Source organism: Coregonus lavaretus (assembly GCF_964263955.1).
Source record: "Coregonus lavaretus genome assembly, chromosome: 12".
In the NCBI taxonomy this organism is placed as follows: Eukaryota; Metazoa; Chordata; class Actinopteri; order Salmoniformes; family Salmonidae; genus Coregonus; species Coregonus lavaretus.
In genome coordinates this window covers 48,148,269-48,220,357 of record NC_139999.1, presented here as the reverse complement: position 1 = coordinate 48,220,357, position 72,089 = coordinate 48,148,269, and the positions used below count along the sequence as shown (strand labels likewise).

Here is a 72,089-nt window from a genome sequence, read left to right as displayed (position 1 = left end):
TTGTCGTAGTGTTCTTACTTTAAATTTGTGTTGCTGTTCTTGTCCATTAGTGTTCTGTATTTTGTCATTTTCTATGTTTTGTGAGGACCCTGGGAAGATTAGCTTCTGCTTCTTCACAGCTAATGAGGATCCGAATAAAAATCAATAAATAATTGTCTCTTTAATGCTGCATGTTATTGGTTTCACATTGGTTGTGGAAATGAAGCCATTCTGTTCCTGACCGGTAAAACTGAATGTTTTTTAAACAATCTGAGAACAGAAGTTAAAATTTCACCTGTTCTGAGAACGTTTATTTTAAGGTTGCAGGGAGGTTTTACTCTGGTTCCTTGAAAGTTTTCCTGGGAGGTTTTATTAACGTTCTGAGAACGGAAATCATTGGTTATTTGAATAACTTCCGTAAAACTTTCACTGAATGTTTCAATACAATTTTTATGAACACTGCTATCTAATTTTGAACTCCAGACACAGATAGGACACATACAGATGCATTTCTTTAGGCATTATTCATGCAAACACATTCATGTTTTATTGTGACACAGCATTAATCGAACCTATAATCGTCTGTTTTCTATTCATGGTATTAGTCCACTGCGCCACCAGGATGGAGCTAGCATACCATGTTTTTTTACGCATACTAATCTGTTCATTTTAGTCTATTCAATCAGACCCCATTTCTAAGGAAACAAGCACTTATTAATATCAGGTTTGGCCAATTAGTGGGCGCAGCCAACACACCTGAACACACCTAACAAGATAGAGGATAGTGATCAATTTGTTGATGCTGAGAACGAAATGTATGTTTTTTAAATAACATTCTTAGAACGTTCTCTGAATGTTACTAAAGTTCTCTTTTGGTTTTATGGAACGTTTTCTTAACATTCTCAGGAACAATTTGAGAACATTACTTTAAATAGTACCATGAGGAAACCTGCAGGAAACTTTATGCTGAAGTACTGAAATTCCCACAGAATAACATTGTTTCTTAACATTCTTGGAACAATTTGAGAACATGACTTTATATAGAACCATGAGAAAACCTGTATGCTGAAGTACTAAAATTCCCAGAACATTCTCTGAATGTCAAACCAGTTAGAGAATGGGCGGCGCACAATTGGTCCTGCGTCGTCCAAGGTAGGGGAGGGTTTGGCCGGCAGGGATGTGGGTTTGTTTCCCACGGGGGGCCAGTATGAAAAATAAAAAAAATATGTATGCATTCACTAACTGTAAGTCGCTCTGGATAAGAGAGTCTGCTAAATGACCAAAATGTAAATGTAAAATGAGAATGTTCCTAGACATTACCAAAATGTAAATTCAATCTAACCAGGTTTGAACTTTTAAGAAACTTTCTGTTAAAGTAATAAATGTGCTAAGAATGTTCCAAAGCCAAGCGACTATCCTGCACCATTCCCAGAAAGTTGTGGGAAGGTTGTACACAAAATAGCCATAGGACAACCACACTCTCGCCGTTCTAAGAAACATATGGTTCTCAGAGCGTTATATGCGAGCTGGGAGGATGAATGATGAATGTCATTCAATGAATGTTCAATGTGGAGAAACTGCATTGTTGCATGGGCGATCCGTGTTTCTGTGATTGTCTGCGGTTCCTCTGGGTTTAAGGGTGTCAGGCAATAACTGCAGTACTTGACAGAGCTGTCGAACTCTCCCATTGGCCAGATTTGGATGTGGATGTGGATGTGTCAGTGATATTCTGGATGTACTGTTCAGATTAGATTTGGAGGTTTTGAGATGAGGATCCTCTTCTGCAGTCAAATGTATGGATTTATTGTAACATGGTTCAGAGACTCTGGAGGGACATTTATCCTTTAGTGGGTTTTGAAATTATTCTAGATAGAAGTAGCCTGTGCATGTAGCACTTCAGTGTATAACTCACTGATATTTGAATGTATAAGTCTCTAATATTTCAGTGTATGTCAGTGACATTTCAGTATAGAAGTCAGTGAAATTGCAGCGTCTATGTCAAGAGGCTCGCAATATTGCTTGCTGTTGACACAGGAACAACAGTTGTGTATATTGTCGACTGCGAGCGGGAGCGAATCAATAAAAGATAGTGTCGGTTGGTTGAAGCCGAGGAGGGAAGAGTCCATGTAATTAATTTTCAGCGTGGCTTGGCCATGGTGTGGTGTCATAGCGCCATTCATTCCATATCACTGTTATGAATCTCCCTCCAGACCACAAACTTCAGCTCTAGGGTCTCTAGCCTTATCTACACCTACATCTTATCAGAGACTTGTCCCCATACACAGAACCTGTCTCGGAGGAGATCAGCTTCTCTTAGGCCTGTATCCTGTTTTATTATGTTGCCTGATGTAGCTGTATAAAGGAAACTAGCATAATCCTAGATGTATATCCTTATGTATTTTTTTAACCTTTTTAGTTGGATCTAGGGACTGGTTTCTTGGACACAGATTAAGCCTAGTTCTGGACAAAAAAAGCATGCTCAATGGAGAATCTCTATCGAAATAATGTTTAAAATTTTTACATTTACATTGATGGTGCAGCAGGAAGATCATATCCCAGGTGAGGACATGGTGAATAATGTATAAATTAACATGCACAATGTAATCATGTATGTCAATGTGTCAAATACACTATATATACAAAAGTATTGCTGACAGGTGTATAAAATCGAGCACACAGCCATGCAATCTCCAAAGACAAACATTTGCAGTAGAATGGCCTTACTGAAGAGCTCAGTGACTTTCAACGTGGCACTGTCATAGGATGCCACCTTTCCAACAAGTCAGTGAGTCAAATTTCTGCCCTGCTAGATCTGCCCCGGTCAACTGAAAGAGCTGTTATTGTGAAGTGCAAACATCTAGGAGCAACAACGGCTCAGCCGCAAAGTGGTAGGCCACACAAGCTCACAGAACGGGACCGCCGAGTGCTGAAATGCGTAGCGCGTAAAAATCGTCTATCCTCGGTTGCAACATTCACTATCGAGTTCCAAACTGCCTCTGAAAGCAACGTCAGCACAATAACTGTTAGTCGAGAGCTTCATGAAATGAGTTTCCATGGCCGAGCAGCCGCACACAAGCCTAGGATCACCATGTGCAATGCCAAGCGTAAGATGGAGTGGTGTAAAGCTCGCCACCATTGGACTCTGAAGCAGTGGAAACGCGTTCTCTGGGTGATGAATCACGCTTCACCATCTGGCAGTCCGACGGACGAATCTGGGTTTGGCGGATGCCAGGAGAACGCTACCTGCCCGAATACATAGTGCTAACTGTAAAGTTTGGTGGAGGAGGAATAATGGTCTGGGGCTGTTTTTCATGGTTAGGCACCTTAGTTCCAGTGAATGGAAATCTTAACGCTACAGCATACAATGATATTATACATGATTCTGTGCTTCCAACTTTGTGGCAATAGTTTGTGGAAGGCCCTTTCCTGTTTCAGCATGACAATATCACCGTGCACAAAGTGAGGTCCATACAAAAATGGTTTGTCGAGATCAGTGTGGAAGAACTTGACTGGCCTGCGCAGAGCTCCGACTGCGAGCCAGGCCTAATCGCCCAACATCACTGCCCAACCTCACTAATGCTCTTGTGGCTGAATGGAGGCATGTCCCCGCAGCAATGTTCCAACATCTAGTGGAAAGCCTTCCCAGAAGAGTGGAGGCTGTTATAGCAGCCAAGGGGAGACCAACTCCATATTAACGCCCATGATTTTGGAATGAGATGTTCAACGAGCATGTGCCCTCATACTTTTGGTCATGTAATATATGTAATTTGAAAACATTGCATATTAAGGGCACTGTGTGTGTGTGTGTCTTTAACCTTGCCAACAGACAAAGAGCTATGAATGGATCAGTGGTTTACCAATCAGGGTTTCTTTGGAACAATCAGGCAATGTCCTGACAACTGATTCACCAGTGGAGGCTCCTCAGAGGATAAAAATAGTGAAACATTAAAGTTATTATTTTTAGATAAAACTACACTAAATATTTTTACGTCACCAAATAATTGATTAAAACACATTATTTTGCAATGAAGGTCTACAGTAGCCTCAACAGCACTCTCTAGGGTAGCACCATGGTGTAGCCGGAGACAGCTAGTTTCCATCCTCCTCTGTGTACATTGACTTCATTACAAAACCTAGGAGGCTCATGGTTCTCACCCCCTTCCATAGACTTACACAGTAATTATGACAACTTCCGGAGGACGTCCTCCAACCTATCAGAGCTCTTGCAGCATGAACTAATATTTTGTCCACGTAATCAAATGGTCATTGAATGAATCTAGTACTGAAAACATAAGCTACAGCTATCTAGCACTGCAGTGCATAAAATGTGGTGACTCAAAGAGAGAGAAAGACAATAGTTGAACAGTTCTGTACAAATTAATTTCTTCAAAAATGAAGGGGGCGCAAGAGAGAGAGAGAGAGAGAGAGAGAGAGAGAGCAAGAGAGCTAGCTATATTTTGTAATTTCTTTCACCTTTCACTTTCACTTACATAGCTAGTAAATGCAGCTAACGGTAGCTATCTCCGTTCCTTACATGTGTGGTCAACCGCTGCATTCAAACAAGGCTGCAATGAAAGCTAATGGGACTGTAGCGACTGTGTTGAAAGAGAAGCAAGAGAGAGAGAGAGCTAACTGTATTTCGTAGTATTTTTTTTCACTTTCACTGACTTAGCTAGCGAATGCAGCTAGCTAGTTTAGCCTACTCAAAACAGAGAGGGATGCTATGTTAGCTAGCTGGCTATGGCTAGCCAACACTAGAACTCTTCCAAGTCATGGTAAGCTTTTGGTTTTCTTAATTTATTTCCACAGGGGCCCGCCAGTGTAACTGCTAAACTGCTTGCTGACTGTACACTGTACTGCATGATTGTAGTGGGTTTACTAACGCATTAGTTCTAGTAGCTATGTTGACTATGACGTTAGCTAATATGGTAACAACGATGTAGGCTGTGTGTATGGGTTAGCAGTTATGATATGAAGGTTTGGCTTGGAAAGGTTTTTTCGCCTGGTCACAGACAGCTGATGTGTTGTGCACTGAAGTCCACAAGCAAAGGGAAAAGGTGAGAGGAGAAGAGAGCATAGATGCAAGAAGGAATTAACAAGCAAAGTCATCATGCTGTTTGTATGTGGCTGCTATGAAAGTGAACTGTGTGTGCTGGTGATCAGGGGTGTATTCATTCTGCCGATTCTGTTGGAAAACGTTTCTTAAATGAATGCAAACGGAACAAAACAGGGATAAACATACCTGAATTTGTCCAATAGAACCTCTCGTTTGCAACTGTTGGACTAATGATTACACCCTAGATCAGCTAGATGCAGGCAAGAGTGTTGAAGGCGGTATTGAATGTGTCAATGCCTGTCACCTTGATTACTCAAATTTCTCTCGACCTGTGCACCTACGTTGTAAACCTTCATTCATAGGCTAGGTTGTAGCTACCTCATAGCAACCTCATGTTCTGTGTATGTTTGATGTGACGTTGATGGAATATTCTCCTAACCCTCAGAAAACTGGACACATTCATATTCTTGCAATGTTCTCATGAAACATCTCTAGAACATTCATATTTTATTATATTCAACCATGTTTTGTGTATGTTTGGTGTGATGTTGATGGAATATTCTCCTAACCCTGAGACAACTGGACACATGAATATTCTTGCAACATCCCATGAAATGTGTCTAGAACATTAATATTGGATATTCTGAGACCATGGTAACCATGTTCTGGGTAAGTTCTGCTTGACATCAAGGGAATGTTCTCCTAACTCTAATGCCAAAGCATGCTAAATAGGTTCTCAGGAGGTTTTGCTAACATACATAGAATTTTCTCCTAACTAACTGGACACTCAAACATTAAGTTAACATTACATGTAACATTACTAAAACGTTCTCTCTCTCTCTCCCTAGAATTGAGGTCTGGGAGATCTCCAGAGATGGTCTGGAGAAGGGAGGAGGGGATATGTTCGGGTGGCTGGACATCACTAGCCATAGGATTTTCCATCTGAAGAGAGTATTTGGTATTCAGACTTACCTCATTCAGTCGCGTAAGAGCCAATTCATGCTTGATCCGAAATGTGGTCGGAAGCGCCATATGGATGGTGTGCAGTGGCGACCTGCGATTTTGAGCCCCATCTTTTTAGCAAAAAATATATAACATGCCTGTTTTGCATGTTATTTTGGCATTAATACGTGTCACATATCAGTTTGCAAACAAACTGGGGGTGGGGGGGGGTGGGGGTGGGGGGGGGGGTATACAGAAGATAGACATATCTGGTAAAAGACCAAGTCCATATTATGGCAAGAACAGCTCAAATAAGCAAAGAGAAACAACAGTCCATCATTACTTTAAGACATGAAGGTCAGTCAATACGGAACATTTCAATAACTTTGAAAGTTTCTTCAAGTGCAGTCGCAAAAACCATCAAGCGCTATGATGAAACTGGCTCTCATGAGGACCGCCACAGGAATGGAAGACCCAGAGTTATCTCTGCTGCAGAGGATAAGTGCATTAGAGTTACCAGTCTCAGAAATTGAAGCCCAACTAAATGCTTCACAGAGTTCAAGTAACAGACTCATCTCAACATCAACTGTTCAGAGGAGACTGTTTGAATCAGGCCTTCATGGTCGAATTGCTGCAAAGAAACCACTACTAAAGGACATCAATAAGAAGAAGAGACTTGCTTGGGCCAAGAAACACGAGCAATGGATATTAGACCGGTGGAAATTTGTCCTTTGGTCTGGAGTCCAAATTGGAGATTTTTTGTTACAACCGCCATGGCTTTGTGAGACGCGGTGTGGGTGAACGAATGATCTCCGCATGTGTATTTCCCACCGTAAAGCATGGAGGAGGAGGTGTTATGGTGTGGGGGTGCTATGCTGGTGACACTGTCTGTGATTTATTTAGAATTCAAGGCACACTTAACCAGCTTGGCTACCACAGCATTCTGCAGCGATACACCATCCCATCTGGTTTAGGCTTAGTGGGACTATCATTTGTTTTTAAACAGGACAATGACCCAACACACTTCCAGGCTGTGTAAGGGCTATTCTACCAAGAAGGAGAGTGTTGGAGTACTGCCTCAGATGACCTGGCCCCCACAATCCCCCGACCTCAACCCAATTGAGATGGTTTGGGATGAATCGGACCGCAGAGTGAAGGAAAAGCAGGCAACAAGTGCACAGCATATGTGGGAACTCCTTCAAGACTGTTGGAAATGCATTCCAGGTGGAGATGGTTGAGAGAATGCCAAGATTGTGCAAAGCAGTCATCAAGGCAAAGGGTGGCTATTTAAAGAATCTCAAATATAACATATATTTTGATTTGTTTAACACTTTGTTGGTTACTACATGATTCTATGTGTGTTATTTCATAGTTTTGATGTCTTCACTATTATTCTACAATGTAAAAAATAGTAAACATAAAGAAAAATCCTGGAATGAGTAGGTGTGTCCAAACCTTTGATTGGTACTGTATATATTTGAGTTAATAAAGCCGCATACAAACTTGGTCACTTTTTTGCTTTCTTGAGTAAGGCAGCTCCAAAATGCAGGTGTTTAGCCTAGCTCAGTGCTTTCTGTGGTGGTGGGGCAGCCAGCGGAAAATACGGAGCATAATGGTTGGTAATGTTCTCTAGTTGTGCCGTGATTGGCTAAGTGTTCTGTCACTCATGGGGACACTATGTCACCGCCAAATCTAAGGGTATAGCTCGAAAATTCAAGCCCCTTGGGTGCTGCCATAGAGTTACATTAGAAGTGTCCATCCAAGAAGGCTCAAGGTTGGCCACAGATAAAATGATGTCAAATCACGTTATATCTTCAGTAGCTTCTATTTGACTGATCATGTCAACATCATAGTTTCAAAATGTTAGCTAGCAAGCTAGCAATCATCATCATGAATCAAATCGACAATCTACTGGCAAATCCCATTTAATCCTTGTCATATGATGAGAAATAATGAAGAGAAATTATAGATAAAACGTAGTTGGAAATCGCAAATTCAACAATGAGTGGTTTGGAAGGAATCAGTGGCTAACTGCAAGCATTGCAAAGCAATCACTAGCCTGCTATTCCTGGAGTGGGAGTGTGGTCCCAAGTCTGGGTTTAAGGGTCTCTTTTCCAAGCTTAAAAGGATAAACATTCAACATTGGCCATGCTGTCAATCCAAAACCATGCTGCCACACTCAAAACAACTGGAAACTCGGAACTGGGAAATCTGACTTCAGTGAGTTAAACACAACTGGGAACTGAAAAAAATGAGCTCTGACTGGGAAAATACATTTTGAACATCATCCAACTCAGAATTGCAAGTCGGGAACTCTTTCTAGAGCACCGACCTGAAGATCACTGACGTCATCATGATTCAAGCTTGGGTTTTTCCGAGTTCCCAGTTGTCTTGTAAGCACCATAAATCCAGAGATTGCCTGACTTTGATGTCAAAGTTTGATGACAAAATGTGTACATGAAGGACCGCCGCGCCACCTTTCTGTTCAAGTGAGCACAGCACAACAAGGTGAGTCCAAAAATGTATCTTATGCTGCTGCATAAATTATGTAATATGACAGGGAGATATGTATACTGTAGCTAAGAAAGTAATACTAAGTGTATGTTGTGTAGTAAACTGTTAGTAGCCCATGTGCCTCACCCTAATAATTTGGTCCCTTTTCCCCTCATAATTTAGGCTACTGTTCTGACTTGGTGGTGTACATGTAGCCTATAGCCTGTTATAGAGAAATGTAATCATCGAATATTGTAAGAGGTTTCATTTTCTGCTTATATGCTCCCTTTATTTATCCTACGGTTCTGACTTGGTGTACAGGGAGAATACTGTAAGAACGGCCCATGTTCCTAATTCTGTCGCTGTGCATTTCAAAGGTGCTGAACAAATAGTTAGCTCGCTCATTAATGTCGTAATCGAAATATCGATTGCCTCTTATCCGCTCGTAGTCCCCTTATGCCATAGTTTGTACATTCAATTGTCAGTAGAAACCACATTTGTTTCAGCAAGTCAGCCATATCAGCTATGTTTATTTAAAAGGCAGTAAATGAGGCTGAATGAACTGTTTCGCTGCTAGACAAGGCTCCACTGATAGCCAGGTGTAGCAGTGGTAATGTTAAGGTGTTGGGACTGCTGTTGGGACGCAGCTTTATGTAGGTCCTAACAGTTGGTGGGCACCGTTTGTCACCGTTATAGTGCAAATAACATAGAATTATAATAGGGAGAATAGTGTACAATAGTGGGCTATACCCTCGTCTGTTGCCCACACTAACCATGGAACTGTGGGGACACGGCGGAGTATTGGGCCTTGCGTCGGCTTCAAACTGTTATGTCTTGGTCTGCGCTGCGCTCCATAAACGATTTAGCCTACATGTCTTATTTTATATGATCAACTGTTCCTAATGATCTTCAGGAACAACCATACGGCTAGCTATGACAGCGTTCACATAGAAAGCAAACCAAGGTAAACGAAGCAATGTAATTATAATGTAGGCTAAAGCCTACCAAATGAAAGGAATTAAAAGTACATTGGCAGTTGAATATGTGTGGTTATTAGTCCTACTGATGGTCGATACTGATAGTGGCTAATCTTTAACATGAAGAAATAGGAAACAGAAACTCGGGGTAGCCTATAATTAAGACATTCGAGAGTGCCCATCCCTGCAAATTAAAGGGCCGTACAATCTCAATTCTTCATAATGGCACAACGTTTCATAAACTTTCTATGGGAAAGCTGATATGTTGAATTGCTTCAGTTTGCCGCCCTATGACTGGTTTCACATTTGTCTCCTCCAGCGATTATAACCTAAAATAGATCTAAAACAAGTGTCATTTATATTTAACATTTCCCTTATCCAAACGGATTACTCATTTACCTAGCTCTGTACATTGCAGTGCGTGTAGAATGGTGTTATTTCAATCAGATAAAATAAAGTAGATGCTTTTTCCACTTGGAACTAGTAGGTTCGCTAGATCTTATTCATGGTTTCCTCTTGCGTAAAAATGGTGGAATTATCAGGGAATTACAGTTTTTCTCCATTGGTTTGGCTCATTTCTTGAAACAGAAATTACATTCTCAAAACTCTAAGATCATTTGGCAAAACAGTCTTACAGTTCAGCACAACACTATAGCTCACTTGCAAAAGCTCATATCTCTCCTAAAACTGTTCACTCATGCTTCAAAACTAAATTCCTTTCCCATATAAGGAGTCAGTGCCACGAAAATGGCAAAGATCCTTCTCAATTGCTTTGGCTCATTTCTTGAAACAGACCGGACGTTCTCAACACTCTTGGTGCTTTAGCCAAAATAACGTGGATGGTTCGGCACAACACCATGGTTCACCTGCAAAAGCTCATACCTCTCCCAAAACAGTTCACGCATGTGTCAAAACTAAATTTCCTTCTCATTTAAACAGTCAGTGCCCCCAAAATGCTTCGTCCCTTTGGCATTGTGTAAGCACTGCAAGTCAAAATGTTTAGATGTTTTGTCACTATGGCAGAGGACCATTGAAATATCCCTCATGTCCACCTTTCAGTCTTAGCCCAGTCCTTCATTGACAATGGTTACTGTACTGTTTTTTGTCTAGCTAACAGAATACAATTGTGTATAAAACTGAAAAAAATAAATAGGATTTTAGGGTAAGAGTAGCCTCCAAGGTTTGACATCACACATTGCACTCATACTGCCAAGGAAATTGTAACCATTATCATTCACACACATAAAGTAACTTCCATACATCAGAGTAAAAAGAAAATGTATACAGCATAATATACTGTAATATAAACACACAAACAAAAAACAATGAAAATTATATGCAGCCTACAGTGCTGTAAATAAAGCTGGAGTTTCACAACTAACAGTTCTTCACTGGTCGCTGTCCTCACCCTCCTGGCCATCCACACGCTGCTGTCTGTCTGGCCACAGATTCTCGTCCACATCACAGCGTATATTCTCCCTTGCGATGCAACGAGGGAAGAAACGGCGTGCATGTCGCAACCATCCCCTACACTGATCTCCTGTAATATCCTCACACGCAGCGTCCATTGCATGGAGCAGGGACCTCTGATCTTGAGCCCGATGCTCATACACTCTCCACCTCCAAGCGGAGAAATACTCCTCAATAGGATTGAGGAAAGGAGAGTAAGGTTTCACCTGACTGTCAATTGCTGTAATAAATTTATCAAATGTTCCAAGGGATTCATATATGGTATTCATGGTATTATGTTCTTGACTAATTTTGACAATTGAACAGACTATTGTGCATGTGATGACTTATACAATGAAATGACGCTGACACGTTTTGGAGCGAACAACCATTAGACTGAGAATCAACAATCAGTTTAGATCAACAAGATCTATTCACTTGGAAATTGTGCTAAATGTAGGCTACCTGTACTTAATCATTTGCAAAGATGTACTGAGACATTGAGACATGTACTTAGACATTTGCAATTTGATGAAATGAATGAGAAATTCAATTCTGTTGTGAACAATTGCCAAGTGGTTTGGAGGTTTGTCCATGTAGTTTTGAGAATGTAATTTCTGTTTCAAGAAATGAGCCAAACCAATGGAGAAAAACTGTAATAAAAAATAGGATTGGTGCAGAACAGGGTTGTGAGATGCAAAATGTTCCAGTAACTTTTGTTACAAAAAATATCTGAACTTAGAGAAGGCTAAATGTTCAGGTTTCACGCCGTGCACAGACAGACAGACAGACAGAGAGAGAGAGAGAGAGAGAGAGAGAGAGAGAGAGAGAGAGAGAGAAACATTGCTGACCATTGCTGTTGGATTATTGGCATGGACATTGGCCATACTGTACATACAATATTCCCACAACAATAGTTTTTTTTCTTCTACTTCTCAGGATTGCTATCATAAACCGTGATAATTTTTACCCATTGTCATTCAAGTGTTCAGTCTCCAACACAACAAAGAATATGCTGAATAACTCCAAACAGAATCCTCTCCTTTCTTCAACATGAAAGATCCTGCCCGCCGTTTGCCGAGTGCCATTTCCCATGCGATGCAGGTTGCCTTTGATACCGGGAGAGAATAGAAAAATCTCATTTTATAATTCAAATGAAGCAATTAAGGTTAGCATAATAACAACCTCTCTGGCTATTATGTATGCAGGATTTCTTTTTGGGAGCCCCATGGTTGTTGAATAAAACCATTCGGGTCAGGCCCGCATTCAATCTATCTCACCTCATTGAGTGGGATCAGAGGAGGCAGGTCGGTTAATGAGAAAGAGGGTTTTTTCCCCTCCTTTGATAACAGAATGGCCTGTGCGAGGAAGTATCTGTGTGAAAGAGGTATTTTGAATGCCAAAAGCGGCCATTTTGTTTTCTGCTGAAGGTGAATGGCAACAAGGCAGGGTTGGGGTTAGTTCAATTTGTTTTGGCCCTAGAAAGCTGATCTTAGATTCGTGTTGGATGATGATAAGCTGACCCTAGATCTGTGCCTATGAGCAATTTCTACCCGGAGCTAGATCTATACACTTATCACCACACCCTACCATAGTGCAATGGGACTTAAATTCATGAGTTTATTTGTTGTCAATTTTACAGACACAAGCAAAGGACATTTCTCCATAGATCAGTAAATGACTACTAATGTATAATTTTTCATTTTGTACTGCGAGAGAGTGAGAGAATGAATGAGCTTGAAAGTGAGAAAGTTAGATGGGTGAAGATGAGACAGGGATTTTTGTTCCAATAAACATTGTCAATCGTCTCGAAAACATCAGTGTGCTCGTTCCCAATTAGATTCTAAAATGACAAGTCAGTAGAAAGAACTTTCTCGCTTTCCAACGTCTTGATTGAAATAGTTTAATTAGTTGAAATACTGTCTGAAAAGCATTTCCTCACAAGCCCTTTTATTCAACGAGATAAAAGCCTTTTTCCTTAGATGTAAATTCTCCATTGCTTCAAGTCAGCCCTGCTATTTGCTTATCTCCGTAATGCCTTTTCTTTGTCACTCATTTTTTAAATAGAATTCCAAGTTTACATTTTTACATTTTAGTCATTTTAGCAGACGCTCTTATCCAGAGCGACTTACAGTTAGTGAGTGCATACATTTCTCATCTGCTTTATCATCATAAAATTGTACATTATTTTCCATTTGGTTAAATGCATCAAATAAAATACAATTTTATTGGTCGCATACACATATTTAGCAGATGTTATTGCGGGTGTAGCGAAATGCTTGTGTTCCTAGCTCTGACAGTGCAGTAATATCTAACAATACACAACAAAACACATGAATCTAAAAAGTAAAATAAAGGAATTAAGAAATATAGAAATACTACGACGAACAATGTTGGTGTCCGGTGTATATATATACAGTACCAGTAAAAAAGTTTAGACACACCTACTCATTCAAGGGTTTTTCTTTATTTTTACTATTTTCTACATTGTAGAATAATAGTGAAGACATCGAAACTATTAAATAACACATATGGAATCATGTAGTAACCAAAAAAGTGTTAAACAAATCAAAATATATTTTACATTTGAGATTCTTTGCCTTGATGACAGCTTTGCACACTCTTGGCATTCTCTCAACCAGATTTGATGAGGGAGTCACCTGGAATGCATTTCAATTAACAGGTGTGCCTTGTTGAAAGTTAATTTGTGGAATTTCATTCCTTCTTAATGCGATTGAGACAATCAGCTGTGTTGTGACAAGGTAGGGGTGTTATACAGAAGATAGCCCTATTTGGTAAAAGACCAAGTCCATATTATGGCAAGAACAGCTCAAATAAGCAAAGAGAAAAGACACTCCATCATTACTTTAAGAAATGAAGGTCAGTCAATCCGGAAAATTTCAAGAACTTTGAACGTTTCTTCAAGTGCAGTCGCAAAAACCATCAAGCGCTATGATAAAACTGGCTCTCATGAGGACCGCCACAGGAAAGGAAGACCCAAAGTTACCTCTGCTGCAGAGGATAAGTTCATTAGAGTTAACTGCACCTCAGATTGCAGCCCAAATAAATGCGTCACAGAGTTCAAGTAACAGACACATCTCAACATCAACTGTTCAGAGGAGACTGCGTGAATCAGGCCTTCATGGTCGATTTTCTGCAAAGAAACCACTACTAAAGGACACCAACAAGAAGAAGAGACTTGCTTGGGCCAAGAAACACGTGCAATGGACATTAGACCGGTGGAAATCTGTCCTTTGGTCTGATGAGTCCAAATTTGAGATTTTTGGTTACAACCGTCGTGTCTTTGTGAGACGCAGAGCAGGTCAACGGATGATCTCCGCATGTGTGGTTCCCACCGTGAAGCATGGAGGAGGACATGTGATGGTGTGGGGGTGCTTTGCTGGTGACACTGTCTGTGATTTTATTAGAATTCAAGGCACACTTAACCAGCATGGCTACCACAGCATTCTGCAGCGATTCGCCATGCCATCTGGTTTGGGCTTAGTGGGACTATCATTTGTTTTTCATCAGGACAATGACCCAACACACCTCCAAGATGTGTAAGAGCTATTTGACCAATAAAGAGAGTGATGGAGTGCTGCATCAGATGACCTGGCCTCCACAATCACCCGACCTCAACCCAATTGAGATGGTTTGGGATGAGTTGGACCGCAGAGTGAAGGAAAAGGAAAAGCAGCCAACAAGTGCTCAGCATATGTGGGAGCTCCTTCAAGACTGTTGGAAAAGCATTCCTCATGAAGCTGGTTGAGAGAATGCCAAGAGTGTGCAAAGCTTTCATCAAGGCCAAGGGTGGCTACTTTGAAGAATCTGAAATATAAAACATATTTTGAATTATTTAACACTTTTTTGGTTACTACATGATTATATATGTGTTATTTCATAGTTTTGATGTCTTCACTATTATTCTACAATGTAGAAAATAGTACAAATAAAGAAAAACCCTTGAATGAGTAGGTGTTCAAACTTTTGACTGGTACTGTATATATACAGTGCATTCGGAAAGTATTCAGACCCCTTCCCTTTTCCACATTTTGTTACGTTACAGCCTTATTCTAAAATGAATTTTTTTTAAAAATCCCCTCATCAATCTACACACAATACCCCATAAGGACAAAGTGAAAACAAGTTTTTAGAAATTGTAGCAAATTTATGAAAAATAAAAAACAGAAATAATTTATTTACATAAGTATTCAGACCCTTTGCTATGAGACTCGAAATTGAGTTTAGGTGCATCCTGTTTCCATTGATCATCCTTGAGATGTTTCTACAAATTGATTGGAGTCCACCTGTGGTAAATTCAATTGATTGGACATGAATTGGAAAGGCACACACCTGTCTATATACGGTCCCACAGTTTACAGTGCTTGTCAGAGCAAAAACCAAGCCATGAGGTTGAAGAAATTGTCTGTAGCGCTACGAGACAGGATTGTGTCGAGGCACAGATCTGGGGAAGGGTAGCAAAACATTTCTGCAGCATTGAAGGTCCCCAAGAACAAATTGGCCTCCATCATTCTTAAATGGAAGAAGTTTGGAACCACCAAGACTCTTCCTAGAGCTGGCCACCCGGCCAAACTGGAACTTGGTCAGGGAGGTGACCAATAACCTGATGGTCACTCTGACAGAGCTCCATAAATCCTCTGTGGCAATGGGAGAACCTTCTAGAAGGACAACCATCTCTTTAGCACTCCACCAATCAGGCCTTTATGATAGAGTGGCCAGACGGAAGCCACTCCTCAGTAAAAGGCACATCACAGCCCGCTTTGAGTTTGCCAAAAGGCATCTAAAGAAAACAAGATTCTCTGGTCTGATGAAACCAAGATTGAACTCTTTGGCCTGATTGCCAAGCGTCACGTCTGGAGAAAACCTGGCACCATCCCTACGGTGAAGCATGGTGGTGGAAGCATCATGCTGTGGGGATGTTTTTCAGCTGCAGGGACTGGGAGACTAGTCAGGATCGAGGGAAAGATGAACGGAGCAAAATACAGAGCGATCCTTGATGAAAACCTGCTCCAGAGCGCTCAGGACCTCAGACTGGGGCGACGGTTCACCTTCCAACAGGACAGCGACCTAAGCATACAGCCAAGACAACGCAGGAGTGGCTTCGGGACAAGTCTCTCTCTGAATGTCCTTGAGTGGCCCAGCCAGAGCCCAGACTTGAACCCGATCGAACATCTCTGGAGAGACCTGAAAATAGCTGTGCAGCGACACTCCCCATCCAACCTGACAGAGCTTGAGAGGATCTGCAGAGAAGAAAGGGAGAAACTCCCCAAATACAGGTGTGCCAAGCTTGTAGCATCATACCCAAGAAGACATGAGGCTGTAATCGCTGCCAAAGGTGCTTCAACAAAGTACTGAGTAAAGGGTCTGAATACTTATGTAAATGTGATATTTCCGTTGTTTTTTTGTTTTTTTTGCAAACATTTCTAAAAACCTGTTTTTGCTTTGTCATTATGGGGTATTGTGTGTAGATTGATGAGGGGGAAAAACAATTTCATTCATTTTGGAATACGGCTGTAACGTATCACAATATGGAAAAAGTCAAAGGGTCTGAATAATTTCCGAATGCACTGTATATGTATGTATGTATGTGTGTGTGATGGGATGTATAGACAGTCCCCATGTCAGTGTATACGTCAATGTTATTCTCAGAGGCAACCCGGAACATATCTCAGTCCGCTCCCAGTATGCTCAAGCAATTAACAGGAAATGAATAAAAATCTATGCCAACCAAGTAGAACTGAATATAGTGAAAGGAGGAAGCATTACTATTATCTATGCTTCTGTGTACAAAGCTATTTTCTCCACGCTGTGGGAGATTGTCAGCATGAGCCATGCATGTAAGAGCATGTTCAGAGGCTAGGAGACACATTGGAGGCTAATGTCCATTGGTATCAATTGGTATCTAATTCATAACAGGATACATTTATGTGCGAAGGAGGCATCTCTAGGGTTCATTAGCATATGCCAAAGTCATTGAGAAATCGGTGCACAGCTTGTCCTTACGAATTGCCCTACACTGGAGAGGAGGCCAATTTATTACACAGCCTTGAACTAAATTGTCAAAATCTTGTGGTAATTGATCTGTAATGCGTGCCATTGGATTTTGTCCAGGGCAATAGTCAATGGTCTGTGAACATTTACAAACAAGATTCATAATTCGTCAATCTTGTTCTTACCTTGGCAGTTTTTTTTCTGAGAACCTGCAAGTGCCACCTCGATGCAAACATTTAAAAACATTGGTAGCCCCTTCCTGCTTCAGTCTGTTTTCTTCCTTTTGGTGCCTAGCTAATGAACTTGACACTGGCTATCAATACTTAGCTATAGCAACCAATTGCTAATGTTTGCATCGATTAACCCAAAACGATAAGCATGAGTTTTGTCCAAAACGTTTAATGTTGGGTACAGATACTATAAAGCAATTCTGCTACAGATCTCAAGGAAGCATATCCAAATCTGTGTGTGGTCCATCTTTTCAACTACTGTCTCTGCAGTCTGCAGCCATCTGCCTTCTCCAATCAATCCTGAGGTTCATCCACCTGTTGGATCGCATTTGGGCCAGGTACATTAGAAAGCCTTGGTGCAACAATAACTTCATAGACACTTACAGTAAATGGCCTCATAGATGAACCTTTCATCTGTAACAGGTTTGTCTTCAACATGACAAGGAATATTTATTAAATTGTGGCCCACCTGTGCAGTGCACATTTTAGGACATTCCTAATCCCTATGGCAAAAGCCCGTTCTCCCCATTGTATTTCCATATTCCTAAACAGAGGTTGTTGCAAAATCTGCCACAGAGGGATAGCATTAATACTGCATTATTCAGTGCTGTGGCATGTCACATCATGTTGATGAAAGACTATTTGTCTGAAGTTCACTGTGGTTTAATTTGACATCATTCACCCGCCGTGACTTTTGATGAAGGGTGATAATGAGGCCATGCCTCCTACCTTTGTTTTTTTCTGTGTAGATCAATCCCGAACATACACATGAAGAACACGTATAATGAGGTACATAGTTACCCCGATCTCGATTTAATATTTATTTATGTATGAACTCTGATCCACCTCACACAATATTGACCCTGGGGGTTTCAACCAAGACAAGAGGTTCTTAATAATATAAATAGAATATATTGAATGTATTCTATCACTATGATACTAATATATGTAATCAGACTCTGAGATGCAGTAAGTACATCAGGGGTTGCCAACTTAGCATCCCTCCTCTTGGAGAGTGTACAGGCTTTTGTTCCATCCCTGCTTTAACTCGTCACATTCACCAAATCAAGGTCCAGTTAAGCTGCTGATTGGTAGAACCAGGGTTGTTAAAGCAGGGCTGGAACAAAAGTCCAGTAGCACTCCATGAGGAGGGTAGGGAAGTTGGCAACATATGCAGTAGGCAACATCTACCCTTGGATTTGGCTAATGATAAGGCAAGAACATAGGTATTTACTATAAACCATCAACAACTATAGGGACAACCTACCTCAAATGAGCTGGTGTACTAGGAAAAGATTATGTGTTCATGCTAGGCTCAGTGAGACGAGAGAGGAATAAACCCACTGGGCACAGACGTCAATTCAATGTCTATTCCACGTTAGTTCAACGTAATTTTGTTGAAATGATGTGGAAACAACATTGATTCAACCAGTGTGTGCCCAGTGGGAACTGTCACCTGTTTGTATGATGGATTACATAATAGTGCAACAGTACCCCCTAGTGAACAATATGTGGAATGACCTATGTGGTGACCAAATAGATTTTATTTTAACCAATTGAGGTAGTAATGGATGGGTGTCTGTGGACTATGGTCTCGCTCTCCCCATCTGAGCCTCTTCTCTCCCACCCCCACTCCCTAGTGAGTCTAAAGATAAGAGAGAGAGAGAGCAAGAGCGAGAGAGAGGAGAGAGACAGAGAGACAAAGGGGCTGATCTCCACAGCAGGGTTACTGATGATTGGTCCATAGTCAGGATGTAGTTAAATGTTTATATATATTTTTGATTTGACAAAAACACAAATGTCAACATGAATGACACTGACAAATTCAACAATTAATTTTAGGAAAAGTCTGATTAATTTAAAGATAATCACACTTGAATAACACAGACTAGGTCACCCACTGGGCAAAAACTGGTTGAATCAACATTGTTTCCACGTAATTTAAACCCCAAAAACTCTATGAGATGATGTTGAATCAACGTGGAAAACGAATTGGACTTGCAAAAAGTCATCAACTTTTAACCTAAATCCAATGACTTGGTGAATGTTTTTGTTGATTTCACGTTGAATTCACGTTAGTTGACACCTCAACCAAATGTAAATCAAAACTAGACATTGAACTGACGTCTGTGCCCAGTGGCTACAGCCTGAGGGATAACTATTACAACAATAAGGCATATACACGTAGACAAAAAAACTATACAACCTGGTATAATTCTGTTATTACATATGTGGAGTTGTGTGATGCACCTAAATACAGATTACATTTTAAGGCAGCAAAATGTGAAGAATGTGCAAGGGGTGTGTAGACAACCACAGACTTACAGACAGAAACACACATAGACCTGCACATATTCATAGACATAGCCAGAGTAGCTCTATCAGCAGGCTGGCTAACAGTTATGTGTGTGTGTGTGTGTGCTGTCATATTCACAGGGAAACATATCCCAGCATGTTCCTGTTTTATGAACAGGAACACAGGAGTCTATTTTATCCGGCACAGGGAAACTGAGGAGTCAACATTCCAAAGCATAAACCCTGGGAAGAGGGGCTCAGTGAATATGGTCTGGAACATGTGCAGTGGTGACTCTGTAGGAGGACAGAGTGCCAGTTCAGATACACTCCTACTCTGTAGAAGCGGAAGGGGAAGGAGGGGACAAGTATGTCCATCTTCTTGTCATTGTGTTAGGCACTGTAACAGTTACCATAGGTGCTCAGGCACCAGGACTTGACATTGCATCTAAGAAAACTGTCAAAGCCCATTATTTTCCTGATTCCTCTATACGTCACTCCTATCCCAGTCCTTGTCCCGCTCCACTCTGCTTCCCAGTAATAGTGCCCAGTCAGACCCTCTCTACACAGCACCTGTCGACAGTAGTCACATCTCTCTGAGTGATCAGGATACGGCTGCTCCGCTATCACCCGTGTCACCTTTCTGTTCTCTTCAGACAGAAAGAGCTTTCTGTCTGCTGTGTTTCGTTCTAGTGTGAGCTCACAGGCATCTGTTGGTTAGACCAAGACACAACATATGACAAATCCTATCACATCAATAGAGCCAACCAACACTGTTATTTCTCTACTGTTATGTATCACGTCAGGAGGGATTAGAAGATGTCTTATATGAATTTTCAAATAAAATGCATTCATTCATTCACTTACAAGTCCTGATTTTAAACGACACTGTAGGGAAAAAAATACAAGAAATACCATGATTCCATATTTCAGTATCGCACCCATTCTTTACTAAGAATTAAAAAAAGTTAAAGGGATGGGGTCTGAATACTTTCCAAATGCACTGTATATAAACAGTACCAGTCAAAAGTTTGGACACACCTACTTATTCAAGGGTTTTTCTTTATTTGTACTATTTTCTACATTGTAGAATAATAGTGAAGACATCAAAACTATGAAATAACACATATGGAATCATGTAGTAACCAAAAAAGTGTTAAACAAATCAATATATTTTATATTTGAGATTCTTCAAATAGCCACCCTTTGCCTTGATGACAGCTTTGCACACTCTTGGCATTCTCTCAACCAGCTTTTCCAAAAGTCTTGAAGGAGTTCCCACATATGCTTAGCACTTGTTGGCTGCTTTTCCTTCACTCTGCCATTCGACTCATCCCAAACCATCTCAATTGGGTTGACGTCGGGGATTGTGGAGACCAGGTCATCTGATGCAGCACTCCATCACTCTCCTTCTTACACAGCCTGGAGGTGTGTTGGGTCATTGTCCTGTTGAAAAACAAATGATAGTCCCACTAAGCCCAAACCAGATGGGATGGCGTATCGCTGCAGAATGCTGTGGTAGCTATGCTGGTTAAGTGTGCCTTGAATTCTAAATAAATCACAGACAGTGTCACCAGCAAAGCACCCCCACACCATAACACCTCCTCCATGCTTTATGGTAGGAACTACACATGCGGAGATCATCCGTTCACCCACACCGCGTCTCACAAAGACACGGCGGTTGGAACCAAAAATCTCAAATTTGGACTCCAGACCAAAGGACACATTTCCACCGGTCTAATGTCCATTGCACGTGTTTCTTGGCCCAAGCAAGTCTCTTCTTATTATTGGTGTCCTTTAGTAGTGGTTTCTTTGCAGCAATTCGACCATGAAGGCCTGATTCACACAGTCCCCTCTGAACAGTTGATGTTGAGATGTGTCTGTGACTTGAACTCTGTAAAGCATTTATTTGGGCTGCAATTTCTAAGGCTGGTAACTCTAATGAACTTATCCTCTGCAGCAGAGGTAACTCTGGGTCTTCCATTCCTGTGGTGGTCCTCATGAGAGCCAGTTTCATCATAGCACTTGATGGTTTTTGTGACTGCACTTGAAGAAACGTTCAAGTTCTTGACATTTTCCGTATTGACTGACCTTCATGTCTTAAAGTAATGATGGACTGTTGTTTCTCTTTGCTTATTTGAGCTGTTCTTGCCATAATATGGACTTGGTATTTTACCAAATAGGGCTATCTTCTGTATACCTCACCTTGTCACAGCACAACTGATTGGCTCAAACACATTAAGAAGGAAATAAATTGATTTATATACAGTGCCTTCAGAAAGTATTCACACCCCAAATACTCTGTAATGTCAAAGTGGAAGAAAAATTTGTAAAACAATTTATGAAAAATAAAACACTAAAATATATTGATTAGATAAGTATTCAACCCCCTGAGTCAATACATGTTAGAATCACCTTTAGCAGCGATTACAGCTGTGAGTCTTTCTGGGTAAGTCTCTAAGAGCTTTCCACACCTGGATTGTGCAACATTTGCCCATTATTCTTTACAAAAGTCTTCAAGCTCTGTCAAATTGGTTGTTGATCATTGCTAGTCAACCAATTTCAGGTCTTTCCATAGATTTTCAAGCAGATTTAAGTCCAAATTATAACTCTGTCACTCAGGAACTCCAGTGTAGATTTGGCCTTGTGTTTTAGGTTATTGTCCTGCTGAAAGGTGAATTCATCTCCCAGTGTCTGGTGGAAAGCAGACAACCAGGTTTTCCTCTAGGATTTTGCCAGTGCTTAGCTCCATTCCGTTAATTTGTTATCCTGGAAAAATCCCCTTAACGATTACAACCATACCCATAACATGATGCAGTCACTACTATGTTTGAAAATATGGAGAGTGGTACTCAGTAATGTGTTGTATTGGATTTGCCCCAAACATAACACTTCATATTCAGGACAAAAAGTAAATTGACTTCCCACATTTTTTGTAGTATTACTTTGGTGTTGCAAACAGGATGCATGTTTCAGAATGTTTGTATTCTGTACAGGCGTCCTTTTCACTCTGTCAATTAGGTTAGTATTGTGGAGTGACTAAAATGTTCTTGATCCATCCTCAGTTTTCTCCTATCACAGCCATTTAAATCTGTAACTGTTTTAAAGTCACCATTGGCCTCATGGTGAAATCCCTGAGTGGTTTTCTTCCTCTCCGGCAACTGAGTTAGGAAGGACGCCTGTATCTTTGTAGTGACTGGATGTATTGATACATTTACATTTTAGTCATTTAGCAGACGCTCTTATCCAGAGCGACTTACATTTTAATTATTTTTATTTTTTTATACTGGCCCCCCGTGGGAATCGAACCCACAACCCTGGCGTTGCAAACGCCATGCTCTACCAACTGAGCTACATCCCTGCCGGCCATTCCCTCCCCTACCCTGGACGACGCCGGGCAAATTGTGCGCCGCCCCATGGGTCTCCCGGTCGTGGCCGGCTACGACAGAGCCTGGATTCGAACCAGGATCTCTAGTGCCACAGCTAGCACTGCGATGCAGCGCCTTACACCATCCAAAGTGTAATAAAAAACTTCACCATGCTCAAAGGGATATTCAATGTCTGCTTTTTTTTTTACCCATCTACCAATACTGTAGGTGCCCTTCTTTGCGAGGCATTGGAAAACTTCCCTGGTCTTTGTGGTTGAATCTGTGTTTGAAATTCACTGCTCGCCTGAAGTACCTTACAGATAATTGTATGTGTGGGGTACAGTTCATCTTTGGATACAACAATTAGTGGTCTAATGTCAAAGTTTAATGTCATGTTGCAGGTAAGGATTTGGTGTGCAAAAATATCACAATTTATTCATTAACAGAATAGTATTTTCTGAACATGTGTGTGTGTGTGTGTCTGCCTGAGGTGTGATTCTAGCGCGTGTGTGTGTGTGTGTGTGTGTGTGTGTGTGTGTGTGTGTGTGTGTGTGTGTGCCGCCAGTCTCCGAAAGCCATGAATAAAACATGCAAGAGGTGGTGGTGGTGGAAGCTCCAAAGTCAGTGGTGTGTGAGCTTATGCGCTGCCGGCCCAGGCGACCCATGATGTCACTCAGTTGGCAGGAACCTGTCACTGAAAACGTCCTTATTCTTTGAAGGCCTGTCATTTCTAATGTACCAGACCCAGAACTGTGTCAAAAGTAGTCTAGTTTGACTTGCGTCGTGCGTGTGTGTTGTCTGTGTGTCTGTCTGTGTTTGTGTGTTTTGAGGGGAAACATTTTCAAATTAACATATCCACTGAACCAAATTTCCCTACTACACACATCAAGGTCTCCATGCTCTCACTTTAGGAGTAATTGCCCCTGTATTTGAATAATGGCCTCAACCAAGTTCATTCATTTGAAGTACTAATAAACCTGATTTATCCCAATTGCACTTGGTGTTCAAGGTCAACAAATGCACCACATCCATGATAGATATTTGCCATAATGTGGCAAATTTGGGATGCTGGCTATTCACTCTTCCTCTTCTGGATAATGGGATGCTGTCCCTTAATCAGAACGGCCCTTGGAGTGCAAATTGTCCAAGCTTTCCAACTGATTGTAAAGTCACTGCAGTCATTGAGGAGAGGTATTGTCAGTTATGATAGAAATGTAACATTTAGAGCAAACATGGTTCTGTGTACCAGAAGAGAATATACTTTTATCAGCACCAAGCAAAGGCTCACTCAAACTATATGTTATATTTCTATATGAAAAATGTGGTAACTTTTTGCACCTTTATCCAGGTATGATATCTGTCCCTTGCAGCCACGACGGCAATAGCGTGGCTTTTGGTTGTCAAACCAACATTTTTTCAATTAAGTGTCTGAGGCATTCTCTCAGGTGACAGGATAGGTGTTTATTCCAGGGTGGTGGGGGCTGATGGGTAGGCGGGCATGATTGTATTTCTCTGCCCGTTTGGGCCTGTAATGAGCCACTCTGACAGCAGCTGGTGATAGAAAATACAAACAGGAAACAGCCAGCCAGGGATGAGGAGAATTGCAAATGAGAGCGAGGGAGGAGGAGGAGAGAAAGTGTGTAATGCGTGCTGCTCTTAAGGCGGCAATAAATTCTATTTTAATGGGGCACCGCAGCAGTAGCAGGCACTCAGCAGCCTGTTGTGTTTGATGCCAAATTGGGCAGAATAAACAGATTTGCTGTGCAGCTGGTCCAAACTCTATCAGAATCTCTATCACTCCTGCTCCCTCTTTTCTCCCCTCCAAACATCCTAGATGTGAATTGCACCATGCACACAGATTCCAGAATACACTTGAGGTCTGACGGAAGTACATTGATTTCAATGGGATGTGGTGCACACTATTGAGACTTTGCATGTCATGATCATTGCAAGTGACCTAAAGCTTTCCTCAGAACTATTTGCAGTCTTCAAAAACAGTTGATATAAAGAAAATAACTGGTTGATAATCTCTTCCTTTAATTTGGGATTGAGACATAGCCCTATATAGCCTGAATCTATACAACCGGCAGCATGAGACATGACGTAAACTTTACATTAGCTATGTTTCAGGCCTGAAAACATTTAAAATGTACAGTAATGTACAGTGAAATATCCCTTTAATTCTGTCCTCATGACCAACAATATGACTACTTCAAAATGTTTTGTTGATATAAATCGTATATTCACATGATCAACTACTGCATTTCTTAAAAGTGGGGAAAGATAGTATATAGTGTTTTATACTGTATAAATAGTGGATTATGATGGTGTCAAAAATGGTCAATTACACCCCCTTGTGGATGCAATTACACCCCCTTGTGGATAAAATAAAAGATGCAAATACTCATCAGGTAGGTAAATGAAAGGTGCACTGTGACACACTGAAAGGGAAATCACTACATAATGTTATTGCATAGAAATCTTCAACTCTTTACATCTCCTTCCCATCGAGTTTTACAATTGGTATGAGAATAATTGTGTGTCATTGACAACACTTTTTGATTAGAGAGTTTGTATTAGAAAGCAGAGAATCCCATAGGCTCTTTGGAAGCCATATAATATACAACATATAAACTTGAATTCAACCGCAATGTACATAGACATCTACTCTGAGCACAAGGATGCTAGTCCCATTCGAATTCTTAGAGATAGCCTATGAGAGCCATTCTCGTGTTTTCATTGCCATCTTTGGTTAGAAAGTTTACAATGTTTACATAATCCCCTTTTATCTGTTACCTGATGTGGTTAGCATGATTATTTTACTGTAAAAGAAAAACAAGTTAAAACATCAAAGTAAAACAATCATTGCATTCCAAAATGTAGATCACATTAACAGTTGCAGGACAAGCCCCAAAAGATTGCACCAAAATTAGTAGACAATTACAAATAAAATGTCTTGTTTTTCTGGTCCAGTCCAGCGCTAGTGTACCTGTAACTCTGTGATTACAATCACAGTATAAAATAATAATTACCAGTACATAATGTATACACAATTAGGCTTTACCCAACAGTATGTACTGTTTAGTGGTCAACTGATCAATTCACAGAAGAGTCAACAACAGTCCTTGGTTTGATGAAGCAGCAAAGTCATGTATTCATGGGTGGATATACAGACTTCCATGATTAGACAGATTGGACCATAGTGATAAGTCATCACTAGGGCCAGGAGTTAATGGGAACTTTGTGAGGCACTGTGCTTTTACCGGTATTTCCAGCATTGTCCACTAATGTTACAGCGGGTAGGAAATGTTCTGTAATTGACACAAGCTGTTTCCAATCAATGTCTGGTTGTGCATGTGTTTGGCCGGGGGGGGGGGGGGGATTGCTTAAAACCAGGGGAGGCGTAGCTCTGCTAATCTTAAAATCGCACAAAACTGATTTGGCAGGGAATACTATTTGGAGATCAGGGATTCTACACCTCATTTTGCTCATGCTGATCCTCTCCAACAGACTCGGAAGTTGAAGCTTAAAACTAATCAATTAGGGGCAGTTAAAATGGGAGAATCAATGACCCCCCGGGACCACCCATACACAAAAAAAATGTATGCACGCATGACTGTAAGTCGCTTTGGATAAAAGCGTCTGCTAAATGGCATATTATATATTATTATATAATGAAACCGGCTACCCCCCAAATTCGTTACAATGTACTTCCATGGTTGGTTTCATTGTCTGCGTTTACACAGGCAGCCCAATTTTGATATATTTTCCACTAATTGGTATTTTGACCAATCACATCAGCTCTTTCCACATCAGATCTTTTTCAGAGCTGATCTGATTGGTCAAAAGACTAATTAGTGAAAAAAAGATAAGAATTGGGCTGCCTGTGTAAACGCAGCCAAAGACTCTCCCCTTTAACTGACCCTAAATAAAAAAGAAATACTAAAACCTCAGTGTCCGTTGGAGAGAATCCGATCGAGAAAAGTGAAGTGTAGAATCACTGATCTACAAATAGTATTCCCTGTCAAATAATAGGCTTTGTGCAATTAAGAGTCGCAGAGCTACAGTTCCCATGGCTAAGGCGATCCCCCCACCAAACACACATGCACAACCAGATATTGATTGGAGACAGCTTATGTCAATTGAATAGCATTTCCTAGGATTTCCTACATGCAGCAAACCTAGTGGATAATGCTGGAAATACCGGTTAAAAGCACAGCACCTCAAAAAGTGCACCAAACTCCTGGCCCTAGTCATCATAAGTAAAAACATATTCCACAAAAGTGGAGATTCAAATGTTACAGCATAGAGTTTTAGTTTAACGTTACATAAAGCTATTACCAGCAGTTATTGTTTAAAGCTAAATAAAATATTGCATCATTCATAAAAGAGAGTTTAAAGTGTGTGATATAAAAGTGTATGAAATACAGTGATATTGCAGTGGTTTCCTATGTATAGTAGTAACGTAACAAGGATAACATTGTTTAAAGCTAAATCAATTATTGTAAAGTAATAAAGCTTTGGTAAAAAAAAAAAAGAGTGATATGTTTGTGATATAAAGTTGTATAAAATAGTGATATTGCAGTAGTTTTCCATACATTTAGATTTTAGTCATTTAGCAGATTATTTTATCCAGAGCGACTTACAGGAGCAATTAGGGTTAAGTGCCTTGCTCAAGGGCACGTCGACAGATTTTTCACCTAGTCAGCTCGAGGATTCGCTCTTAACCGCTAGGCTACCTGCCGCTTATATACAGTAGCTAAAGTTAACAAGAATAACAGATTTTCTCCTTGACCACATTATTGGTTCTTTAGAAAATAGTATAAAATTATAGTTTCCCTAAATACTGAGGCTTGACCACTACTTCAGCTGAGGGGAAGCAAAAAAGCCTCCTTGGCGACTTGAGCTAGCAGATGCCTTGCTCTTGCTTCCAAATCTGTAAAATTACACAAGAAAAAAAACATTACCCTCTATCACTCCAATCCTGGGAAGAAATACAACAGACAGCTAAATACCCATTCAAGGACAGATAGAAGCACACATTCAGCGAATTAAGCACTGATATAAACCAAGCTAACGAGAACATTAAAAAACAGTTGACAAATGTATCACCCAAGAAAACACACAGAGAAGGAACATTACTCAAGACTAAAACAAACACCAGGGTCATGTTAATTAGGACCCACAATAGAAAAGGTTTAAAAATGTTTTGCAATGGAAAACAATGATTAGCACTTCTTATTGGACCAGGTACTCCCTTCCTGTTTCAGTATGTTTTCTTACATTTGGCTCCTAAAGAACACAACCCATTTGAGATGTGCATTAAGATATTGTGGGGGTGGGGGGAGAAAGAGCCCTATGTTTAGAGTGTGCTGCTTACATGGTGGTGTTTGACAGGGTCTGCTTCATTCGCTGGGACAGGGAGCTGGAGGAGGGAGTTTTGGTCATCTGGTGTTCTGGAGTGGTCACTGGCCCCAGCATGCTCACTGGATGGGGAGAGAAGAAACACATTCAGGAGAATATTAGCTCAGACTGGAGAATATTGTGACATCTTTTTTGCACATTACCCAAACACTATGGCCATAAAAACATTCAAGTTTGAGTTAAAAAGCCATAGCAATGATATGGATATGTTTTGTATTTAAACATTCCTTGACACTAGTCTATGGGCCAGGAGAGACTGGTTCTCAGTGGTGTTTACCTTTGTGGTCGGGAGTGTTGTAGCAATTAGCATTGCCCTTGACCATGTTGTCTGGGTGGGCCTGCTGCTCCACTGTGTACTGGCTCCAGTACTCGTAAGGAAGGTCCAACAAGCGCTCCATCACCTGTTTACATCAATAGGAATCAAATACCCTGTCGTGTGGAGACTAACACTAATTTCTGTGTGGTGAGAATCATTATTATAATGTATTGAAAAAGTACTAAGATATAACACAAATCGTATGTTAAAAACTATAAATTAGTGTCCACATCCTTTAGAAAAAAATAAAACATACATTTAGCTGACAGTCATATTTGTATAGTTCCATACATACCCTTGGTTGTCGGTTGGTATCCTGCAGGATGGTCATGGGGTCTGGTTCTGGGACGGCATGGCCTACCAGGGTGGGCCCGAACACTCTGGCCAAGTTGGTGATGTCCATCTTGGTGTCTAGTACACACTGGGCAACCCTAAAAGCACCAGAGGTCAACCATTTCATAGAGACTCAAGTGAATGGAGCTTCTTCAGTGCCTTGTGAAATCAGGACGCTTTTAAACTTGCCTTTGATTATGGGGGGCGATTACCACATAATTTAAATGACATTGACGGTTACATTTACCAACATCCACTACCACAGGTAGGGGCAGCACTTTTGACTGGAAATGCAAAGTGACAGATTTGCAAAGTGACCGTGAAGGGGTGGAAGCACTGCCGTACCTCTGCAGGTGGATGGCTAGATAGGCCAGAGTGTCTCTGTTGGGTTGGGGCAGCTCACTGATGGTCTGGTAGATCAGCGCAAGGCTATTGTCATCGTCCTGGATTTCTGTGGACAAGACAAGAGTGATATCAGAGGCGCTCCATAGAGTACTCACAAGGTAAGGAAACAAATGCGTAATTTTGGTGAACTATCCCTTTAATGCATACCTGACTGCACTTGATGAACATAACCAGAATAACTTATGCGTTTTAAATCTATTTAACCCCTGAAAGACAGCCAACTGCCAAGGACGGACCTGCAGCCACCATGAAGGCGCGGTTGAGGCGGAAGGTGAGGAGGGGCTCAGGGAGCTTCCTCAGGAAGTCCTTGAGGAGGCCCGTGACACAGTGGATGTCATCCACCTTGGCCAGGGCTGGCACCATCGTCCCCCGCAGGAACCTCTCCTTCAGTTCCTTCACTGTGCGCCCCTCACCCGACACACGGTACAGACCCGTCTGGGAGGGGCGGTGGAGAGATGGAGAGAGAAAAAATGGGCAGGAATGTTAACTGGCAATCGGGGCAGTTAAACAGGAATTATCAAGGTAGAAATACATTTGTTATCAGAGCTAATATCTGAAAAGATTACTGATATTATTTTATTTTATCAAAGTAAATTTTGTAAGTGCTAAAATGGCTGCCCACCTCATGTAAACCCCTGTGCTCAATTTCTTTGACACAATGGACCACTAGGGCTGGGATCATGGGAGAGGAGGAGGGAGCGTAGTCTGCAAGGGTGCTCGGCTACAAAACAAGAGATACATTTATGACGTGAAGTTTGGAGAAGGCATTCGAGACAAAGATGGTACCAATACATGAATGGTGTCCAGAATACACCAAACCATACGCAGCTGAATCCGATATAAAGAAAATAGCATAATGATCAGTTATTGCTGTATAAGCACCAAGTGTTGCAAATATGAAGTCTTGTCAATCTATGTATGTATAACTAACTACACAGGTTCAGTACCTCTCTGGTCCTGATGGGTGTGCTGCCAGTGGAGACAGGGTTGCACGGCAGGGGGCAGCGATCACGGCACTCGGGGTGAGCCACCATCTTGCAGTCCTGGCACCTCAGGCAGAGCTTTCCAAACTTGGTCTTCCTTCCGCAGGGCACGCAGAACTCGGACTTGATAACCTGAGTGAGAAGAGGGGTAGAACAGAGATTCTAGGCTTGAATGTGTAGATGTTGGACAAATCATTAGATGGTAGATAAGATTACTCAATTTAAGACAATTGCGTCAACATTCTCAAGCTAATAATGTGTCAAAAACTAAAAAATGTCTCAATGCTGTTAAAAAAACAACACGGTACAGACAAAAAAAAAACAATGACATAATGTGTACCGTTTTGGCGAGGAACTCGTGCTTTCGGACCCGGCCTTTGGCGCTGGGTGTTTTGAGTGGGGGCGGAGCCTCACTGCATGGGGTGCTGGGTGCCTCGCTAGCCGTCTCTGATTGGTCAATAGTAGTGGTACTGTCCCAGCCCTGAGGAGCTGTAAGAACAGGAGAACAGTTAAAGATATAGCAAGGAACTTTTGTTATCTCCTTGAAATCTAGTGGCAGTTGCTGGGATTGATAAAAAGTGGTGTTAAGGCACGAAACATTTTCAAACAGGGGAGGTAGCCCACTACCTGAACTTGTCCAATATGAACACTAAATTTCGCTTCCCGTTTCAACAAGCTTCACTACGCTGTGCCCATTTAAACATGCCCCTGGCTGATGAGAATAAGGATGTAGCTAGGCTTGTTAGTTTCGTCTCACCGGTGGTCTTCCTGCTGCGTGTCCAGTAGCCGGTCACTGTCTTGATGGTGGACACGGCCTCCACAGGACCTCCGTTGACAGGCACTGTGATGGTGGTTTTGGTCACTATGGAGTCGTTAATCTGCAATAATACATACATATCTTGTGATTGACAGGAAATAATACTCAAAAAGGAGAAAGCAAATGAAGGTCTATTGACCAAAATTCTATACATTGAATCACAGTGTGCTGGAGTGCGATACAAATCAAGTGAGACTAGGGTCAGAAATGGGTTAGAAATTAAGTAATTTTGTAGAAGTTGTATTAGCTTCACTGGAGTTAGTTTCAGAAGCCTGCATTCAGTAGTACCCTCTCCGATGTTCGGCCACTGGAGCGGGGTTTCTTCACCACCTGGGGTGGCTCAGCAAGGTTTCTGGAAGAGCGCTGTGGAAACAAAGAGGAACAACTGAGCTAGCCATACTTTAAAAATGACTGAGCATTGTAGATAACCTGGCACTTAAGACTACATTTCCACTCTATCCTTGACTACAGATCCTTTAGATATAACATTTGAAAAAAAAAAAGACATGTACATTTCTATTGTGGATCTGTCAGGCTCTAAACTAAACAGTATCTCTCCACACACCCTTTTCTGGCGCTTCCTCAGTCGCACCGTCCTCATCACAGAGGAGTCCTACAGGGAATAGAGAATGGTGACAAAACAGTTCATGTTTATGAGAATATCTATAATATTAGGTAGTATTAGTGTGGATATCTACACTGAAAAAAAATAAAACACAACATGCAACTATTTCAAAGATTTTACTGAGTTACAGTTCATATAAGGAAATCAGTCAATTGAAATAAATTCATTAGGCCCTAATCTATGGATTTCACGACTGGGAATACAGACATGCATCTGTTGGTCACAGATACCTTTAAAAAAAAGTAGGGGCGTGGATCAGAGAACCAGTCAGTATCTGGTGTGACCAGCATGTGCCTCATGCAGCGTGACATCTCCTTCACATAGAGATGATCATGCTGTTGATTGTGGCCTGTGTAATGTTGTCCCACTCCTCTTCAATGGCTGTGCGAAGTTGCTGGATATTGGCGGGAACTGGCACACGCGTGGATCCAGAGCATCCCAAACATGCTCAATGGGTGACATGTCTGGTGAGTATGCAGGCCAAGGTAGAACTGGGACATTTTCAGCTTCTAGGAATTGTGTACAGATCCTTGCGACATGGGGCCGTGCATTATCATGCTGAAACATGAGGTGATGGCAGCATATGAATGGCACAACAATGGGCCTCAGGATCTCGTCACGGTATCTCTGTGCATTCAAATTGCCATTGATAAAATGCAATTGTGTTCATTGTCCATAGCTTATGACTGCCCATATCATAACCCCACCACCACGGGGCACTCTGTTCACAATGTTGACATCAGCCTGGTACAGTTGAAACCAAGATTCATCCGTGAAGAGCACACTTCTCCAGCATGCCAGTGGTTATCGAAGGTGAGCATTTGCCTATTAAAGTTGGTTACGACGCCGAACTGCAGTCAGGTCAAGACCCTGGTGAGGACGACGAGCACGCAGATGAGCTTCCATGAGACGGTTTCTGACAGTTTGTGAAGAAATTCTTCAGTTGTGCAAACCCACAGTTTCATCAGCTGTCCAGGTGGCTGGTCTCAGACGATCCCACAGGTGAAGAAGCCGGATGTGGAGGTACTGGGCTGGGGTGGTTACATGTGGTCTGCAGTTGTGAGGCTGGTTGGACGTATTGCCAAATTCTATAAAACGATGTTGGAGGCAGCTTATGGTAGAGAAATGAACATTAAATTATCTGGCAACAGCTCTGGTGGACATTCCTGCAGTCAGCAGGTCAATTGCACGCTCCCTCAAAACTTGAGACATCTGTGGCATTGTGTTTGTTGTGTGACAAAACTGCACATTTTAGAGTGGCCTTTTATTGTCCCCAGCACAAGGTGCACCTGTGTAATGACAATGCTGTTTAATCAGCTTCTTGATATGCCACACCTGTCAGGTGGATGGATTATCTTGACAAAGAGAAATGCTCACTAACAGGGATGTAAACAAATTATTGCAATAAAATTGTGAGAAATAAGCTTTTTGTGCGTATGGAAAATGTCTAGGATCTTTTATTTCAGCACATGAAACATGGAACCAACACTTTACATGTTGCGTTTATATTTTTGTTAAGTTTATTTGATAACTTTTTCTATTTTTGTGATGGCGCAACTACGATGTCCAAGACAAATGGCCCCTTGGGGAAACTGTAAAGTGGATATACTTACCAGAGAATCATCCGTTTTGTCATAGCTAATGTCTGACAACAAGGAAGCAGATTCATCTATGGTGGTTAACCTGAAAGACATGACGAGAGACTTGGTTATGATCACTGTTCTGAATCAGAACAATCTGGGTCATATTCACTAAGGACTCGATTCAGACTTAGGACATTTACGTCCGTCCTACACACGCCTTTCCTATTACGCACTTCTCAGTAGTTGGTATTCAGACTTACCTTATGCAGGTGCGTAACAGGCTTTGCAGGCGTGGTTCCCTTGCGAGCACTGAATAAATGTAATTCAGCTGCTGAAATCCCTCCCACTTGCTGGCCAACAGATTCCCTCATGGTGTTCATTCAATAAGGGTTTCAGTACATTTATCTAAATTTGGTTTACCTTTAATTAGAATTTTCTCGACAGAATATATAGAGAGAACGGTTCAGAATATTAGAGATCAATTAAAGAAAGCCATGTAAATAGATGCATATTCATCTCATTTTCAGCACTAATTGGTCAATTTAAAAATATTCGGATCTTGTATATTATTTTAGTTAGGAAAGTATTTATTCTTTTTTTTTTTTATGTGGAGAGCCTTTACACACTAAACATGTTGGTGAATCAAAAATATAGTTGTTTGATTCATCTGAAGGTTGCCATATTCAATTGTTAAATCCATGAAATATTGGAAGGTGAGAAAAGTGTAGAATAGGGGTTGAACAGTAGTCCTATAAATCTACCCTAATAATCCTCACTAATGATGGAACTGTATGACAACCGTCCAGTTGTCGTGAACCGTGCGCCAGGCTCCAGATTTAAACTGCTAAGTATGGTCTGTGTTCCATAATGATTCAAAACAGGCTACATGTCCCAAATTACTGCACAACTTGTAATACGTTAGCCTAATATGATCCACTATTGCTAGCGTTCCTCAGGGGATTTACGTTCCATTCACGCCCCTGCTTAACTCATGTCGGAATTCCCCCCTAAGCATTTAACTGAAGCAAACGGGCCGAAATGGGATAGGCATTTCTGAATTTGTCCAAAAACAAATGTTTGTTTTCCATTGCAAAACATTTTTTACATTTTCCGTTGCATGCTCTAATGAACACAGCCCTGACAAGGCTGATGAGGGCCTAGTAAAGGAGTATACAGTACCTGTGGCTGGTGTTGAGGTTGGGGTTGTTCTTGGCGGCCTGTGCGGCCTGGGAGTGGGCGTTGAGGAAGGCCAGGGCAGAGCGCTGCTCCTCGCTCAGGTGGAGGCTGCTGCTGGAACCATCCGCCACCAGCAGATCCCGGATCAGCTGAATCTGACGCTCCTACACATACACACAAACACATAGAAACACAGACACACACAGATCAGGAAATTACCCCACGATGTCATAGCCTTCCGAACAGTGTTCATACTAACTCATAGTCTTATTAAATCAGGCTGTCATACACAATTAATTGGTATATAAAGCTTGAAACTAATGACTGCAAAATGGTGTAAATGATCCTTACAAGCCAGAATATTGAATAAAATGACATTTGAACTTACTCTTCCGGTTGTCCGTGGTGTTTGTCCTTCATCTGCTCGAAATTAAGAAGGTAACCCTCTAAAAAGTTGGGTAAAAAATATGTCGCAAATTTCGACCACCTGAAGGACACCACAACCGGTAGACTAAATTCAAATGCAATTTTATTCAACATAAAAATAAAATAAAAAAGGTTTGTCACATACACCGGATAGGTGCAGTGAAATGTGTTGTTTTACAGGGTCAGCCATAGTGGTACAGCGCCCCTGGAGCAAATAGGGTTATGTGCCTTGCTCAAGGACACCAACATCATTTTCACCTTGTCGGCTCAGGTATTCGATCCAGCAACCATTCAGTTACTGGCCCAACGCTCTAACTGTCACATTCTGACTTGTAAGGAACATTTACACGATTTTGCAGTCAGTTTCAGGCTGTATATACCAATTAACTGTGTATTACCGCCTGATTAAATCAGACTAACTCATAACTAACTAATTAACCTAACCATAGTGGTCCTCTTTTTAACAATGAACATTACAAATGAGCAGCATTTCCCAATAAAATACACCACAACATTGGACGTTTAATGTACTGTAATTTATCTTTAACTGTACCAACCAGTTTCTCATAGTCACACTCAACCCGCTGGCGCCGTCTGATCTCCACGTCCACCTGGTTGCGAGCGTGCTTCAGCTTGACTTCCAGAGCCCCCCTCTCAGTCTCCGTTTTGGTCAGCACCACCTTGCATGCCCCAAGCTCCTCCTCCCACTGCAGCCACTTCCGCCTGCAGTCCTCGAAGTTCAGAGCCAACTGGATGAACACTGGGCAGAAAAGCACGGGCAAGGGGATGGTTATAGACCTGTTGATTCCTTTGAAGTAAATCTCCCCCATTGCTTTGTTTTTCAGGTTAGGAGTGTGTTGGGGGGGGACATTACATTTGCACCAGCAAGTGAGAAAACCTGCAATCTCTGATATGCCATCCCTGATGTGCAATACCAGGAGAAACACTGATCTCAACCGTCAACCAAAAGCATGCTCCACTAGTCACTTACGTGGTTCGATGCCTTCATTGAGAATCTCGGAGTGTGCACGCAGACTCTGGAACTGGTTGTGTATGTTCAGCACAGTCGATTCCATGTCCTGATAAAGTAAGGTTCCAAAATGACGAGGGGAAACAATCATGTGACAGAAACCCAGCCGGGAACTTGATAAAAGATGTTCTACTATATTCCTCTCTGACTTTATTTATTTCGTAGTTATAACGTTAGCTAGCAAGAATTATAAATAATAGATAGGCTAGCTAGCTACCAAAGGTAGCGTAATCTATTTTAACAGATTGAAACGGACTCACTTCAATTTCTTTAGCAAGCAGGCTAGCTAGCTAAGTTAGCTAACTTTAGTAAAGTATTTCATAAACAACACTGAAGAAAAAAAACATGAACAGACACTTACGGGCGTCGGTCCTTCCTAGTACAGTGTCTCACGGCTGATGTTTCCAGCTGCAGTCAAAAGTAACTTTTATTGAAATTCTTGATAAACAAGCTACGTTGTGTGTCTAGCCACACCTGTCTGTCTTATCTGGTCCCAGGCATTTCAAAACCAGGCGCCAAGGAAGAAGGCGTTTCTTTGGGCAGACTTTCTGACACTGCAGTCAATGGGTATTATTGGCGCATTACCGCCCCCATCTGTGTTAGAGTGTAAGTATGCTTACAATTAATAGGCCAAAATACATTAGGCCGACTCTAACCTTTTGGAGGCCCTAAGCGAAACATTTTAGTGGCCCCCCTCTTGACAGCAGATAGAAAATGTTGCAGTTTTAAAGCAAGTTTTCTGCAGTTCTACACATTTTGCCATGGGGCGGAGAGAACTTTTTGCCATTTTATAACAAATGTCATACAATTATACTAATTTTGCCATGTGGCAGAAATAAATGTTTTCAGTTGTAAAGCAAATTTCCTGCAATACCACATATTTTGCCATGACTTATGCCATGTTAATGATATCTGAGTGAGAGCGACTAACAAAATCAATGGGGGTCCCTTGGAGGTCAGGACCCCTGGGCACGTGCCCTGCATGCTCGGTCGGTATTAGGCCATGATTACTAAAAGTTTAGATAACTGGCTAGACTAACTTACCAATCAAAAAATTGGTAGCTGACATGGCTAATTTAGTGACTGTCAGTGACTGACAAAACAAGAGAAACTGCTGAAGCACAACCAAATTTCGAATTTGCATCTTGTGTATTCTACTATTCTGACTCTCAACAGTAAGTTGAGACCACGACTGAGCTCCCCCCTAGCGGCCGGGGCCCTAAGCGACCACTTATATCGCTTATGCCTGGAGCCGGACCTGATACAACTGCCTTGTAAAAACCCATGTTGAAAGAAAATTGCCATGTTACATTCTTCAAGGCTCTGGGGTGTAAGACACCGATGAGATAGGGAGGAATGCCTGTGAGTTTTCAAGCCTTTAGTCAGACACTGGAGCCTGTCCTCTTTTACTTGGTCTGTCACACATGGGACGTACCCCGCAGCATCATTAATCAGCCCAGGCTGGCGTATCTGGGCCCTGCAGAAACTCTACTGTGTCATATAATGAAAAGAACACACTCATATATATAGAAACACACAAATAGTCCACTCACACACACACACACACACACACACACAAAAACATGCAAAGGCGCACTCAAATGTGGACACACATGCAAACACATAGCTAGAAACACTCATTACAGACACACTAAATTACACATCACCTACTACATAGGCCTTCCTGCAAATATGGACATCGGACACATTATCTAACAAACACATACAAACATTGCGTACGCTATACAACATTTACATTTTGTCATTTAGCAGATACTCTTATCCAGAGCGACTTACAGTCAGTGTATTCAACTAAGGTAGATAAACAGCCACATATCACAATCATTGCAATAAAAATACATGCATGCAAACATGCAAACACACACCTATACACCACAGGAAGCTGTTGAGGGGAGAACGGCTCATAATAATGGCCAGAACGGAGCAAATGGAATGGCATCAGATACCTGGAAACCATGTGTTTGATGTATTTTATACCATTCCGCCTATTCTACTCCAGTCATTACCACGAGCCCGTCCTCCCCAATTAAGGTGCCACCAACCTCCTGTGCTGCACACACATACCACAAGCAACACCTATCAGCACATTCTACTTAGCTATGCAGTTCATTCACTCCTAATTGTCCATTTTGTGTTTACACTTCTCTTCCACTACTGTAAGTCCATTAGACTTTTGAGATAAATTTGAGATAAATGGACCTGTCAGTCAATAATACTTTATCTATTATTCATATGAAAGCAATAGGCCGTTCCATGGCTCTTTTTTTTCTTTCTTTTTTTCTTTCTCCACTTTTATTTAACCAGGTAAGCCAGTTGAGAACAAGTTCTCATTTACAACTGCGACCTGGCCAAGATAAAGCATAGCAGTGCGATAAAAACAACTCAGAGTTACATATGGGGTAAACAAAACATAAAGTCAAAAATACAACAGAATATATATATATATAGTGTGTGCGAATGTAGTAAATTATGGAGGTAAGGCAATAAATAGGCCATAGTGCAAAATAGTTACAATTTCGTATTAACACTGGAATGATAGATGTGCAAAAGATGATGTGCAAATAGAGATACTGGGGTGCAAATTAGCAAAATTAGCAAATTAGCAAAATACATAACAATATGGGGATGAGGTAGTTGGATGGGCTAATTACAGATGGGCTGTGTACAGGTGCAGTGATCGGTAAGCTGCTCTGACAACTGACGCCTAAAGTTCCTCTTGTCAAGCATCATTTAACTGCCGGAACTCACTCACTCTCTCTTCTCTAAACATTTGATTGTGTTGGAATGACTGGAGACGTTTTTGAGTTACCTCTCTAGGAAGTTTGGCATCAGTCTTACGAAGACTGTGATACGCAAAGAGAAAAAGGAATCGCTTTGCTACTTTTCCACACAACCCAGTGAAGGCATTTTGGGAAATAAAGCCACCTATCATGCCAGTGAAGGGTTTTAACAACAGAATGCATTTAACATATTTCTATTAAAAACACACATTTCCTTCCACCCTATGTCGTGGCTACATGACTTAAATCCACGGTCACACTACTCAATCCACTTTAGCACTTTAACAAACAACAACCCTGCAATTCTAATGCATACTAGCCACACTTACTATAATGCTGCTAGGCTAGGGCTTCCCTCCCACCTGTCCATAGCTGTTTATTAGGAAATGGAACTGGAGTAATTAGCTTATTTTATGAAACAAACAATTCTGTCTGTTTGTTGCCATTACAATTGCTGCCTAACCTCCAAAAGGACCACAATGGAAATACGCTTTTAAGCTTTATTGTGTTATCCTTGAGGAGTTTCTTAAATTGTATGTGGAGGCATCACCGGCTGATTCGCCCTCATGTTTGTATTTGAAAAATGGTCAAATAAATGTAATCAATCAATCACCTACAATATTGTGTTCACACATGAGTTAAAGTGATTACAGCGAAACCTGAAACTACCTGTAACACATAGTGAGGCCGAATCAATGTGTTTTACAGTAAGAGCGTAAAGGAGAAAAGCCTTCAACTCTATTATCAGGACCACCATCAGGGACTCAGCAATACAAACAAACAAGTCTAACATGCAGATTGTTTATCGCAAAAGAATGTGTTGTGTACATGGGGTGGAATAACGCTTTTTGATAGTAATGTGCATGCATTATGAGCAAATATGGTTGGTCACAGCGGACTCCTTTTGGGTTGTTCCTTAAAACAGGATACTAGCTTTCTTTATTTAGTGGGTCACTAGAAAAGTCCCAAAGTTTTAGATGGGTCCTGAAAACAAAGTTTGGGATCCTGTGTTGTGGAGAAGTTCTGGGTCATTAGCATTACTGAATCCCCACAGGCTGGCAGCTTTGTGCTGAGTACATGGTTAGGGCTTTCCTGTGGCACCAACACAACAACAGTAATGGATCTGCAACTAGACTCAAGGGGACCACTTAGTCGACACACATCCACTTAAGAGGAAGCAATGCATGGATCCGACTCCCCCACCCCCATACTCTGAACATCCTGTGTGTGGGGGTGGGTGAGGGCTCAGGGTCTGCAATGCCAGCACAGCAAAACAAACTTTGGCCTTACATTTTCACATCACCCTCCAAAGCAGTGTGGCAGTCAATCTCCAAATCAAATATATTGCTTAACTCATTGTGAACTATCAGCCCTAACCCCAGGTGACCTCAGTACTAGTAGTACTAGTGAATTCAACTACAACATATACCACCAAGACATTCTTCCCAAGTGAAATGTGACAGAACCAGTAAGACTGCATATCCCTTGACAATCACATCATAGGAATTTGGGCTGTGATTGTATGTAGTGTATGTGTCAATGTGATTGATGTGTGTGTGTGTGCATGCGTGCATTCATGCACCTGTGTGTGTTTGTGTGCGTGCACATGCATGCATGTGTGTGTGTTTCTGTGTACATACAGTACACTAACATGGTAGAGTGGTATCACATCAATTAGATTACACAGAGAATCCTCTATTCACAAAGTGGTTCCTGGCAGAGGCTTCCTTTTCCATATCCCTAAAGGGACAAAATGGCAGCGAAAACCACTATGACAAAAAAATATTTTATTCAACATAACTTAATGAGAAACAAAGGCAGACAGTAGGCCTACATACAGTGGGGGGGAAAAGTATTTAGTCAGCCACCAACTTAAAAAGATGAGAGAGGCCTGTAATTTTCATCATAGGTACACGTCAACTATGACAGACAAAATGAGAAGAAAAAATCCAGAAAATCACATTGTAGGATTTTTAATGAATTTAATTGCAAATTATGGTGGAAAATAAGTATTTGGTCAATAACAAAAGTTTCTCAATACTTTGTTATATACCCTTTGTTGGCAATGACACAGGTCAAACGTTTTCTGTAAGTCTTCACAAGGTTTTCACACACTGTTGCTGGTATTTTGGCCCATTCCTCCATGCAGATCTCCTCTAGAGCAGTGATGTTTTGGGGCTGTCGCTGGGCAACACAGACTTTCAAATCCCTCCAAAGATTTTCTATGGGGTTGAGATCTGGAGACTGGCTAGGCCACTCCAGGACCTTGAAATGCTTCTTACGAAGCCACTCCTTCGTTGCCCGGGCGGTGTGTTTGGGATCATTGTCATGCTGAAAGACCCAGCCACATTTCATCTTCAATGCCCTTGCTGATGGAAGGAGGTTTTCACTCAAAATCTCACGATACATGGCCCCATTCATCCTTTCCTTTACACAGATCAGTCGTCCTGGTCCCTTTGCAGAAAAACAGCCCCAAAGCATGATGTTTCCACCCCCATGCTTCACAGTAGGTATTGGGTTCTTTGGATGCAACTCAGCATTCTTTGTCCTCCAAACACGACGAGTTGAGTTTTTACCAAAAAGTTATATTTTGGTTTCATCTGACCATATGACATTCTCCCAATCCTCTTCTGGATCATCCAAATGTACTCTAGCAAACTTCAGATGGGCCTGGACATGTACTGGCTTAAGCAGGGGGACACGTCTGGCACTGCAGGATTTGAGTCCCTGGCGGCGTAGTGTGTTACTGATGGTAGGCTTTGTTACTTTGGTCCCAGCTCTCTGCAGGTCATTCACTAGATCTCCCCGTGTGGTTCTGGGATTTTTGCTCACCGTTCTTGTGATCATTTTGACCCCACGGGGTGAGATCTTGCGTGGAGCCCCAGATCGAGGGAGATTATCAGTGGTCTTGTATGTCTTCCATTTCCTAATAATTGCTCCCACAGTTGATTTCTTCAAACCAAGCTGCTTACCTATTGCAGATTCAGTCTTCCCAGCCTGGTGCAGGTCTACAATTTTGTTTCTGGTGTTCTTTGACAGCTCTTTGGTCTTGGCCATAGTGGAGTTTGGAGTGTGACTGTTTGAGGTTGTGGACAGGTGTCTTTTATACTGATAACAAGTTCAAACAGGTGCCATTAATACAGGTAACGAGTGGAGGACAGAGGAGCCTCTTAAAGAAGAAGTTACAGGTCTGTGAGAGCCAGAAATCTTGCTTGTTTGTAGGTGACCAAATACTTATTTTCCACCATAATTTGCAAATAAATTCATAAAAAATCCTACAATGTGATTTTCTGGATTATTTTCTCTCAATTTGTCTTTCATAGTTGACGTGTACCTATGATGAAAATTACAGGCCTCTCTCATCTTTTTAGGTGGGAGAACTTGCACAATTGGTGGCTGACTAAATACTTTTTTTCCCCACTGTAAATGCTGTGCTTTTTACTATTATGCATTTTTTTCATTTGTGCTTGAAGAAAATAAGCCCAGTAAGGTTTGTGGGCAACATGATTAGGCCATAACAGATTGCAATAACATGGGGCCAGATTCACGAAGAATTTGCATTAGTTTAGCTTTGTCTTTCCTTAATACTCTCTCCAGAGTATACTGGTGCAAGACCATGGTAAGTGTAGGGCACAATACTCCCCCTACACCGTTATAGGAAAAAAGTATCAACACTGCATCCAGAATCCCACCATCCCGTCATCACCAATCAACCAATCAAGTCAGTCTTTTTGTTTGGAGGTCTCCTGTCTGTCATGCATACAGAGCCTCAAGAGCTCATGGTGGCGATGGGGATGACAATGACGAGGATGATGGTGATGGATGTGAAGATGAGCGCCCCCAGCTTGCAGGCTTTGGTTCTGCGCTGGTTGGCCTCTTTGCGCCTCAGCAGTGTGCTGTAACCTGGCGTGTAGATGTCCTCCATCCAAAACTCCAGGTTATTGGGGTTTAGAGACTCCTGGGCCTACGAGACAAAACATAAGGTCTATCATGCCCGATGTAAACAGTCAGGTAGATAACCATTCCAGTTGTTCCATTAAAAGTCTTATTCACTGGAAGTTCCTTTTGGATCCCAGTTCAGATATACATTTTACATTTACATTTTAGTCATTTATCCAGAGCGACTTACAGTAGTGAGTGCATACATGTTCGTATTTGTATTTGTATTTATTAGGGATCCCCATCCTGGGTTCCAAACATATTAAAGCACTTATATTACATATAAAACAAAATACAAAACAGTACATAATTTCACATTATTACACCACTACCTATCTACAATAAAAAATGTGTAATACCACCATACAACAATATCACAGTGTGTGCGTATGCGTGTGTCTATAACCTTGTGTGTGTCTCTTCACAGTCCCCGTTGTTCCATAAGGTGTATTTTTACCTGTTTTTAAAATCTGATTCTACTGCTTGCATCAGTTACCTGATGTGGAATAGAGTTCCATGTAATAATGGCTCTATGTAGTACTGTGCGCCTCCCATAGTCTGTTCTGGACTTGGGGACTGTGAAGAGACCTCTGGTGGCATGTCTTGTGGGGTATGCATGGGTGGCCGAGCTGTGTGCCAGTATTCCAAACAGACAGCTCGGTACATTCAGCTTGTCAACACCTCTTACAAAAACAAGCAGTGATGAAGTCAACCTCTCTTCCACTCTGAGCCAGGAGAGACTGACATGCATGTCATTAAAGACTGACATGCATGTCCTTAATGATAGCTCTCTGTGTACTTTTAAGGGCCAGCCGTGCTGCCCTGTTCTGAGCCAACTGCAATTTTCCCAAGTCCCTCTTTGTGGCACCTGACCACACTACTGAACAGTAGTCTAGGTGCGACAAAACTAGGGCCTGTTGGACCTGCCTTGTTGATAGTGTTGTTAAGAAGATAGAGCAGCGCTTAATTATGGACATACTTCTCCCCATCTTAGCTACTGTTGTATCAATATGCTTTGACCATGACAGTCTACAATCCAGGGTTACTCCAAGCAGTTTAGTCACCTCAACTTGCTCAATTTCCACATGATTCATTACGAGATGTAGTTGAGGTTTTAGTGAATGATTTGACCCAAATACAATGCTTTTAGTTTTGGAAATATTCAGGATTAATTTATTCCTTGCCACCCATTCCGAAACTAACAGCAACTCTTTGTTAAGTGTTGCAGTTATTTCAGTTGCTGTAGTAGCTTACGTGTATAGTGTTGAGTCATCCGCATACATAGACACACTGGCTTTACACAGGGAAATTCCTGATTCTACCTGGATTATGTTTGAGAGGCTTCCATTAAAGAACAACCTCTGTGTTCTGTTAGATAAGTAACTCTTTATCCACATTATAGCAGGGGGTGTAAAGCCATAACACATATGTTTTTCTAGCAGCAGACTATGATCGATAATGTCAAAAGCCGCACTGAAGTCTAACAAAACAGCCCCCACAATCTTTTTATCATCAATTTCTCTCAGCCAATCATCAGTCATTTGTGTAAATGCTGTGCTTCTTGAATGTCCTTCTCTGTAAGCATGCTGAAAGTCTGTTGTCAATTTGTTTACAGTAAAATTGCATTGTATCTCGTCAAACACAATTTTTTCCAATAGTTTACTAAGGGTTGGTAACAGGCTAATTGGTCGGCTATTTGAGCCAGTAAAGGGGGCTTTACTATTCTTAGGTAGGGGAATGACTTTTGCTTTCCTCCATGCCTGGGGGCACACACATTCTAGTAGGCTTAAATTGAAAATATGGCAAATAGGAGTGGCATTATCGTCCGCTATTACCCTCAGCAATTTTCCATCCAAGTTGTCAGACCCCGGTGGCTTGTCATTGTTAATAGTCAACCAAAAAATGTTCACCTCTTCCACACTCACTTTACGGAATTCAAAATTACCATGCTTGTCTTTCATAATATGGTCAGATATACTTGGATGTGTAGTGTCAGCAATTGTCAGGAATCAAACCCACAACCCTGGCATTGCAAGTGCCATGCTCTACCAACTGAGCCACACGGCATCTATATTTTCTGAAGATTCACTGACTAATCCTGGTTTATATAATTTTGGGAGAAAACTCTGTTAAACTTTATTTAATGCATTATAATGCAGTTAAAGTGCATCAAAAGACATGTCATATGTATAATGTATTAGTATAATCTCATAATGATCTTGACTAAATAACACATTTGTTCAGTCTGTTGAACATTTACAGCATATAAGATTATAATAAGACATAAATGCTCATGTGCTTATGAAAAGCAACCAAACATTTCCTCTTGGAAAGCAGGGATCTCAAACTGGTGGCCAGATGAGGCCCGTGAGCTGATTTTATGCGGCGTTAGGTACTATGTTGCCAAAAGGTCAACAAGGTCAAAATATACAGTACCTGTAGGTCCAGAGGGGATATTCTGGCCTCGCTCTCCTCCACGGTCCAGACCGGGGCTCCTCTCCCCTCAGCCAATCGGAGTTCAGAGGTCAACCCAGAGGTCAACCCAGAGGACAACCCAGGATTGGTCAACCTGCCACCCTTCTGACAGAAGAGGGAAGAGCTGAACACCTGCTCCACCAAGTGGGAGTGTTTTTGAGGAGGACGTTTGTGACTCTTGGCAGAGCTGTTTGATTGGTCCATCTGCATGGAGTTGTAGGAAGAGAGAGAAAGGAATCAAACATAATGGCAGAAACAAATGTAGATATATTGGAATAAACATGTGAACAAACTGGATACACACAAGCAAACCTGCTCTTGCCTTTGTGTTCTAAGTGGAGAATTACTGATTACTGAAAGGCAGTCTTGCATTAACAGTAAAAGAGCCATGGGAATAATTGACTAAGTAAACAACTGACCACCTAAACCACATAGTCTGACCAACAGGCCAGCTAATGTCTGACTCAAGTTCTGCTTTAGGTTTGAGTCTCCGTATTAGTCTAGTCCTATCACATTTCTGCCTAAAACCCCAAATCCACAGAGTTTATAATTCCTTATCCTCACACAACTAGCCACTAGCCTTGTGAAACCAGACTGATCTTGCGATAGCTCACATTCACTTCACATGAAACAAAACATTAGTGCAGCAGTCTGGTTGACCAGGCTAGATCCAAACAGCAACATACAATAATACAGGGGAGGTAACAGGTCAGACCCAGACCCTAAGACTGCCTTACAAGACACACACAGCTAAACTCCTGATTTAGCAACAAAATGAGCACACACACACTAAAACACACACACTCACACTCACTAACACTAACACACACACTGTTGCACTGACTAAGTTGGTACAGTACCTGTCCTGTTTTCCTTGGCTGGGCCGTGCCATCTTTACTTTTAGAGAAAAACACCGTCCAATCTCGTGCAGACAAGATGGAGACGATGCTTGGCCGCTTGGAGTCCACGCCCCTCTTGGAAGAGGCCTGTTCGCCTCCGTCTTCTGTTCCGCTCAGACCTCTGTTCGCCTCCGTCTTCCCCAACCGGTTCCAGTCCAGGCTGCCAAACGAATGCCCAGATACAGACAGGGGCTGGGGTTCAGAGGAGCCACCAGACCCAGGGCTGAGCGGATGGCTCAGCGCACCCAGGGAAGACTCACCACCACTAGGTGGTCCCAGCCACCTACCCCCCCCCCTACCTCCCCCTCCCACGGCGTGCTCCTGCATCTTCTCGTCCAGCCGCTGGAGGAAGGAGAGCACCTGGGAGATCTCGGCCTTGACCTCGGACAGGGACTCCAGGCTCTGCTCGATCTGGCCCATTCTCAGGAGGAGTTTACACACGCTGGCCTTAAGCCCGCCATCGTCGTTGCCGTCCAGTGAGTGGAAGAGCCTCTGGAGCTGGCCCAGGCGGCCATGCCGCGCCTCCGGGGTGTCCTGGGCTGTCGAGGGGCCCCCGTCGGGGGGGTAGATGTACCCTGTGGAGCCGCACATGCTCATGTCGTCCAGGAAGCGGAATATGGCGCTGATGTCGTCCTCGCCTATCATGTCGGGGTTGTCCATTGAGGTCATGAAGGACAGGTGGTCGGCGTGCACCAGGCTCCGCAGGCGCCGCGGGTCCGGCATGGTGTCTGTCTGGGTTCCCGTACTGCAGGCCATCCACCCTCCTCCTTCAGGTCTGGGACTGATGGTCCTCTCCCATCCCTTTGAAGGGGGCAACCACTCACCAGGGTTGTTTGTGGTGGGGCTGGGGGTAAGTCTCCTCTGAAGAGAGCCCTCGGAGCCATCCAAGCCCACCAACCTGTCATCCAGACTGAGGCTCTTGTCCGTCCACCCTGGCCTATGGGTCCTGGGGGGTTGGAGGTGGAGGGGGGACCATTCAGGAATAGCACCCCCTGGGCCAAAGTATGTGGAGTCCTGGAGGTCGTCTAGGCTTTCATGCTTGGCCCGGCGCTCTGGCGAAGGCCGACCAACAGTGTGCGACGGATACGGGTTGGAGAGCAGCTCGAAGCTGCGGTTGGTGAAAAGTTCCTGCCTCCCTCTTCCTCCTACTCCTACTCTCTGAGTCTGCGACTCGGTACTAATGGTCACCTGGGGAATGAGGTGCGACTGGTTGTGGAAGTCCTTCTTGAAAATATCTCTCTTCTTCACGCAGGAATGCCGCTCCGATCCCGGCTGCGATCCCGGCTCTGATCCGTTCTCCCTGGGTGCCGAGTCTCCACTCAGAGAATCCTTGGAGGACTCGCTGTCCGTCTCCAGGGGGAGGTAGATGCTCTGCATGGCCTGGTCTGGGATGCTTCCGCTACCAGCGAACAGCGGGGTGTTGTGGCGCCAATCAAAAGACACAGACCTGGCACGGCCTGGAGGGAACGACGAGACCAGAGAGAGGGGATCGGGAGGGAGACTGGCACGCTTGCGGAATGAGTAATTTGATTTGGGCCAGAGCAAGCTCTGGTCGATAGAGCTTGAGAGGGTCTGAGAGTCTGACAGCATAAACACCCTATCGCGTCTGGAGAATTTTACCTCATCAGCGATGGGCAAAGAGCTTTGCAAAGAGGGCTCCAGGGATTGGTCGATGTGGGGGCCGAGCTGAGCTTTCATTGGCTGGGCGGGCTGGGCCTCGTCAGGAACCCCACCCGTCATTTGAATGAGGTTGAATATTGTGATGATGTCAGCTGCCACGCCAATCGGGGATGTCCCCAGTCCCTTAGGGGTGACCCTGTCTCTGAAGAGGGTGGCAGGGAAACAGGGATCGCGGCAGGCTGCTGAGAACAGCAGGCTCCTAAGCTCTGTGAGGTGCTGCAGGTCGAAGCGGGTGCTGACCATTCTACACAAGTCCTGAAAGGAGAGCCAGTGGCGCATAGCAGCCAGCTCCTCCAGAATCCCCAGCAGGACCAGGGGGTACTCCTGCTGCAGACTGGCCATGGCCCAATATCACCTTCAAATCAACAACAAAATCAACAGGAGATGTGGTTGGAAATAACTGTTAGGAAATTAATGTATTACCACAAATGTATTACCACTTGAACACCACTGAGTAAAAATTAACATTCAATAACAAAGCGTTCACCCCTCCTCTGTTTTGGTACAAAAGCTAAGGGAGGGGCCTGGTGAAATGTAACCACTCTCAAATTCATAGACAAAGCTATGGATGGATGATATCAAAATTATAGTTTTAACCATGCATGTTTTATGGCTATACAGTGTTTATTAACATTTACATTGTTTACAAACACTTCAGTAAAACAAGTTTATATTTTGGGTTCTGATGGGGTAGAACAGTTTAACTAAGCTCATGAGGCATTTATACACTATATATACAAAGTATGTGGACACCCATTCAAATTAGTGGATTTGGCTGTTTCAGACACACCCGTTGCTGACAGGTGTATAAAATCGAGCACACCGCCATGCAATCTCCAATGGCAGTAGAATGGCCTTACTGAAGAGCTCAGTGACTTTCAACGTGGCACCATTATAGGATGCCACCTTTCCAACAAGTCAATTCGTCAAATGTCTGCCCTGCTAGATCTGCCCCGGTCAACTGTAAGTGCTGTTATTGTGAAGTGGAAACATCTAGGAGCAACAACGGCTCGGCCGTGAAGTGGTAGGCCACACAAGCTCACAGAACGGGACCGCCGAGTGCTGAAACGAGTAGCGCGCATAAATGGTCTGTCCTCGGTTGCAACATCCACTACCGACTTCCAAACTGCCTCTGGAGGCAACGCCAGCACAATAACTGTTCGTAGTGAGATTCATGAAATGGGTTTCCATGGCCGAGCAGACGCACACAAGCCTAAGATCAACATGCGCAATGCCAAGCATCGGCTGGAATGATGTAAAGCTTGCCGCCATTGGACTCTGGAGCAGTGAAAACGCGTTCTCTGGAGTGATGAATCACGCTTCACCATCTGGCAGTTAGACGGACGAATCTGGGTTTGGCGGATGTCAGGAGAACGCTTCCTGTCCGAATGCATAGTGCCAACTGTAAAATTTAGTGGAGGAGGAATAATGGTCTGGGGCGTTTTTCATGGTTTGGGCTAGGCCCCTTAGTTCCAGTGAAGGGAAATCGTAATGCTACAGCATACAATTACATTCTAGACGACTGTGCTTCAACTTTGTAGCAACAGTTTGGGGAAGGCCCTTTCCTGTTTCAGCATGACAATGACCCCGTGCACAAAGTGAGGTTCATACAGAAATGGTTTGTTGAGATCGGTGTGGAAGAACTTGACTGGCCAGCACAGAGCCCTGACCTCAATCCCATCGAACACCTTTGGGATGAATTGGAACGCCGACTGCGAGCCAGGCCTAATCGCCCAACAGTGCCCGACCTCACTAATGTTCTTGTGGCTGAATGGAAACAAGTCCCTGCTGCAATGTTCCAACATCTAGTGGAAAGCCTTCCCAGAAGAGTGGAGGCTGTTATAGCAGCAAAGGCGGGACCAAGTCCATATTAATGCCCATGATTTTGGAATGAGATGTTCAACGAGCATGTGCCCTCATACTTTTGTTCATGTAGTGTAAGTTATATTCTTCAAGAATCAATGGGTGTATATCATTAATCTATAAGTCCAGAAATGCATGTAGCAACTAAGGATTCTATCTTTAGCATATTTTGAGGCGTGTAAGAGGCTACATTTGTTGCACCCGTGAGTGAGAGTGCTATACCAATTTAAAGGTAGACTCAGTGAAATGGAGTTGCTAGGAGCAGCACCGCAGATATTGAGATGAACGAGATGCAAGACTTTGCTCTCACACAGTATCTCCGCATTTGTGCATGTGTGCACTTCACGCTGTTCACAGAGTGGTAGCCAGGCCACCAAAACAGCAGAGAAGTTGAACCTCACGCTTCAAAGCTCTTAGTTGTTGGGGAAATTGACCCACTATGTGGTTTACTTTCTGCATATACTGTACGTCATACCTCTGAGTCTACCTTTAACTGATATGTGGACGAGGGCGGTGTGCGGTGTGGGAGAAGAGGAGGAGGATAATGGAGGTTATTATTACCAGCCACTAAACCAGGTCCCTGATGGATTAAATGCTGCACCCGGGGACCAGCCTGAGGATATGCCCCCAGTAGTCGATGGGCTTGCATCTTCCCCAGCCCCCTCCACTAGACAGTGATGAGGAGGAGGACCCAGAAGGGGCCGCTGCCCAGCGCAGCGCAGCTTCCATGCCCATGGACGAAGACCACGTGGAGCTGGTGAATTCCCGAGCCTAATCTGTCAATGTGCCCTTGAGCAAGGCACTTAACCCTAATTGCTCCTGTAAGTCGTTCTAGATAAGAGCATCTGCTAAATGACAAAAATGTCAAATGTAATGTGGTAGTAGTGCCCCAACAATTCAATGTGTATAGGGGACAGATTGGATTGGCAGCAAGCCTCAAACTTTTAATGGTTGAGTATTTGTCATGTCCTTGGTCTGTTTTGCCATGTAGTCACTGATGGACTAAATGCTGCACCTGGGGACCAGCCTGAGGATATGCCCCCAGTAGCAGAGCAACTGCATGAAGTCCAGGAAAGAATAGAGTCGATGGGCTTGCATCTTCCCCAGCCCCCTCCACTAGACAGTGATGAGGAGGAGGACCCAGAAGGAGCCGCTGCCCTGCGCAGCGCAACTTCCATCCCCATGGATGAAGACCACGTGGAGCTGGTGAATTCCCCAGCCGACTAGTTTGGAAGCCTTTGTTAAGGTCTCTAGAAGTGGAAGTGGTTAATACATACAGTATTTGGTATACACTGAGTGTACGAAACACTAGGAACACCTTCCTAATATTGAGTTGCATCCCCACCTTTTGCCCTCAGAACAGCCTCAATTCGTTGGGGCATGGACTCTACAAGGTGTTGAAAGCGTTCCACAGGGATGCTGGCCCATGTTGACTACAATGATTCCCACAGTTGTGTCAAGTTGGCTGGATGTCCTTTGGGTGGTGGACCATTCTTGATACACACGAGAAACTGTTGAGTGTGAAAAACCCAGCAGCGTTGCAGTTCTTGAAACAAACCGATGCGCCTGGCACCTACTACCACACCCCATTCAAAGGCACTTAAATCTTTTGTCTTGCCCATTCACCCTCTGAATGGCACACATACACAATCAATGTCTCAATTGTCTCAAGGCTTAAAAATCCTGCTTTAACATATCTCCTCCCCTTCATCTACACTGATTGAAGTGGATTTAACAAGTGACATCAATAAGGGATCATAGCTTTCACCTGCATTCACCTGGTCAGTCTGTCATGGAAAGAGCAGGTGTTCATAATGTTTTGTATACTCAGTGTATATACTATATGCCTTCAGAAAGTATTTATATCCCTTGACTTATATTTTGTTGTAATACAGCCTGAATTCAAAATGGATTAAATATATTTGTTTCTCACCTATCTACACACAATACCCCATAATGACAAATTGAAAACATGTTTTTTAGAAATGTTTACAAATGTATTGAAAATGAAATACAGAAATATCACATTTACATAGGTATTCACACTCCTGAGTCTATACCTTTTAAAATCACCTTTGGCAGCGATTACAGCTGTGAGTGTTTCTGGGTAAGTCTCTAAGAGCTTTCCACACCTGGATTGTGCAACATTTGCCCATTATTCTTTTCAAAATTCTTCAAGCTCTGTCAAATTGGTTGTTTATCATTGCTAGACAACAATTTTCAGGTCTTGCCATAGATGTAAGTATATTTAAGTCAAAACTAAATTTGCCACTCAGGAATATTCACTGTCTTCTTGTTAACCCATAAGTGGGGGGGGGGGGGGGGGGGGGGCAAACTATATGGAAATGTTTTAAGAAGGTCATACCAAGGATCATTTAGCTATTTGATTTACAATTTTAAGATACATTGAAGTATACAAATAATTTATACTGTACAACAATTATTTGAAGCAAAATTATTTTTGGTTTACTGCTATTAGCCCATACAAACGCATTGAATAACAGATTCACTACATGGAACAACAGATAGTCCCCCCAAAAAATCGAAAGTAACTTTGTTCTTAAGTGTCTGTCCTATATCTGAGAGATATGTATTTAACCCTTATTTTTTGGCACTAAACAGTCTCCATATATACAGTACTTCCATTATGATTTTTTTTTCAACTTGTATGGGATTATAGAATTTCGTGGTAGCACATTCAGATTCGTGGTTGCAAGGACAATTTGCAAATGTGTAATTTAAATTCGCGAGTTTATATCATGATGGGTGAAAGATTTAACAATGGTTGCAAACTTGTAACTTGACATTTGAATACATTCAATAAGATTTGCAAGCATAATATAGTTCTGTCACTGTTGTCATGTTGTAGAAAGTTTTGTAAATTTGTAGGAAGAGATTTGCAAGTCAAATCTTGATTTGCGCTCTGGGGACAGGACCTTTAACTCCTGACCAATCAGTTCCCTATGCCAAAACCACAGCCGCCTAACCATTGACTGGATTGTTCCATCAATCAAATATCAGGAAGTAGTTACCCACATGAGCAAGAGAGGATGAGGTAAAGTAAAACTGGATTTGAGACTTTCCGCGGATGCGGCTGGGTTTTGAAATCGGCGTATACGCACGTGGAAGGGGCGATGGAAGACACAGGCCAAGATGTCGACACAATTCCAGAGGATAGAATAGACGCCGGAAGGGAAAGGAGGGGGAAAATGTAGTCCTTTGAGAAGGCAAGAAACAGATATTGGTTAGGAGAAATGCAGTATTATCATAAGGAGATGTATACTTGGATCAATGAGGTGGAATGGAGGGAAAAAGAGAGGTAGAGGAGGTCTAAGAGAGAGAGGGAGGAAGACTGTAAGTTTGAGTCTGTAAAAAATGGTGAAAAAAAGGGAGAAGGTTTGTTAAAGAAGAGTGGTAGGAAATGTAAGCAAAGTGAGCTGAAGACAGGAGGAGAAATGGAAGTGAATGAGGGTGAAGTATTGGAGGTGGTAGGTGTGGTGAAGTGCTCGGAGTCAGAGGCTTGCACAGAGGGTCAGGATAAAGATGAGTCTGTGACAGTAGGAGTTAAGTTTGTGGAAAAAGTGGATCCTTGCCTTTTGGCTGATCCATTTGTGGTTTCAAGATGGGTGAAAAACGCGTTGGGTATAGTGGAATCGGTGAGGGTAACCAGAAGTGGTCTAGTGATAATTGTTTGTGTTTCTGTTGGGCAGAGGGAGAAGGCGCTCAGAGTTAAACAAATGGGGGAAAGAACTGTGAATTGTTTCGCTCTCAAGAAAAGGGCGCCATTGAAAGGAGTGATTACTGGGGTAGCAGTAAATGTAAAAGTGGATCAACTGAAGGAGAAGATTCCCGGTGTGTGTGATGCTCGTCGTTTGGTGCAACGCAAACAGGGTGGCGAGAGTGGGGAAACAGAAGAGTCATTGTCTGTTCTTTTGAGTTTTGAAGTTGAGTCTTTGCCTGACAAAGTGAAATTAGGATATATAAGTTATCCTGTGCGAGCTTATATGCCGAGTACATTACGATGTTACAGGTGTCCAACTTATGGGCATGTGGCAGCAGTATGTAGGAGGGAGATTCCAAGGTGTGAGAAGTGTGCAGAAGGGCATGAGACAAAGGAGTGTGAAGCAGTGGGGAAAGTGGTGGTATGTGCTAATTTTAGGGGTGGCCATGGGGCTGGGGATCAGACATGTCCAGTGCGAGAGAAGCAGGTTGTGGTTTCCAGGGTAAGAGCAGAGAAGAAATGGTCATATGCAGAGGCAGTGAAGAAAGTAGAGGAAGAGGGGTCAAGGTGGGGAGTGTGAGAGTAAGAGATATTTACCAGTACAGTGGGATAGGCAAGCAAGTGATATATGTTTCAGTAAGATTGGATTTTTAGCGTTTATAGCAATGGTTATTAACTGTACTGCAGGGATGGAACGTAAGTCGATAATTGAGGTTGTGGTGGCAGCTGCAGAGAGATATTTGGGTGTGCGAGACATGACAGCAGAAGAGTTACAGGTTAATTGGTGATGTCCCATCATTTCAGGTTGAGGGCATGAGGTAGGAGTGAGTATATTTAAATAGTGGAAAGGTGGGGTTAATTATTAGTAATAGTTTTGAATTTGTGAGTGTAGTGTTAGATGGTAGGGTATTTATTTGCTTTGTTTTATTTGTTTTATTTTATTTTTCAAGGAAAAGATAAGGGAGTCTACTAGGTGGCAGTAATGCAACAAATTATCTACTTGAAGGTAATTGTCTCTTTTATCTGTCTACATCAATTTTTGGGGGGTGAAAAGGCATGACAGTATAATGGTACATTTCAGACGAATTCCAGACCAGCCATTGCATTGACAGCCACTGTTGAGTTAGCTATCTGGCCTGTGACATTCATCCTAGATTTACCATCAACTGGCTAGCTTTATCAGGCAGCTTTAGATATGAGGGGAAAACAAATATATTTGCTAGTTAACCATCTGATTGATAGTTTATACAAATGTCATTAAACGTTAGCTAGATAGCTAGCTAAATTGAAACTGCTGGGGGAAAGGTAGCTCCCACCATCACTGCAGTGTAGCTAATGTTAGCTAGGTTTCTATAAAATAAAAACGATTAACTATAGCTATATTTGCTAGCTATATTTTAAAGACTTTTGAACACTTTTTGTCAAACTACCTCATTCCACTGCCTGTTTATTTATTGATTGGTGACTGAAAAAGCTGGCAAGAAAAATGCCCCTCCCAATTTCACTGCAAATAGACTACTAGGCAGTATTGGATGGGTATCATTTGGCTGATGTGCACATTTACATGAGTGTTTAATTAGCCTAGTTAGCCAAGTTACTAATTGACTAGGCGTATTGTTATTCATGTGTTTGTTATTGCATTTCAGGTGGAGAGGGAATAAGATCACTAGAAAGCAGCATGCTGCTAGACCACCAGAGGACCCTAGAAGTATTGGTAAAAATCTAATCAAATTGTATTTGTCAAATGCACGGAATACAACAGGTGTAGACCTTAGTGTGAAATGCTTACTTACAAGCCCTTAACCAACAATGCAATTAAGAAAATATTTACTAAATAAACTAAAGTAAAAAAAAAAAAAAAAAAGTTACACAATAAAATAACTATAATGAGGCTAAATACAGGGGGTACCGCTACCGAGTCAATGTGCAGGGGTACAGGTTAGTTTAGGTAATTTGTAGGGGGTAAAGTGACTATGCATAGATAATAACATTTTGTTACATTACAGCCTTATTGTAAAAAGGATTAAAAAATAAATAAATCCTCAGCAATCTACACACAATACCCCATAATGATGAAGCAAAAAAAAAATAGAAATACCTTATTTACATAGGTATTCAGACCCTTTACTATGAGACTTGAAATTGAGCTCAGGTGCATCCTGTTTCCATTGATCATCCTTGAGATGTTTCTACAACTTGATTGGAGTCCACCTGTAGTAAATTCAATTGATTGGACATGATTTGGAAAGGCACACACCTGTCTATATAAGGTCCCACAGTTGACAGTGCATGTCAGAGCAAAAACCAAGCCATGAGGTCATAGGAATTGTCCGTAGAGCTCAGAAACAGGATTGTGTTGAGGCACAGATCTGGGGAAGGGTACCAAAAATGTCTGCAGCATTGAAGGTCCCCAAGAACACAGTGGCCTCCATCATTCTTAAATGGAAGAAGTTTGGAACCACCAAGACTCCTAGAGCTGGCCGCTCGGCCAAACTGAGCAATCGGGGGAGAAGGGCCTTGGTCAGGGAGGTGACCTAGAACCCGATGGTCACTCTGACAGAGCTCTAGAGTTCCTCTGTGGAGATGGGCAAACCTTCCAGAAGGACAACCATCTCTGCAATCACCTCTCCAATCAGGCCTTTATGGTAGAGTGGCCAGACGGAAGCCACTCCTCAGTAAAAGGCACATGACAGCCTGCTTGGAGTTTGCCAAAAGGCACCTAAAGACTCTCAGACCATGAGAAACAAGATTATCTGGTCTGATGAAACCAAGATTGAACTCCTTGGCCTGAATGCCAAGCGTCACGTCTGGAGGAAAGCTTGCACCATCCCTACGGTGAAGCATGGTGCAGCGACGCTCCCCATCCAACCTGACAGAGCTTGAGAGTATTTGCACAGAAGAATGGGAGAAACTCCCCAAGTACAGGTGTGCCAAGCTTGTAGCGTCATACCTAAGAAGACTCGAGGCTGTAATCGCTGCCAAAGATGCTTCAACAAAGTACTGAGTAAAGGGTCTGAATACTTATTTAAATGTGATATTTCCGTTTTTTTTTTTTTACAAATATGCAAACATTTCTAAAAACCAGTTTTTGCTTTGTCATTATGGGGTAGTGTGAATAGATTGAGAGAAAAAAACACAATTTAATCAATTTTAGAATAAGGCTGTAACGTAACAATGTGGAAAAAGTCAAGGGGTCTGAATACTTTCCGAATGCACTGTAAGTCCTGGATACAACCGGTCAGGATGCTCTCGATGGTGCAGCTGTAGAACTTTTTGAGGATCTGGGGACCCATGCCAAATATTTTCAGTCTCCTGAGGGGGAAAAGGTGTTGTGCCCTCTTCACGCCTTTCTTGGTGTGTTTGGACCATGATATTTTGTTGGTGATGTGGACACCAAGGAACTTGAAACTCTCGACCCGCTCCACTACAGCCCCGTCGATGTGAATGGGGGTGTGTTCTGCCCTCCTTTTCCTGTAGTCCACGATCATCACCTTTGTCTTGCTCACGTTGAGGGAGAGGTTGTTGTCCTGGCATCACACTGCCAGGTCTCTGACCACCTCCCTATAGGCTGTCTCATCGTTGTCGGTGATCAGGCCTACCACCGTTGTCATCAGCAAACTTAATGATGGTGTTGATGTCATGCTTGGCCACGCAGACGTGGGTGACCAGGGAATACAGGAAGGGACTAAGCACGCACCCCTGAGGGGCCCCTGTGTTGAGGATCAGCATGGCAGATGTGTTGTTGCCTACCCTTACCACCTGGGGGCGGCCCGTCAGGAAGTCCAGGATCCAGTTGCAGAGGGAGGTGTTTAGTCCCAGTGTCCATAGCTTAGTGATGAGCTTTGTGGGCACAATGGTGTTGAACGCTGCGCTGTAGTCAATGAACAGCATTCTCAGAAAGGTGTTCCTTTTGTCCAGGTGGGAAAGGGCAGTGTCGAGCGCGATTGAGATTGCGTCATCTGTGGATCTTTTGCGGCGGTATGCAAATTAGTGGGCCTAGGGTTTCCGGGATGTTGAAGTGAGCCATGACCAGCCTTTCAAAGCACTTCATGGCTACCGATGTTAGTGCTACGGGGCGGTTGTCATTTAGGCAGGTCACCTTCGCTTTCTTGGGCACAGGGACTATGGTGGTCTGCTTGAAACACGTAGGTATTACAGACTCGGTCAGGGAGAAACTGCTGGGGGAAAGGTAGCTAGCTAACTCCCACCATCATCACTGCAGTGTAGCTAATGTTAGCTAGTTTTCTAGAAAATAAAAACTATAGCTATATTTTGTCAAACTACTTCATTTCACTGCCTGTTTATTGATTAATTGCTGACTGAAAAAGTTGGCAAAAATATGGAAATAATTCTCCTCTCATTCACCGCAAATAGACTAGCTAGCTAAAAATAAACAGGTGACGAATTGATCAAGGTTATGAATATGTAACTGTTTACAAAATGATGGCACATTTAAGGTAGTTGTGGTTCTCAGCAACTTGAACCAGTACTGAAATTTGAGCAGTGAGATTAATTTCTTCCCCCTCTCTGCTCTTTTCCTCAGGTTGAAGCACATCCCTAACACCCAGACAGATGTAAAGAACTTGGGAACCTCCCAGCCACCAGGAAAATAATCTTGTTCTTGGAGTTTATTCACAAGGTTAGATAGAAATATACACGTTATTATCTATCATGCAGAATTGTAGCTAAACTTGTAACTTGGGAAGCTCATTCAATAATAAAGACACAGGTGATTTCTGTCCCAGGGGACTAAACTGTACATGTTTTTGTTCAATTTAGACCACAATTAGTTGAATGAGATGTTAGTGAAGTGCTGGAACAAAAACCTCTACACTCCTGTGTAAAGAACCCATGGCTGTCATGACTTCAACTGATTAAATACAGTTACCATTTTCTTTTGTTAATCTATGCAGGTTTGTCATATGATTTCCAGGCACCTGGTGGAGATGAATACCACAATACTCCAAGGCAGGACATTTCCCTGCATCTAGGTTGAGACCTGCTACCAGCAGGAACATGGAGCATTCCATGTCAGTAAGTCATGCATATTTTATTAAAATATGTACAGCTAATACTCCACTCATGAGGAGTGGAGAAGCCCTATGCACCATAAACCTGTCTACTCTTGGCGTAACTCCCTGTCCGAGATACTGTGATTAGAGGGTTTTGCAGGAGGCCCTGTGTCAGAGTGGTGTGTGTAGATGAGGAAGGAATCAAGCGCAGGAAACCAGGAGGACTTTAACAGAACTTTAGTCAAGTCTGACACGACCATAAACGTCAACCCAACCGGGTGGCGCAAACAGATTACGCACAAAACACTGTGCGGAGAAAACAAGAAAAAGCGCACGCAGTGCGAACTCTCGTAACACATACGAGAGACTCAAATATATCGAGCAACAGCTGACAACAAAACAATCACGCATAACACCTGACCCAAACACACGAAACTAAATAGGGAAACAATTAAGACACAAATAAGGGACAGGTGTTATGAACAGACAAAACCAAATGAACATGAAACATAGAACGGTGGCAGCTAGTACTCCGGAGACGACGACCGCCGAAGCCTGCCCGAACAAGGAAGAGGAGCAGCCTCGGCCGAAACCGTGACAGTACCCCCCCCTTGACGCGCGGCTCCAGCCGTGCGCCGACCCGGAGCTCGGGGACGACCCGGACGACGCGGAGCAGGGCGCGCAGGATGACCCCGATGGAAATCGGTCAGTAGGGACTGGTCCAATACGTCCCTCCTTGGCACCCAGCACCGCTCCTCCGGACCGTACCCCTCCCACTCCACGAGATATTGAAGACCCCCCATCCGGCGTCTAGAATCCAGGATGGACCTCACGGTGTACGCCGGAGCCCCCTCGATGTCCAACGGGGGCGGAGGAGTCTCCTCAATCTCAAAGTCCTGGAGTGGACCAGCTACCACCGGCCTGAGGAGAGACACATGGAACGAGGGGTTAATATTTTTGTAATCAACAGGTAGTTCTAACCTATAACTCACCTCGTTCAATCTCCTCAGGACTTTAAATGGCCCCACAAACCGCCGACCCAGCTTCCGGCAGGGCAGGCGGAGGGGCAGGTTTCTGGTTGAGAGCCAGACTCGATCTCCAGGTGTGTATACTGGCCCCTCACTGCGGTGTAGGTCGGCGCTCGTCTTCTGTCGACGTATGGCACGCTGCAGATGGACGTGTGCAGCGTCCCACGTCTCCTCCGAGCGCCGCACCCACTCATCCACAGCGGGGGCCTCGATCTGGCTCTCATGCCATGGTGCCAGAACCGGCTGGTACCCTAATACACACTGAAAAGGGGTTAGTTGGGTGGAGGAGTGGCGAAGAGAGTTCTGTGCCATCTCGGCCCAGGGCACATATCTCGCCCACTCCTCCGGCCGGCCCTGACAGTATGACCTCAGAAACCTGCCCACATCCTGGTTGACCCGTTCAACCTGCCCATTACTCTCCGGGTGGTAACCCGAGGTAAGGCTTACCGAAACCCCCAACCGTTCCATAAATGCTCTCCACACTCTAGAGGTGAACTGGGGGCCTCGGTCAGACACTATATCCTCGGGTACCCCGTAATGCCGGAAGACATGGGTGAACAGAGCCTCTGCGGTCTGTAGGGCAGTGGGTAGACCCGGCATGGGAAGGAGACGACAGGCCTTAGAGAACCGATCCACAACGACCAGGATGGTAGTATTCCCCTGTGAGGGGGGAAGGTCGGTGACAAAATCCACCGAGAGGTGGGACCAGGGTCGTTGTGGAATAGGCAGGGGTTGTAACTTACCCCTGGGCAAATGTCTGGGCGCCTTACACTGGGCACACACCGAACAGGAGGAGACATAAATCCTCACATCCCTAGCTAACGTTGGCCACCAGTACTTCGTGCTAAGGCAGTGCACTGTCCGGCCGATACCCGGATGGCCAGAGGAGGGGGACGTATGAGCCCAACAAATGAGGCGATCGCGTACCTCGAGCGGAACGTACGTCCGACCCACAGGACACTGTGGAGGACTCGGGTCGGTGCGTAACGCCCGCTCGATCTCACCATCAACCTCCCACACCACCGGTGCAACCAGACAAGACTCCGGTAGTATGGGCGTGGACTCAACTGACCTCTCCTCTGTGTCATATCGCCGAGACAGAGCATCTGCCTTCCCGTTCTGGGACCCAGGGATGTATGTGATTTTAAACACAAACCGGGCTAGAAACATAGTCCAGCGAGCCTGGCGAGGATTCAATCTCCTAGCTGCCCGGATGTACTCCAGGTTACGATGGTCAGTTAGAATGAGGAAAGGGTGTTGAGCCCCCTCGAGCCAATGCCGCCACACCTTTAGGGCCTGTACCACGGCTAACAGCTCCCTGTCTCCTACGTCATAATTCCGCTCCGCCGGACTGAGCTTCTTACTGTAAAACGCACAGGGACGGAGTTTAGGTGGAGTGCCAGAACGCTGGGAAAGAACGGCCCCTATCCCGGCCTCTGACGCGTCCACCTCTACTTGGAACGGTAAAGAGGGATCCGGATGCGCCAACACCGGCGCCGAGGTAAACAGGTCCTTCAGTCTCCCAAAAGCCCTGTCCGCCTCAGCTGACCACCGCAAGCGCACCGGACCTCCCTTTAACAGAGACGTTATGGGAGCTGCCACCTGTCCAAAACCCCGGATAAACCTCCGGTAATAATTCGCAAAACCCAAGAACCGTTGCACCTCCTTCACAGTGGTTGGGGTCTGCCAATTACGCACAGCTGACACCCGGTCTACCTCCATCTTCACCCCTGACGCAGACAACTGGTAACCCAGAAAGGAGACCGACTTCTGGAAAAACAGACATTTCTCTGCCTTGACATATAGGTCATGCTCCAACAGTCTCCTCAATACTCGGCGCACCAGGGCTACATGCTCAGCACGGGTAGGGCTATACACCAGAATGTCGTCGATGTACACCACTACTCCCTGTCCCTGCATGTCCCGGAAAATCTCATCGACGAAGGATTGGAAGACTGAGGGAGCATTCATCAACCCATATGGCATGACTAGATACTCGTAGTGTCCGGAAGTCGTGCTAAACGCTGTCTTCCATTCATCGCCCTCTCTAATGCGCACCAAGTTATATGCGCTCCTAAGATCCAATTTTGTAAAGAACTGCGCACCGTGCAGTGACTCCGTCATAGTCGCAATCAGAGGAAGTGGATAGCTGTACTTCACTGTGATCTGATTGAGACCGCGGTAATCAATACACGGGCGCAGACCTCCATCCTTTTTCTTTACAAAAAAGAAACTTGAGGAAGCGGGTGAAACGGAGGGCCGTATGTATCCCTGTCTAAGAGACTCAGAGATGTACGTCTCCATAGCCTTTCTCTCCTCTTGAGACAAGGGATACACATGGCTCCGCGGGAGAGCTGCTCCTGACTGGAGATCTATCGCACAATCCCCCCGCCTATGAGGAGGCAGCTGCGCCGCCCGAGTCTTACTGAACGCCAGTGCCAAATCCTCATACTCGGGGGGAATCTGCAGTGCTGGCATTAGATTCGGACTCTCCACCGAGGTCGCCCCTATGGAAACACCCAGACACCGCCCCTCACATTGAGCAGACCACCCTTTAAGAGCTTTCTCTCGCCACTTAATAATAGGGTCATGAGTCATCAACCAGGGAAGACCCAGCACTACCGGATACGCAGGAGAGTCAATCAGATAGAGCTGAATTCTCTCCTCATGACCCTCCTGCGCCATCATCTGAAGGGGTGCTGTGACCTCCCTAATCAACCCAGACCCTAACGGACGGCTATCTAGGGCATGGACGGGGAAAGGCTTATCCACAGGAAGGAGGGGAATCCCTAACTCTATACAGAACTGGCGATCTATAAAATTCCCAGCTGCGCCTGAATCTACCAGCGCCTTATGCTGGGAACGAGGTGCAACCTGTGGGAAGCAAACAGGCAAGGTTAGGTGCACGACAGAAAGCTCTGGGTAAGCAGGGCGCCTACTCACCTGGGTGGACCCCCCAATGCGTGACCTGCCTTCTACCTCCCTGGAGGACCCGCCCCAACACCTAGCCGCGGTGTGCCCTCCACGACCACAGTTGGTGCAAGGGCCGGGTCCCCTCGGGCTCCTCCTCCTCCGTTCCCTAGCGCCAGCACCTCCGAGCTCCATAGGGCTCGGCTCGGAGGTGCTGGAGAGTGGAATGGGCAACCCCCTCCCGGAACGTCCACGGGTGGCGAGCAGGGTATCCAGCCGGATGGCCATGTCGACAAGCTGGTCGAAAGTCAACGACGTGTCCCTGCACGCCAACTCTCGCTGGACGTCCTCCCGGAGGCTGCAGCGGAAATGGTCGATATGGGCCCGCTCATTCCACCCTGCATCAGCCGCTAGGGTCCGAAACTCCAAGGCAAAGTCCTGGGCGCTCCTCATCCCCTGTCGGAGGTAGAATAGACGCTCCCCCGCCGCCTTCCCCTCTGGTGGATGGTCGAACACAGCACGGAAGCGGCGGGAGAACTCCGCATAGTTCGTGGTAGCGGCGTCCATTCTCCTCCACTCGGCGTTGGCCCACTCCAACGCCTTGCCGGTGAGACAGGAGATGAGGGCTGAGACGCTCTCGTGTCCCGAGGGCGCCGGGTGTACGGTGGCGAGGTAGAGCTCCACCTGCAGCAGGAACCCTTGACACCCGGCAGTGGAGCCGTCGTACGCCCTCGGGAGCGAGAGCCGAATCCCACTAGGTTCCGGAGATGAGACAGGAGGGCTGACCGATGGGGCTGGTTCGGTTCGTGGAGGTGTGGGAACCCCGCTGGTCTCCCATCGGTGCAGTGTATTCATCACCCCCTCCAGGGCATGACAGACCTGGTTGATGCGGTCCTCCTGGCCACGAAGACGTTCAGCCATCTCGGCTGTCGGCGCGGTCGCTCCTGCTGATTCCATGGATATGATGCGTGATTCTGTCAGAGTGGTGTGTGTAGATGAGGAAGGAATCAAGCGCAGGAAACCAGGAGGACTTTAACAGAACTTTAGTCAAGTCTGACACGACCATAAACGTCAACCCAACCGGGTGGCGCAAACAGATTACGCACAAAACACTGTGCGGAGAAAACAAGAAAAAGCGCACGCAGTGCGAACTCTCGTAACACATACGAGAGACTCAAATATATCGAGCAACAGCTGACAACAAAACAATCACGCATAACACCTGACCCAAACACACGAAACTAAATAGGGAAACAATTAAGACACAAATAAGGGACAGGTGTTATGAACAGACAAAACCAAATGAACATGAAACATAGAACGGTGGCAGCTAGTACTCCGGAGACGACGACCGCCGAAGCCTGCCCGAACAAGGAAGAGGAGCAGCCTCGGCCGAAACCGTGACACCCTGGGCCAATGGAAGGTCAGGAGTAAAGCTGTGGCGGTCATGAAATTGTCAGCAGGTGATTGTCAAGCAAATAACTGCCGGTCTCATGGTAATTGACCCGCAATTAGCATAAACACGTTTAGCATCACCATCTACATTTTAAATAGTCTAATAAATCAATTTAATATCCTACACTATCACAATAAATCCATTATTTATTTTAGACCGGTCTAAAGAAACTTATGAAGAAAATGTAGTCTTTCAGAAGAACAGAATAGCATACTCTGAGTTGTCCTTATGTTCGGCCATGATATGGGTATGCCATATGGCTGAGGGCTACACTAGTTCATTTAGCAGACAAGATTTACTTTGAATTCCATGGCATTATTTTGTACATTATTTTATAGTATGAAGAATACAATTGAACAACGATTTCAAAGGAAGTGCTCACATGCAGCTATTCTGTGTTGAGCGGTTAACAAAGAAACTGGTCCTATATGCTTATATGTTTTGATTTTTTATACATTGTAAGGCTGCATGATGGGACCCAAATGATTATTTTAAAAAAGTCGCAAGCTTCACACACTTCATCAGTCTCTCATTCACAATTTGACAAGCACTTGATAATATTCTCACCAGGCCTTGAATTTCCTGGCGGCATCTCCCTTGTGTGGCCGTAATGCCCCCTAAAGAATACATGCTTTTGCAGTCAAAGTGGCCATTGTGCCCTTGGGCTGAATATAATAGGCTAATTATAATTCCCTTCTCCTGGCTGCCGTGCTCCGAAGGACCTCTCACTCACATGGCTCTCTCAGATGTAGCCAATGCCCGTCACGTGATCGGGACCTTCTCACAGGCATTTCAGCTAAGTAGTAGGCTACAAGTGAATGAAGAAAGAGACATCGGGGACACAACTGCGCATCCCTCATCGAATTCAGAGGCGCATATTGAAGATGTGTCATTCTACTATCCCCCATAGTACAAAAGTTGACCTATTCTATTGGTCAACTTGTCCTTCTGTGCAATAAATAAATATTCCAAACATACTCTGGGACAGTTGTGGGATGCGATAGATCCCAAATTAATACAACCACTCTCATCAAAAAACCTTTCAAAAGCAATGAGGCTGATCGTTTAGCTTAAAATGTTGATAAACTATTATACTATTTTTTTCACATTATAAGCCCTGCAATGCGCACACGGCAGTAGGCTATAAGCGCAAATGTTCCAAAATGCAGTCAATTAGCGGGAAAAACACTGTTCTCAAAAGTGACCGCAAATGCGATTACGCATGTAATACTTTTTTTATGGTGAAAATTATCTTCCCCAAACTTGAAACTCACGCGCAGTTAGGCTCTACACTGGTTATAAAGCTGATTAATGTGCTTAATTTTAAGTTACTTGGCCACTTTAGTTGTGAGAAAAACCTCATCAAAACATATAGACCTATGGGCTAGGATACATGAGGTGTGACTATGATTGGAAAAAGTAGCTTAAAAAAAAGGTATGCGCTGTTTCTTGCATTAATGCACAAGCTGGGCATCATTCACAAGTGATAATACATCATTCACAAGTGATAGGCTAATATTGTTACCCCATCAGACTATTCTTAATTTAATGTTGTCTTTACATATACTCAATAATATGTGTGAAATGAGTTTTGATTTAGAATGGACCATTATCATGCACCTGTCTCGGAACAGGGGCATGGGGAAAAAAATACGTCATCTATGCACTTAAATAGCAAATGGAGGACGCTTTTCCCATTGTTCATTTTCATGCCAGTCAGGTAGGCTATACACCTGTTGTAATGAGAAGCAATGTGCTTAATATTAGGAAAGTTGATTAATAAAATGTAATAGGCCTAGCCTATAGAAAGCTGATAGGATCCTCTTCTTTTTAATAGAGGCCATCAAAACTCTGTTCTCACGCAATTGCATAGCCTATAGAAATGTAGCGCAACATGAGCTCATGGGCACTCGAGGTGTTTGATTAGATTTTTGATTACATTTCCATTGATGTCAGAGTGATTAGAGGGATAATAGAGTGCTGAGTACCAGGCAGTTAGCAAGTTTGGTAGGCTACTAATGACCATCAGCAGCATAAGAGCTTGGAGAAACCTAATTACCGTGACTAAACGGTCACATGGATTTTGACTGCCATCATTTACATTTACATAATTTAGCAGACGCTCTTATCCAGAGCGACTTACAAATTGGTGCATTCAACTTATGATAGCCAGTGGGACAACCACTTTTTTTCTTCTTTTTTTTATGGGGGGGGGGGGGGGGGGGGGGGGGTAGAAGGATTACTTTATACTATTCCAGGTATTCCTTAAAGAGGTAGGGTTTCAAGTCTCCGGAAGGTGGTCAGTGACTCCGCTGTCCTGGCGTCGTGGGGGAGCTTGTTCCACCATTGGGGTGCCATGGCAGCGAATAGCTTTGACTGGGCTGAGCGGGAACTGTGCTTCTGTAGAGGTAGGGGAGCTAGCAGGCCAGAGGTGGATGAACATAGTGCACTCGTTTGGGTGTAGGGTCTGATCAGAGCCTGAAGGTAAGGAGGTGCCGTTCCCCTCACAGCTCTGTAGGCAAGCACCATGGTCTTGTAGTAGAAGCCTCAACTGGAAGCCAGTGGAGTGTGTGGAGGAGTGGGGTGACATGAGAGAACTTGGGAAGGTTGAACACCAGACGGGCTGCGGCGTTCTGGACAAGATTTCATCTGGAGAGAGAGGGGAGAAAGATGTCAAAGCATAGGGTAGGTCAGTGTGAGCAGGACCAGCGGTGTCATTTGACTTGATAAATGAGGATCGGATGTCATCAACCTTCTTTTCAAAATGGTTGACGAAGTCATCCACAGAGAGGGAGGGGGAGGAGGAGGAGGATTCAGCAGGGAGGAGAAGGTGGCAAAGAGCTTCCTAGGGTTAGAGGCAGAGGATTGAAATTTCATGACTCGTGACCGCCGGTGTGGCGGTAACATGGTCACCGTAACAGCCCTAGTCAGGGGTGAGTGCTTAGGGTTCAGAGGGAGTGAGAGTGAAATTTCAGACATGAAGAACCAGAGAATAATACAACCACACCTACAAACCAAAATGCATGAAATGCAGGTCCAAAGAGGCAGTTCGGTGTGGAAAAACACATTTTTAATTGGTTAATGGATAGTCTTTGCAACCCCCCCCCCCCCCCCCTCCCCCCCATTGAAACCCACTGAGTTGCCATTTTACTGGACCTGTATAGTCCTCAATCAACAATGTAAATGTTAACGCTTGCTTTCTCTTTCGAGAGCATTCATTACCGTTATCCATCTCTCTACAGGTGCTGCAGAGACAATATTCCAAGGACCTCCAGAGCCTTCAGATCAACTACCTGTGATCTCTCCAGAGCACAGAGAAGTAAGCTCTGCTGGTGGTAATATACTGTCACGAACCGGCTCGTAGCTCGTAACAAATAGGGAGACAACATGGAGATAAGGAATACCAAATATATTTATTAACTAAAGCAAACAATATACAATTAACAATGGTATGTGTAGTCAGTAATCAGTAGTGTGAGTGGATACGTGCCTACAGTGGCTTGTGAAAGTATTCACCCCCCTTGGCATTTTTCCTATTTTGTTGCCTTACAACCTGCAATTAAAATTTATTTTTGGGGGGTTTGTATCATTTGATTTACACAAAATGCCTACCACTTTGAAGATGCAAAATATTTTTTATTGTGAAACAAACAAGAAATAAGACAAAAAAAACAGAACTTGAGCGTGCATAACTATTCACCCCCCCAAAGTCAATGCTTTGTAGATCCACCTTTTGCAGCAATTACAGCTGCAAGTCTCTTGGGATATGTCTCCATAAGTTTGGCACACTGGGATTTTTGCCCATTCTTCAAGGCAAAACTGCTCCAGCTCCTTCAAGTTGGATTGGTTCCTCTGGTGTACAGCAATCTTTAAGTTATACCACAGATTCTCAATTGGATTTAGGTCTGGGCTTTGACTAGGCCATTCCAATACATTTAAATCTTTCCCCTTAAACCACTCGAGTGTTGCTTTAGCAGTATGCTTAGGGTCATTGTCCTGCTGGAAGGTGAACCTCCGTCCCAGTCTCAAATCTCTGGAAGACTGAAACAAGTTTCCCCCAAGAATTTCTCTGTATTTAGCGCCATCCATCATTCCTTCAATTCTGACCAGTTTCCCATTCCCTGCTGATTCAAAACATCCGCACAGCATGATGCTGCCACCACCATGCTTCACTGTGGGGACGGTGTTCTCGGGGTGATGAGAGGTGTTGTGTTTGCGCCAGACATAGCGTTTTCCTTGATTGCCAAAAAGCTCAATTTTAGTCTCATCTGACCAGAGTACCTTCTTCCATATGTTTGGGGAGTCTCCCACATGCCTTTTGGCGAACACCAAACGTGTTTGATTATTTTTTCCTTTAATCTCCGCTGTGGAGCTTTGCAGCTCCTTCAGTGTTATCTTTGGTGTCTTTGTTGCCTCTCTGATTAATGCCCTCCTTGCCTGGTCCGTTGAGTTTTGCCCTCTCGCCATATTCTTTCAATTTTTTAAATAATGGATTTAATGGTGCTCTGTGCGATGTTCAAAGTTTCAGATTTTCTTTTTAGAACCCAACCCTGATCTGTACTTCTCCACAAATTTGTCCCTGACCTGTTTGGAGAGCTCCTTGGTCTTCATGGTGCCGCTTGCTTGGTGGTGCCCTTTGCTTAGTGGTGTTGTAGACTCTGGGGCCTTTCAGAACAGGTGTGTATATATACTGAGATCATGTGACAGATCATGTGACACTTAGATTGCACACAGGTGGACTTTATTTAACTAATTATGTGACTTCTGAAGGTAATTGGTTGCACCAGATCTTATTTAGGGGCTTCATAGCAAAGGGGGTGAATATATATGCACGCACCACTTTTCCGTTATTTATATTTTTGAATTTGTTGAAACAAGTATTTTTTTTCATTTCACTTCACCAATTTGAACTAATTTGTGTATGTCCATTACATGAAATCCATTTAAATTACAGGTTGTAATGCAACAAAATAGGAAAAATGCCAAGGGGGATGAATACTTTTGCAAGGCACTGTAGATGTTATGATGAGGAGTGTTGAAAGGTGCCAAAGCAAATACACAATACAGCCACAACCAAAATCCAACAGTGTGTCTGCATGGAGAGAGTCTCTACGATGAATGGGGGAAAGGTGTATTTATCCCTGGGACACACCCGAGCCCAGGTGTGTCCCATTTCTCTGACAACACTCCCGGCTCCGCTCACTGACAGCCTATTAAGGAAAACAAGAACAAAGAGAGAATTTGGCAGACAGAGTGGGAGGGTCGTCATTCCCCCCTCCAATAAAACCGGGGACCACCAAGGACCCCGGAACACCATACCACACAAACAAAATACTGCCCTGGTTAGCCCTATCCCACTGCCCCAGCCAACCTCGTCCTCCCCAGACCTCAGCAACCTTTGAGCACAAGAAGCAACCTTTAAGAGGAAAGAAGAAAACGAGAACAGCAGGGAACAGAAAACAGGAGCAACAGGACAACACAAAATAAACAGTAAGTCACGTGGACGACACGCATACACTCGGGGACCACGCGTATGAGAAAACATGTCCACCGATCAATAGGATCAGATTCGTTCAGGACCAGGGCGCATGAGAGAGCACTTCAGCAACATTATCAGTCCCCCTGATGTGCTGCACATTGAGATGGAAGGCCTTCTCAGCATCCAGACAACGCCGTTTCTCTGAAGAAACTCGATAGAACCGCTGATGGATGGGGTCAGCATCCCCAATGTCAATATTGTGTTCTATTAAGTTTGTACGAGTAGGTGTATCAGAAAACAAGCTGGAAAACTCAGAAGCAGACCAACCAACTTGTCTCGCCTATCAGCAGGTAGATGAACTAGAAGGCTATCCAAAACATCCAGTGTCTCTGAATTTTTCAATCTACCCTGCAGTACGCAATCATCGGGACCAGGGACATCCTCCTCACCATGCACGGACCTAGCATGACAAAAAGAAGAACCCAGCGATGTAACAGTACCGGCCAAAACAACAGATTTACCGTCCTCTGCGGACTCACACTCTTCGGCCCCAGAGGAACGTGCGTAATAGGGTTTTACCAGGCACAGTTGATGCACTTTCCTCCGTTCCGGAGTGGCAACTAGATAGTTTTGCTCAGTGCACTGGCACACAACCGGAAATGGACCTTGAAACTTGGTGTGAAAAGGAGAACCAACAATTAGCAGCAGAACAAGAACCTGGTCATCTGGACTAAAGTGACGAGGCACAGCTCGCCGATCAAATATGCCGGTCATCCTCCCTTGTGAAGATGATAGCTTCTCTTTAGCCCTCTCACCAGCAGCATACAGGCGTCACCGGAAATCACATACATAAGATAAGAGACTGAGGTGGCCTAGGAGACTTCCAGTCATCCTGGAGCACCGCTAGAAGTCCATGAACACTATGTCCGAACGCTAGGTCATTTGGACTGAAACCCGTGCTCTCCTGGGAAACCTCCCTGGCGGCTAACAGTAACCAAGGCAACCCCTCCTCCCAATCCTTATCCATCTCCGTACAATAAGCTCTCAATAAAGACTTACGTGTTTGATGGAAACGTTCCAGCGCTCCTTGACTCTGCGCGTGATAGGCACTAGCCAAATTATGTTTAATATGGAGCTGTTGGAGAACCTGACCAAACAGATTAGAAGTGAAATTAGAACCTTGATCACTCTGAATGATAGACCGGAGAGGATAGGCAGCAGGAAACCTAGTGGTCTGACACATCACAGTGAACAGGTAACTACTACCATTCTTAGAGCGAGGCAGAGGGCCAACACAGTCAATAATCAGATACTCAAAAGGTTGGCTGAGTACGGGAATAGGAAACAGCGGTACCGGTTTAATAGCTTGATTAGGTTTACCCGTTAATTGACAGGTGACAGGTTTTGATGAACTCACCAACTCACAAAGCTTAACTGGTACCACTACCTGACTAATTGCCTCCCCCACAAAACTACTACCACGAGGCACCCATTTTCTCATCAGGACATCATCTTGGAGAAAATAGCCATGGGCGACATCTTCCAACTGTTCCACAGGCACAATTTTGTCACGCAACTCTCCTAATGTGGGGTCAGCCCATTGCTCTTTGATTAGATCAGAGCGGGGCACAGATAACGGGATAACAGGGAACGTAGTGACAGATTTCTTTGTACCCTCATCATTAGCCGGCGCTGTGACCAGGTCGCCACGGCTTATGGAATGCGTCACCGCGCACGCAGAGAACACCTCTGGGAAACTCTGCACGCGCTCATCGGGAATCCCTACAAATTACGGCTTACAGGAAACCACTAGAGATGGAGACGCGACAGGCCATACACATGCACCAGCCAAGTTATTCCCAAGGATAACGTTGATATCCTCAATAGGCAACGAAGGACGCACCCCTACAACAACCTCGCCTTTCACCAGTTCAGAATCCAACATCAGTTTATGCAATGGAACTGACAGTGTTCAAACCGATTCCCCTAATTAAAAACACTATTCCCTGAATCTGTCTCAGCAGACAAGGGTAACACAGCCTAACACAAATGACTCAGAGGCACCTGTGTCCCTTAAGATCTTCACTGGCACTAGGTCATTACTTCCTAACAGACACAAAACCGTCCGTAATGAAAGGTAAATAATCTGGGTCAATTGGGACTTTCACATGCACCTGGGCATGAGACGGAGTGACAGGAGTGAACTGATGTGGGACAGGTGCTGCTAACGCCGTAGGCCTAGGTTTAACGTTAGCACGAGTACTGAATTTACCCTTAGCCCTGAGAACAGGACATTCATTTTTCCAATGACCTGAACCCTGACAATAGTGACACACTTGACCGAAGTCAGCTTTACCACGGGAGCCAGGCTCAACCCTAGACTAATGAAACTTTGCCCGTGAACCAGAGTATCTTGGGCGAGACCCAAATCTTTCCGAACATCCCCACTCACTCCGAATACGGGGATCTGCAAAGCCAGTTTTGTGAGTCAAAACATACTCGTCCGCCAAAACCGCAGCTTCAGAGACAGTCTTCACTTTTTGTTCATTAATGTACGTGGCTATTCGATCAGGGATTGTGTCCTTAAATTGCTCTAGCATAATCAGATTACACAGCCACTGGAAAGTTGTAACCGCAGAGGCGGAACACCAGCGATTAAACTGTGAAGTTAACTCTCACGCAAACCCAACATGAGTCTGTCAGCCCTTTTTAAAGTTCTAAATCATTGGCGGTAAGCCTCAGGAACCAATTCATAAATCTGTAACACAGCCATTTTAACCTTATCATAGCTGACACTGTCGGCTACACCAAGAGATTAATATGCTTTCTGCGCTTTACCAGTCAACACACACTGCAACATTAAATTCCTAGCGTCAGCAACACGCTCAAACAATGAAAATAACGTCTCAG

General features: G+C 43.6%; 3 protein-coding genes across 3 annotated transcripts; 1 reads left to right on the top strand and 2 right to left on the bottom strand.

Moving 5' to 3' along the window:
* Positions 1–27,658: 27,658 nt before the first annotated feature.
* On the bottom strand, positions 27,659–35,962 carry LOC311138392 (rac GTPase-activating protein 1-like; the record flags this gene model as incomplete). The annotated part of the gene is made up of 16 exons (XM_084173062.1): positions 27,659–27,734; positions 28,179–28,284; positions 28,500–28,623; positions 28,834–28,969; positions 29,217–29,322; positions 29,513–29,711; positions 29,899–29,997; positions 30,224–30,391; positions 30,600–30,748; positions 31,017–31,137; positions 31,365–31,439; positions 31,642–31,689; positions 33,315–33,384; positions 34,464–34,624; positions 35,444–35,646; positions 35,878–35,962. 16 exons carry the CDS (start codon positions 35,960–35,962, stop codon positions 27,659–27,661), a joined length of 1,926 nt encoding a protein of 641 aa, XP_084029188.1.
* A 6,524-nt stretch (positions 35,963–42,486) lies between these two features.
* Positions 42,487–48,052, bottom strand: LOC311138391 (major intrinsically disordered Notch2-binding receptor 1-like; the record flags this gene model as incomplete). The annotated part of the gene is made up of 3 exons (XM_084173061.1): positions 42,487–42,681; positions 45,093–45,335; positions 45,992–48,052. The coding sequence occupies 3 exons, from the start codon at positions 48,050–48,052 to the stop codon at positions 42,487–42,489; spliced, it is 2,499 nt and encodes an 832-aa protein (XP_084029187.1).
* A 2,019-nt stretch (positions 48,053–50,071) lies between these two features.
* Positions 50,072–50,800, top strand: LOC311138869 (male-enhanced antigen 1-like; the record flags this gene model as incomplete). Its single annotated transcript, XM_084173663.1, has 2 exons — positions 50,072–50,203; positions 50,600–50,800. The coding sequence occupies 2 exons, from the start codon at positions 50,072–50,074 to the stop codon at positions 50,798–50,800; spliced, it is 333 nt and encodes a 110-aa protein (XP_084029789.1).
* Between the last annotated feature and the right edge of the window lie 21,289 nt (positions 50,801–72,089).